This window comes from Zosterops lateralis (assembly GCF_965231275.1).
Source record: "Zosterops lateralis genome assembly, chromosome: 25".
NCBI lineage: Eukaryota > Metazoa > Chordata > Aves > Passeriformes > Zosteropidae > Zosterops > Zosterops lateralis.
In genome coordinates this window covers 7,009,080-7,080,395 of record NC_139785.1, presented here as the reverse complement: position 1 = coordinate 7,080,395, position 71,316 = coordinate 7,009,080, and the positions used below count along the sequence as shown (strand labels likewise).

General features: G+C 45.2%; 1 protein-coding gene across 1 annotated transcript; it reads right to left on the bottom strand.

The window, feature by feature from the left end:
- Positions 1–23,909: 23,909 nt before the first annotated feature.
- Positions 23,910–51,022, bottom strand: BARX2 (BARX homeobox 2; the record flags this gene model as incomplete). The annotated part of the gene is made up of 4 exons (XM_083878195.1): positions 23,910–24,304; positions 25,072–25,156; positions 27,524–27,815; positions 50,839–51,022. 4 exons carry the CDS (start codon positions 51,020–51,022, stop codon positions 24,050–24,052), a joined length of 816 nt encoding a protein of 271 aa, XP_083734321.1. The 3' UTR covers positions 23,910–24,049.
- Positions 51,023–71,316: the final 20,294 nt, after the last annotated feature.

Sequence of the window (71,316 nt, the reverse complement as noted above, 5' to 3'; positions counted from 1 at the left end):
AGTCAAAATAACTCAGAGGTACAAGATTGTTACAGATCATTCAGACTGTACAAGAAGAAGCAACATTTATGATTTGTATATTTTTAAGAAGAAAGGCTTTTCCTGGGTTACCTTGCCTTCAACCCTTGAGTAAAGCAAACCCACTCCCTTTCCAACTTGATGGCCTTTAGGAAGTTGAAAATGTACACATGGATGCACATGTATTGTCTTTCTACCTGGCATTTCTATGTGAATAAAGGGCTTTGAGCCAAAAGCAAGCAGATAAAATCTTTCAGGAACTTTTACAGTGTCACATACTTGTGCAAATCGCCGGCGTGTTTATAGCAACAGGCGCCACAACAGAGCTCTGTGCTCACTCACTCAGAGCAGGCAACCTCCTCCATCTGTTTTGTGCCTGTATTTACATGTGGCACAGGGCAAAACATCACCTGGCACAGCACAGGGGAGCTCAGAGGGGTGGGGAAATCATTGCTCTTCACTCACCCTCCCACCCTGAGACCCTGAGCAGCCCATGGACAGGAACAGTCCTGTCTGACCCTGAGCAGCCCATGGACGTGTCTGCAGGGACAGATGGGGTTGGCAGGGCTGTCACACAAACCAAACATGATGCTTTTAGGACAAGAGGAAATGGCCTCAAGCTGTGCCAGGAGAGGTTCAGGTAACGTGTTAGGAACCATTTCTTCCCCAGAAGGGCTGCCCAGCCCTGGCACAGCAGCTGATGGTGGACTCACCATCCCTGGAGTGAATTAAAGCCGTGTGGATGCAGCACTTGGGGGGCACCATTTAGTGCTGGGATGGGCAGTGCTGGGGAATTGGAAGTGTTAGTTGAGCTTGATGATCCCAGAGATTTTATCAACTAAATAATTCCATGACTCTATGCTTTTGGGTCCTCTAGTAGCAAACTGCTGGGCTGCTGCACGAATTCCTCCCTCTCTGTGAAGGAGAGTAAACAAGCCTTAATCATGTCACTGAAGGTGCTGTGAACTGACAAAGACCTGGAAATGTTGGAGCGTAAGATCCAGCCCCAGAAGGAAATGTTACTGTGTGTGATGGTGTGTAACCACCTTGGGGAGGAGTTGCCCAATGCTGGTGTGGAGAAATTGTCTTTCAGGTTGTGGAAAGATAAAGGAGTAAAAGACACTTCTTTTAGAATGCAAATGTTCCTGTCACCAAAGTAATTATTCCAGAATAGCTAACCTGATAAATAACCAAAGCCAGACAATTCTGTGTCCTGGAAGGATGGAATTTCATGACTTTTTGGGATTTCCAGGCATGTTGGTGGCTGGTTTGCCAGACAGCACCTAAAATGGTGGTTTTCTGCCAAGCTGGGCCAGACAGAAACATAAATAACATCTGTGAGGATGAGATGGAAGTGATTAATTTGAATTCCCTTTTGCAGAAAATGGGCTGGAAGGATAAAGCTAAAACATTTTCACCACAAACACCTTCCTAACCACAATGGAAATTTTACCCAATACATTGCTTTCTTCAAGGAATAAATGACCTGCTTTAATGTTTCTATTTTTCAATGGAAATTACTTTCCAAGAAGCTGAGTAAAGTCGATTTTTTTTTTTCTCAAAGGAGAAGTCCCTTCCCTTTTGCAACTTTCAGAAGGTGGAACCTTCACGTGCCAGAGGTGAGTGGTGCCAATGCAGATGTCTATCAGCAGGTAAAATGAGTCCCCAGATAGTGCAGGCTGACGGGAGCTCAGCTCCAGGCTTTGAAATGGGATGGAAAAGTGTCCGGGTTGCAGGGGGGAGCCTGGGAAAGACAAGCATGATTTATTGCACTAAATCACACAAATAAAGGTAAGTGAGTGGTTCAAGCATGTGCTTGCCTTCACTGGGGTCACCACAGCAGAGAGGCACATCCCTCTTCCCACCTGGTGGAAAACCGCCCCGGGGGATCCTCCCAGGATCCAGTGGCTGATCTGGGGAACATCATTGCAAGCCAATGTATTTCATTTCCAGTCCTCTGGGATTCCAGGTGAACAATCAAAGGGGTGAAAAGGGAAGCTCCACCCAAGTTTGTGTTTCACAGGATAAGGCACATTATGAACTGACAGTGGAACTGCCCAAGGTGCAGTGAGGGCAGAGCCCACACGAGCTTTGATTTTGATTAATTACCCCAACAGAATTTTCTTTCTCTTGCCATTGAATTAACTGTGTGCACTGAATGGGGGAGATGCTCCTGGCCAAGAGGGAAGGTGAGAAAGAATCCCCCTATGCCCCCAGCCTGCAAACTCCTCTCCTACTGGAGAACCTTTTGCAAAAAATCACTTTTGAAGGGATCTGCCAAATGGGTTTTAAGCAATAATTAGCTGGGGATGGGCTATGGAGACGCAGAAATGGCACTAAAGGGAGAAATGATTCACTCCACCACCTCTGGGAGCAATGCTGTCCAGGTGTGGGAGGAGAGGAGAGGGCACCAAGAGCCCACTCACCAAACCCTGCTGTAAGGAGTTACTCAGAGGAGATTTTTAAATTGCCACCCACACAAATTCAACCCCCTGTGACTCATTGGCACAGAGAATGAGATCAGCTTTAAAGTGACCAGAACTTGAACACAAAAAGGTTGTCTCTGTCACCACGCCAGAGCTGCCAAGCATCAGCTCCATTCTGTGTCCTTGATCTTCAGTGAGTCTTTTCAAATAGCTTTTTCCAAAACAAAAATGATTATCAGGGCTTTTCCTTCCTTTATTTTGCTTTGCTGGGTCACTTCTGTTTATTGCTCATTCCCATGTTTGTATCTGCTCCAAAAGCATCTGGGACAGGCTCTGGGGGGTTCTGGGCAGGCAGGATGTGGCACTGCCTGATGAGACTCCACCTGAGACCCCAGATGGTGGGAGCAATTCAGCCAAAACACCCAATGTGAAGCTCCTTTATTATCATTATTATTGTTACTACTGGTGTTAATATTCCTTTTATTAATACTGTTGTTACCTTGTACTGAAATACCCACTTTAGGATTTTTTCCCAACAGAAATACTGTGCCTATTTTTGAGGGGAACCAGTGGACTAAGCAAGCAGTGGGGCAAAAATCACTTAATTTCAGAGTGGAGTGAAGCAGTTGAATGGGAAGGAGCCTGGGAATGAACTGGGAGCAAAGTGCTACAAAGGTGCTCAAGCTGGAGGCTTTGAACTTGAGTGAGAGATGTCAGGGGAGAAATACAAATAGAGGGGGAGAGAAAATAAATGAGAAGTACTTTTCCTGCCCCCTTGTTAACCCATAAAACCAGAGAAGAAGAGTCATACACACCACGTGTGCCAAGGAAAAGGGGAGGGGAGAAAAACTGACAGCATCACCAGCTCGAGGAGATGTTCAGTAAAAAAACAAATGACCTTCTGTGCTGTCTGGGGAGAAACTCTTCCATCATCTTTATGAATTTCCACCTTTGGCAACAGCTAAATAGCCTTGCATATCTACCATCAAGACACTAACAGCCGTGTGTCAGGGTCCGCAAACGTATGCGGGGAACCTGATGGTTCGTTTTGGAGATCTCAAAGCGCAAAAGACACAACAGGGGACAAACCAGTTTGCTTAAACAAAAAATGCACTTTTATTTAGTGCCCACAATGCGATAGTAGGGAGAGAAAATAGAGAATAGTGAGAAAGATAGAGAAAGAGGGGAAGGGGGATTATAGCTACCACGTGGAGAGTCGGAGGTCCTCAAGACGTAGAGATGCCCATAGACGCGATCTTCTCCAGTGGGGTGTACACAAAGGGTGCACGGGATCTGCAGAGTCTTTATAGGCTGGTCAGGAAAAGGACCAAGGCGAGTGGAATGGAGCCAAAGAGGGCACTGGGCCAGTGCAGGCACCTGCGTCAAAGTTGGGTGCTCAGGAACAAGCGGCAAGCTGTACCCTTCTAGCACGGTCAGTATAGTCAGCTCAGTCCACTGTAACGAGCTGCTATTGTTCTTGCATTCCATTCTCGTGGAGATGCGTATCAGTCCTCGGCAGGCGCCCCACCTCAGCCAGGCCAGGGGCTCTCCCCAGTCTCTCCGGGGGTCTTGGTCTTCAACCATCGGAGACAGTTGTGAGGCATAACACATCCTCGGACAGACTCTGACACCACCCCGTGACTCACGACTGACGACGAAGGTGTTCTTCCATCAGCAGGTTCCGTAGTCTCGTGAAGTCTTCAGGACTCATCCACATTGGCAGCATATCCCAGAAAAACAGAGACAATACAGAGGGTGTAGAAGAGAGAGAGAGAGAAAGAAGGAAAAATACGGAAAGGGAATAGAAGCAAAAAATGAAACAAAAATTTAACAATTTTTAACAATTTTTTTCAAAATAATCAACATAAATCACCAAATAATTAATATAACAATTTTTCAAAATATTAACTCAAATTACTAAATAATTAATATAATACCATCAATTAAAATCAACAATTACAATTTTCAATCAAATACTTAATTGAAAACAATTTCTTTCACAAAATTCTTTAAATTTTTAAAATGATAATAATTTCTAAACAAACAAAACCAAAAACCAAACCAAAACAAAAAAAACCTTAATTTTTAATTACCATGACTAAGACAAAGCAACATTAATCAAAACAACAAACCATTTCAAATCAAACTGCTGTTACAGGCTTAACTTTCGCTGTCTGGGTAGTGCATTTTACGTCAATAACTTTAGGAGTGTCCTTTGCAAAAGGGATGTTAACTAAAACAAGGCCAATCAAAACCAAAATCAAAAGGAGGACGTAGCTGGGACTTTATAAGAAAAGTCACATCCTGTAATTGTGGTAAAATCACAAACACAAAAATTTGAGTGATTTTTAGTATCTACCATTACATTTTCTACAACTACAACATCACAGACAGTCCTAAAGCATGCACACCCATTGGCTATGTACACGAGTACTGTTCCAGGAGCTTCGTTAGGATGTACTTCAAAATGACAAATATTTTGCTCAGTGTCCAAACAAATGTCCTGAGCTATGATTGCATTACTTTCACAAATGAAACCTTGCTGCTCCCTAACAACACAAGATTCTAAACTGACAGTTTGCCATTTCTCACCAGTTTGACGGGCCCATTCTCTATGCTCGGAAGGATAGAGAATAGCTCCATCATGATTCATATCTAAGGCAATGATAGGGAATATCAAATGTACTGAAGCATTACCTATTGTTAACACAAAAGCTGTAACTGTGTTAGTATTTGGGTTATAGGTAAAGTTCACTAATTTCCACCAGGATTGGAATTCTCTTTGAAAACAATTTGAATTGTTCCAAATTATTTTCCAAATTTCAGTAGGAAGAATTCTTTCTTCTTCTTGCCTTATAATTAAGGCAACAACCATCTGCATCCAAAGCTGTGCCTGGATGCAACTAAGGGCCAAAGAGATGTTGTTTTGAGCAACATCTAGTGCTTCAATTATCATTTTGTGATCTTCCACATTTACCTTCTCCCAATTTGGTAATATGTTGGATAACAACCACTGTTGTGTCCCCAAGGCGGACAAAGAGGACTGTAGGGGTTGTTGTAATTGTGCCAAATCTGTCGTGGTGGCAGCTAATTTATTTAACAATACCTCAGAGTCAATGCTATTTAGGATTCCCAATCCTGTCCCCATAACACCGGTTATGTCTCTTGCCACTCTTGTCTTAGAAGGATTCCGTTTTCGCAGCCAGGTATCCCATCCCTGAAAGGAAGTTTGTAAAAAAGGTGAACAATTTGGTTGAATTTCTGAAACATTATTCTGCATCAGTAATTTGACCTTTTTGAGGGACCATTCAGGATTAAACAATATTTGTTGTTGTCCAGTTTTCCTAATTATGTATGGTCCAATTTCATAAATCTGTGGCGTTAGCATGACCGGTGGTGGGGTAGTGGGCTTTACCACATTTACATCAAGTTTCCCCCAATGCTTAGTATAGTTATCACCACATACCACTTTGTGGGAAAATTGTACATTAGTCAAATTCAACCAACAATTTAGGTTTCGAAATTTACAATATGAAACACGGGCATGAGAGCCTATGGCAGAGCTATGTATGGGTTCAGCAAGGGATTCAACAATTAATTCACATCGAATTGCAATATCACCACCTTGTATCATTGTAAAGGGAGGAAAAATATTGTCCTTGCTGTTTAACACTAGGGGAGTTTGCATACCAGGTTGTATGATCACTACTCTTAACACAGGTCTTTCCACAGCATTGATTTTAAACTTATAAACTAAACCTTTTAGACCTGACTGATCTGCCGGGTCATTTTGCCAGTTACATGTCACATAGGCTGATTTGGTTAAAGTGAAATTATACCCGCAGTCAGTGGGTTCATCCTTACAAAGTTTTGTGATCTCAACGTTGTTGGTGCTGGGGTCAAGTGTATGCTTTCCAACATCCTTCTGGCGACAACACAGTTTAAGAGGGGCATGTTTTTTGCAGTTCCACGCTGTAGTGGGGCAAAGTTCTGCTGTAATTCTGGGGTGCAAACTGCTTGTTATGTTTGGTTCTAAAAGGTTTCCAGTTATTACGATGGAAGTAGCTTTCTCATGGGAAGATCCTTCTATCTTTCTGCATCTTACCTCAATTTCTTCACCAATTGTCCCAGTCAACATTCTGGCCCAGTCCGTTTGGTCCCAGCCCCACTCATCCCAACGATATACCTCTAAGTCATGCTGTACCACAGTTGCTAGGTTTGGGTGACGGTCTCTGGGGTAGGATCCTTGGGCACTGGTGTACCTGATGATAGCTTCAGACCACGGCCACTCAGTCAAATTTTGGCCATGGGAGGATGACAGGATGCAGAAAAGTACTGATAATAATAACATGGCTTATGTCACTTGAAGTGTCCCTCGGAGTTCTCCTGTAATAGCAAACACAGTATAATCTGCCACCTATGGGCAGGATATTAAAATGATGGAATTATCCAGCGGGTATTTATCCGATGCTCCTTTCCCAAGGCATCAGATGCTATCCATGTAAATTTATTCAGAGAGGTTTTCAGCACAAGTGGTACCTCTCCCACCGTGGGGAGATCTACTAACACAGGTTGTCCCGGGTAATGAGCTGGGTTTTTGGGATCATTAGATCCTGTCCGTGAGGAAACTAGGCTCAGAGAATTTGGGCAAAAAGCGGTAATCTTTGGACACCCATTCACCCCCCATCTTTCATTTACACTTTGCACAGCTTTATGCAAACGGCCATCCCAGCCTCCCTCCTGTGGTTTCAGAAGTCGTTTTAAAAGACCATTGGTTCTCTCTACAATTCCGTTTGCCTGAGGGTAATAGGGAGTGTGAAAAGTCCATTTTATTCCTTCACTTTTCGCCCATTCCTGTACCACTTTAGCAGTGAAGTGTGACCCATTATCAGACTGGATTTCCTTCGGTTTTGGGAAGGTTCCAAACCAAATTTGCAATGCCTTGACGGTGTTTTCTCCTGTAGCTCTTTTAAAGGCCTCGGCTTGAACTAATCCCGATGTTATCTCGACTCCCACTAACACAAAGTGTTTGCCTCCTGACTGCTTAAAGGGGCCGATGTAATCGATCTGCCAGGCATCCCATAAGCCTTTACCTGTTCTCAAGTGTAGTGGGTCATCCTCTAAAGGATGTCTTTCTAGTCGTTTGCGGCACTGCTCGCAGGCTGAAATACAGGTTTTACACATTTCTTTGGTAACGGGCCAACCTCGGCTGTGAGCCTCTTTATATAGATCTTTTGTACCTGTGTGTTGTCTTTTTACATGCAACCACTCTAACAGGTGTTCCCAATCTTCAGTGATTTCATCCTTTTTTAGAGGACTTAATCTTGCTAGTTCATCAGCTCTGTTATTCCATTCTCCTGCTGGACTATCATCTGTTTGGTGAGAAGCTACCCACCCTACAGCAAAATTTCCTTGGCTTGCAATTTGTAAAATTTCTTGCCACTTCTCTTTTTGCCACACTGGAATTCTGTTCACTTCCCAATCATTCTGTTGCCAGAAGGGCAGCCACTCAGTGCAGCCTTTATATACAGCATAGGAATCAGTGTAAATACAAACAAGAGAAGTGTTTTGTGCTTCCCTCTGGAAAACACTCCAAACAGCTATGAGTTCCCCAATTTGAGCACTGCCCTCCCCCTCTGTAATAATCTGTTCACCAGAAGAAGTGTGCAAGGCTACAGCTCGGTATTTCCACACTTTCCCCTCACGCTTAGCTGAGGCATCAGTGAACCATGAATGTGGTGTTTGCTCAGGGGAAAAGGGAGGGGCTATATTAATCACTGAGGCAGGTTTGTCTTGGTTGTTATTCAGATTTTCTGTATCTTGTATTGGTAAATTTTTTACAGCACCTTCAGTGATTGAGAAGATGTTATTATAGTGCTCTATTTGTGCATACCATTTTCTTACTGAGGCTCGTTGTGCTACCCCTTCAGGAGGAGGAGTCCCTGTAATTACTATCTTAATTACTTTGAAAGGACCCCTTAACACAATTGGTTGTTTCCGGGTGATTTTTTCTACTTCTATGAGAGCTTGGGTAACAACAAATAAGCCTTTCTCCCAAGTTGTGTACCTCTTTTCAGCATCTTTAAAGCCACGGGAGTAAAAGCTGACTGGTCTGATCGGGCCTTCGGGCCCCCTTTGCCATATGTGTATTGACAATCCTGAGATGGCAAATCCCCATTCTACCTGAAAAGGATCTGTAGGATGAATAGGGCCAAGGGCTTGGTGGGCAGTTGCTTCAAAAATCAACAATTGTAATGCTTCTTCCTGAGAAGGGCTCCAATCCCATTTTACTCCCTTTCTCAATAAATCATAGAGAGGTCTAGCTATGATTGAAAAATCTGGAATGTGTTTTCTCCAAAATACCAGTAGTCCTAAAGCTTGTTGGAGTTCTTTTCTAGATTCAGGCATTTTGATTTGATCTAAAGAAGTTAGGGTGTCTGGTGGGATACATGTCATACCTCCTTTCCACCAGATTCCTAAAAATTTCACTTCCTGGGAGGGTTTTTGTATTTTCTCTGAGGGGATCTGCAGACCAAGATTTTCTAAGTGGGAAATTATTTTCTGTTGAACATCCCCCACTACTTCTTTTTCATCTCCTCCCACCAATATATCATCAATGTACTGATAGACATTTATGTTGTCAGGTTTAGGTATCTCTTCTAGCTCTTGAGCTAAAGCATGGTGGGCTAAAGTGGGAGAGTGTCGGTACCCTTGGGGTAAGCGTGTGAAGGTGTATTGCTGTCCCTCCCATGTAAAAGCAAAACGGTCCATGTCTTCTTGTTGTATGGGTATCATGAAAAACATGTCTTTAACATCTATGGTCGCCATGAAAGAGTGAGCTTTTTCCTGAATTGATATTATTAATTCAGCTATATTTGGGACCGCTGCTGTAAGAGGATCTGTGTTGGCATTAAGCCGTCTGTAATCAACTGTAAATCTCCATGTTCCATTAGGTTTTTTAACTGGCCAGATTGGTGAGTTAAAAGGGCTGTGAGTGTTAACAATCACTCCTTGATCTTTTAAATCTTGAATAACTGGTTTAATACCATCCTTAGCACCCGAAGGTAAGGGGTATTGTTTCACAGAAGTGATTTTGCTGAATGGTAGGGAAGGAGCTGTTTTAAGCAGCCTGACATTAAGACAGGGTGCTCCAAAAGACCACAGAGAGCCCTCTGAGTCTTCCCATTGTCTCCCGACAAGTACATCCATTCCTAACAAACTGTCGGGAATATCTCCAATGACCATTTGGACAGTTACTGAGTTGTCTTCCCCAGGCAGTATGAGTTTTACTAGAGCAATTTTCATAGGCTCTGTAGTTCCTAGGGCATTTAAAACACAGCATTGTTTTTTGCTGGGAACAACTCCACACTTCTGAGCATGTGCGATTGTCAGTGCACTGATCTGGGCCCCTGTGTCTACAACAAAGATTATTAACACTCGATTGGGACCAACTATTGCTGTGATCATTAAGTCTCCTGTTTTTGGGTCCCTTGTGAGCTTTCTCAAAAACATCCAGTCTCCGTTTCTTCGCTCACTATCAAGAAACGGAGTTTCTAGTTTAAAGGAAAATTATGTTTTTCATTTCCCTGAAGTGGGGAGAGAGCTTGCTGCATCTCATTGTTTGGAGCCAGTGTTGAGGAACGTTGTGGCTCCTTGCCCAGAGTTTGTGGTAAAGGAGGTGCACTGGGTTGTCGGTTGGGTGATTTCAATGTAACAGGTTTGGGATAGGGCCAATTTGAGATTATCTTGGCCAGTTTATCATAGGGCAAATTATTCATTACTTCTCGTGGGACCCCCTTTTTCAGTCCTAACAGCCACAACTGTTGTCGGGCAGTGATTTGTTTTCCCTTCTCTGGCTTCTCATTTGGGGAAACAATGTGTCTGACCCCTTTGGGTCTTTCAGATTTGTCCTCTGGGTATCTTACTGGTCCATATTTTCTATTGTAACTTATTAACTCCTCTGCCACCTCACTCCATGTCCAAACTTTATGACTATTGCTAATTGATGTGCTAGGAGTTGCAAAAGGTGAAGAGTCGGTGATGTCAGTGGATCCAGTTTGGTCACCTGTGTGTCCAAGAAGCCTTTCAAGCCTATCTACCGGAGAGATAGACGCTATTGTTTTTTGAAGAAGAATTGCTGTTGGTTTAAGAGATTCTGGCAAACCTCGAATTAGAGGGGTCATTATTTCAGGTTTGACAGGTAGTTGCATGGGTGACTCATAGCCATAAATCAATTTTCTTTCATGTATCATTTGCAAGCATGCAGCTTTGTGTATGTTTTCTAGGAGTTGGTCCTGGGTGCCGACTATTGCCAGAGGGTCGCCCCTTTCAAGGGGGCTTAGTCCCCCTGCCCAGTAAGCTGCACGCTGTGTCAGGGACCATGGAGCACGTGTATTCCCTGTTGTTAAGAAAACTCCATGTCCCCAATAGCCACTTGCTTCTTGTTCACTTAATTTAATTTGGTCACCACCAGTAAGTGAAACTCTAAAGACATACTCCGTCTCTGATTCACTAGGTAGTCTGGAGTATTCTTTCTTTAATTTAGCTAATTCAGTGGCTGTGTATGGTATTTCTTTGGTGGTTATGTGGGGGTCATTATCCTCTGCATTTATATAGTTAAATTCTGTTTTGACAAGAGGTCTCAAATTGGAGCAACAGAGTTCCCCACAATTTTGCATGTGTGCTAATTCTTTCTGAGGGTATATCTGCTTAATGCTGTATGTCTCCTTTCCTCCTGTTTCCTTTGGTGAATCTACAAGTTTTGAATTTTTGCTCCGCTCTTCTGCAAGGGAAATCTCAAGCAAATAAATCCGACTTCTTTCCTGTTCTAATTGTTTTTGCAAAGCTTCTACCAAATCTTGCAGGGATTCTATTACTTCTCCCTCTCGATTTCTTTCATGTTCCAATTGTTTTTGCAGGGATTCTATTTCTGCTCTCTCTTCACTTACCCGTTTAAAATGGGTTTCTATGGCTGCCGAAAGGCAGGCCCCCAAAACTGAGCAAAGAATGGTTTTATTTCTGCCCAGTTTATACTTAGCATCATGTTGCAAAGAATATATTCTATCTACAATGTTTTCACACTTAAACCAATTATCTTGTGCCCACTCTTCTCCGGCTGGAGAAGGTCTAGCACCATGCTTTGTTAGCAAAGCAAAAAGAATATCCTTATCTTTTGTACTAGAATTTTCACTCATTTTTTGTGAAGGGACAAAAACCACTCTCAGGGAGGTATTCTTAAAGTTACAAACAATGGCACAGCTAATACTGTGTTTCCCTTCGCTTCCCTGGAATGGGAGAGGAGACCCAGCTGCTTGGGAGGCACTTCTTCACAAAAAACGCCTGTTGTCTCCTCAACTACACCAAGCAGCTTAAAACACAGAGTCCCATCTTTTGCACAGTGAGATCGTTTCTGAAATATCCTGATGACAGGGAGTGCTTATTCGCCTGGGTGTATACAGTTTGCGGGAATTTTCCCTCGCCCCCCTTGCTTTCTAACAGCGCTCACCGAAGTGGCGTGCTAGGTGCGGCTGAGACGAGGGTCCTTCCCCTTCTACAAACTATATAAAACCCGCAACTCCACAGTCTATCAAGATCCTGTCCGTGACGCCAATTTAAATGTCAGGGTCCGCAAACGTATGCGGGGAACCTGATGGTTCGTTTTGGAGATCTCAAAGCGCAAAAGACACAACAGGGGACAAACCAGTTTGCTTAAACAAAAAATGCACTTTTATTTAGTGCCCACAATGCGATAGTAGGGAGAGAAAATAGAGAATAGTGAGAAAGATAGAGAAAGAGGGGAAGGGGGATTATAGCTACCACGTGGAGAGTCGGAGGTCCTCAAGACGTAGAGATGCCCATAGACGCGATCTTCTCCAGTGGGGTGTACACAAAGGGTGCACGGGATCTGCAGAGTCTTTATAGGCTGGTCAGGAAAAGGACCAAGGCGAGTGGAATGGAGCCAAAGAGGGCACTGGGCCAGTGCAGGCACCTGCGTCAAAGTTGGGTGCTCAGGAACAAGCGGCAAGCTGTACCCTTCTAGCACGGTCAGTATAGTCAGCTCAGTCCACTGTAACGAGCTGCTATTGTTCTTGCATTCCATTCTCGTGGAGATGCGTATCAGTCCTCGGCAGGCGCCCCACCTCAGCCAGGCCAGGGGCTCTCCCCAGTCTCTCCGGGGGTCTTGGTCTTCAACCATCGGAGACAGTTGTGAGGCATAACACATCCTCGGACAGACTCTGACACCGTGCCATAAATCTTAACCCCAAACTATCATTATTTGCTGGAGAAAATGAATGGTTTGCTCTGAACATGAAAAAAAAGAGCAAAACTTCTGAAAGAGGAGACCCTTTCGGGCTGAGGGTCCTCCCTGGGCTCTCTCCTACTTGTTGGTGGATGAACACTTCTTGCATAGAATCATCCAGGGAAATGTGCTGTTTGCTGTCTCTTAAAACTGTTATTATCTTGATATTATCTGTCACTTGCAACAGGGAGTCAGGTTGGGAAGCACTGGGGGCCAAGTCTCAGCCACTCATCAGCAAAACAGAGTGAAGGAATAAACACTGGAGATTGTTGGGGTCCCATAAATTGCAATAATTGGGGCTAAAAACATTGATACAGTCAGAAAAGTGCCCAGAGCTTTTTCCTTCCCCCTGTGCCCCGTGGAAGACACAGCCCAGGCAGAGGCAGGAGCCAGGCCCCAGTGCTGGCTCTGGGGCAGCTGGAATGTGATTTAATTTCTCCCCTCTCGTTACCACTTCCTGAGCCCTATGAGCCCCGAGGGACAGCAGGGGATGAAGGGAAACATTAGTTTCTTAATAAATTCTTGTGTCATCTTCTTGACAGCACCTTTAAACACTGGATGACACTCAGGAATGATGTGGCTTAACCTCAAGGGTTCAGGCGAGGGAGCATTTCCCTTTGCCAGGGAGCAGCAGTAATTGCTGGAGAAGAAATCCATCCCAGCTCTCCCTGCCAGCAGCACTGAGTGCCTTATCCACCTGGCCGGGACACACCTGGGACTCCTGGGCTGCCTACACACACAGCTGGGTACTCTGGAGCACCACTGATTCCAGAAGAGGGTCAGGATCATTGGTCTCATTGAGTTTCCAACCTCAATGGTTCCCTGATTCTCTATGTGTGGATGAAGGGATTATCATCCATTCCCCAAAATTAGTACTTTCCATGGAGGTGATGTGATGGACTGTGGACACTCTTAACCTGCTGCAAATGGGAAAGAAAGGGGATTAAAGCACAGGGAAGGTGAGTTTAAGTGGAGGGACTCTGGGGCAGTGGCATTCCAGAGGGATGGAGGCTGTTCACACTGGGGGAGTTGGATGCAAAGGATTTCCCCAGCACTCCCTGTACACACTCATTATCTGGAGATGGATAAAAAGCTACAGTGCTATATAAATCCCAGGGATTAAAGGTTTAACGTGACCAAGCAGAAGAAGCCTGGAAAACATTAATTAATGTTTATATGTGGTTTCTATCTTCTCTTCCCTTTTTCTTTCACCCTTTGTCTGCCTCAAAAGATAATAGATGGGAACAGCTTCTTCTGCCAAGGCCAGGCTTCAGTTAAGGCTTCTTTTTCCATTCCAAAATGTTTGTAACAATTCAATTAATGGGCTCATGATTCATGGGGCTTTCCCATGTGATCCAGCTCCAGACCTGAATTCTCCACCTTGTTCCCATCCTGCATCTGCTGAATTGCAGGTGGTAAAAATAAAGGCTCTTATAATATTTCCCAATGCACCAAAAGCATATAAATTTGGGAGAATTAAGAGAAACTCCAGTCAAAGCCTCTCAAAGGAATTAAAATACATTTGTTATGGGCAGCTGAACTCGTGTCCATACTCTCACTGCTCTCAGAGAGGACCCCTGGGGTTTGCTCTTCTGCCACTTTTGTCTTTGTTATTTTGAGAACTGCTTTTCATCTCTTTGTGTCTTTAGTTCCCATATCCATAAAATGGGCACTTCCCCTAACTTAGAAGTCCTGCATTAGCCAAAATTTTCAAAGCATTAAAATCACAGCCATGTAGTTCTTGTTTTCTTGATCTCACCCTGTAAAGAGAGTAAAATCAAAGCAGATTGCCACAAAAAAAGAAGCCTTTGTGTCTCATCTTCCTCCACAGATAGAGTTTCTGAGGTATGTTAAGAAACAAAACCCCATAGGGGTTAGTGGTGTCCATTTAAATCTCTCAAATACCTACATGCAAATATTCCAAGTGCAGGAGGATTAACTCCAAATCTGAGTGGATTACTCAAAAAGCTTCCACAGCAAAGTGGAACTGCTGGAGGAAAATATATAAAATTGTCCCTTTCGTCAACTCTACAGTGTGACTTGATCCCCTCAGGGATAATGATCTGTAAGCCTGGCAATATCCTGGGATCAGGTGGGGAGGAGAATTTCACTTGGGAACAGAACAGTGGAATTCAGAGGGTTGGAGCATCAGAGACACGAGAGCTGAGAAACCAGAGGCCACCTTGGTCCTCACCCAGCACCCACAGTCCTCACTGGAGCTCGTCCAGCCCTTCTGCAAACCTCTGATCACACACACACACACTCATATAAATGTATATTTACACACTCCCAAGGAATTAAAGACAACTCCAAGAGATAAGGATGTGAAGGGCATGATCAAACACATGAAATCACATAAGCAAACAGACAACCTTGCACCGTTGTTTGAAGGTTATATACATTACCAGGCTGAAAAAAAAAAAAAGACAATTCCCTTGCAAGAGGAATGAGGAAAATACAGCAAGTACAGTTTCCTGCAGGACTTTCCTGGGCTAGGAGACTGGAGGAGGGCAGAGGTAACCACTTGTAACAGCCATTCTGACCCACACAATTAATACCAGGTTCTGTGGGTAGAACGTGCAATCAAGGGAAAAGTCCAGCTCTGATACAGAATCACAGAACCCCAGAATGGTTTGTCTTGGAAGGGAATTACAGCTCATTTCACCCCCTAGACCAGGTGGCTTCCAGCCCCATCCAGGCTGGCCTTGGACACTTCCAGGGATGGGGCAGCCACAGCATCTCTGGGCACCCTGTGCCAGGACCTGCCCACCCTCACAGGGAGCAATTCCTGTGAATCCACTGGCCAAATAAAGAACACACCACTCTGCATTTGTGGCAGCTCAGGGGCAGAAATATTAAATATATAGTAAGACTTTTTTTTCCAAGATTATGAAGGGAGAGCTGCTTCCAGGCTCCCACACCCAGGATTACATTTGATCTGCAGAACTCTCCTCTCTTTTTATTGAAAAAACTTCCTTGCCTGGAATTGATTGTCAGTGCTTGCATGACTGGTCACAGCTTACCCATAGCCTGAATTAGCAGGTGTGTGACTGCCTGTTTAGCCTTATTTTTAGATCTCTGGGCTCTTGCGAGCTGTCAGGGAAAAGAAAAAAGGCTTTATTTTAGGAAAAGTAACATTGCAAAACAGAGTGACATTCCGTTTGACGTGTGAGGATAAATTAAGGATGAGAATACATTAAAGAAAACTCTGAGCACCTTCGTCATATTCCTGTATTCAAGGAGAAGCACAGCTGAGTTTCAGTTGATCTTGGCTTCTTCGTTGACTTGGATCAGTAAATTTTCCCCCCTTTTAGTGTTTAAATAGTTTGTGAGTGAATGATCCCATTCATAAAGTGCTGGCGATGACAGTTCTGCAAAGCTAAATGGCACTTAACTGTGAACCTCATAAATCTGCAACAAAAATAAACAGGGAGAATGAGAGGGGGAAAAAAAAGATTAACAATGGCAGAGAGCTAAAAAGAAAAAAAAAAAATTAAAACCCCACTGGCAGGTATGAAAGGCCATTGTCATTAAAACTGTTTGGAATGGTATTGAGCAGCGTTGCTCCCATTTCCCTGCCCTGTTTGCCTGACCTTTGGATGCTCAGAGGAAACGGGGCTGGGCTGATGTTTGGGGACTCTGTGTTTGGCAAGACAAACTCGCTGTGAACGGTGTTACTTCTGCTCTTAGAGGGGCAACACGTTGCGACGTGGGTGTGGACCCTCACAGAGGACAGCAGGTACAGCAGGGTCAAACATGGAAGGCTCTTTATTATCTGACTCCAACAGGCTTATATACATTTTGTACAGAGGGCCCAGATTGGCCCAAGGAGGTCACAAGCTCCTGACTCCATTGGTCATTATGACCATCAGTCAAGTTCTCTCTCAGAGAACAACTACGCAAAACATACAGATAAATTCTAAGAATATAATATTGTTTACATGAAGCAGTGTGAGAAGCTGCTGCAAAGACTCAAACACTTGAAACCAAGAAATGCAGGGACGACAGAACGGTGCAGATCCATCTCTCCCCAGCTGTCCCCAGCCACTGGCACCTCCTGGGTTAGACAAAGGACATCTCAATGCTCATGGAAAGGGAGATTTGCATTTGTGAAATGGTAACCCTGACTCCATATAGGAAAAATGAGTGCAAACCCTCAAATTGTTGAAAACAAGACTCAGGGAGGGAAATTCAGGCAGAAAATTTGGAGCTGTGACAATCCTGTAAGAAACAAATCTCGTGTCACAAGCAAGATGATTTATCATAGAAACCCCAGAGCAAAGGTTTTAATAAACCAACTTAGCATGAAAAATTGTCACCTGTATTTAAGAGTTGGGAAGAGAATTTGATCAGACAGATTTTAACACCTTAGGAAAATAAAGCAGAAGAGATACAGGAAAATGGGATAACGTGAAAAGATTTTGCTGTGGCTAATCTCTCCTCAATAAGATAATGGATTTTCTAGACAAAGGAAATGTCATCCACCAGCAATTTGTATGGATTCTCCACTTCTGCAAAGGGAAGAAGTATCTTCACTAACAAAAGCAGAGCTTGTACAAGATACAAGATACGGTTGGAGATAAAAGGAAAACATGTTCAGAGAGAGGCAAGTGGGCTCAAGGAAGATTATTAATATAGTTGTTCAGGATTCCAACTGAGATTAATTTTATAGAAGTCTTTAATTAAAACCTGGGCAGTAAAAGCAGAGTTGAGCCATGAAAGTTTGCTGATGACAAAAAGCTGAGTCAGATTGCCATTACCAAAGGAATTGTACAACCTGCACGAAAACAGGAGATTGAGAAATAAGATATGGCAGAAGCAAACCATGTGGTAATCACTGAATGACTAAATGAGGTCTCTGGCTACCAAAATCAGGTGGCCCACCTTAAAAAAACCCAATATTTTAACTCCAAAATGAGCCAGGGATATCTGGGGTGGAGGAGGTGCTGCTGTGAGATCTCCACTACAGCAGAGTCTGTGGTTTTCATCACCTGTGCTCAGGAAAGATAAATCCAGCCTGGAACAGAAACAGCAAAAGGATATGGGAGTGATCCTGGGAAGGAGATTATCTCATGGGACAAGCCCCCAGGAGCCTGACAGGATGAAGATTTCATGGAGATCTGATCCCCAGCTTTAAATACCCCTGGAGAAAAGCAGCAGAGAGGGAGAACTGCTTGTAGCAGTGGACACTGCCAGGGGAAAATAAAAGGCCATGAAATGGGACACACAGAGCCCTAGACAGAAAATTTAATGAAGAGCTGCCATGGGAACTGGTCTCTGCAACAGCTTTCCAAGAGGAGTGGAAACATAAAACTCCCTCCATTTGTTTTTAAACAGAGACAGAAATATTTATGAAAGAAAAAGTATCAACAAACATGGAATTGCAACAACTTGGTCTTGTAACCCAAACAACCCTGCTTATCCTGGGTTTTATCTCCTGGGATGATACCAGCTTGGGAAGGCGTCACCAACAGAACCTGCACAGGCCAAGGGGGAATATTTGTGTTCTGTTTCACAAACAGCCATTTCCCATTGTCAGTTACAATACTGTTGGTATTGTAACTGCACTGAGTTTAATCGGTGTAAGCTGTTTGGAGGAACAAGCAGGAAATGAAACTGATCAAAATCGGATCCTCTGAAGGGGACACCTGCTGTGGGAAGCACTTTCAGAGCATCAATGGTTGGGCAACACTCCCCTGCTCATCTCCTCCAGGTTTATTGTGCACAACTAGAACTCGGTTTCTTTGCTAAGAGCAGATCTTGGAAAAGAGCTAAAATGCAGAAAGCTTTGGGTTTCTCAAAGAAGGAGAAGCATTGTGCCTTTGCAGGCCAGGGCTGGATGTGCAGGAACTCCTGGTTTTGGAGGACCAGGGCTGCAGGGAGGAGTGTGTGAACCCTCCGAGGAGCTCCGTACCTTCAGAGGGAGCATCGTCTTCATTTCTCCCAAAATGTCTCAAATTCAGACTTTACAGCCTTACTTGGCCCCTGTTCCAGGCCCATGTCCCACACAGGGTGCCCAGGGTGCTGAGAGAATAAAGAAAATCTCACTCTGCTGCCTTGGGCTCCCAAATTGCTGTGGAGCAGTTGGGCTCCGTGCCCTGCCCAAAAGGTCAGAATGCTTGGCCTGATCCAGCCCGGGGCTGGGAGCCAGGGAGCTGAGCATTCCCTGGGAAAGAGTGCAGGGAGCTTCAATCAGTTCCTGTCAAGGGGAGGATAAAGTTCAGGGGGTTTTGCTCATCCCAGGGTGGTAACAGGGCACAGGGAGAGGGGCAGGACCTGGGGAAGGGGGACAGTGAATCTCAGGTTTAGCAGGTAAAGGACTGGCTGGTGCTGCAGAAATGAGCTGTTTCCTCTCTCCTGGCAAGAGCTTGGAGTAAACACCAAGCCATCCTCTGCTCTCTGACATCTTCATTTCACTGTGCAAGGTGGTGACTTTTCACTGCAGGAACAGACCTAATTATTACCTCAGGGGTAAATACGCACTGAGGCACATGGAGAATAAGGCAGGTAACTCCCAGTCTGAGCTTCTAATCCCATTATCACGGATTATTATCAGCATCATTATCCTACATAACACAAAATTAAACACGGGGGGGGGAGAAACACCATTGTCTTTCCAGTAATGAAAAGCATGGACAGGAGAGGAAATAGTTTCTCTGAGTCATGCTCCCCACCCAAATAATAGAAATATCTCTGTGTGGAGGAACAGGTGACGTTATGGATTAGCTGCTATTAATTTTCACCATGAAACAGCTTTCCCTCAGCACGAAGAGCTGCTCTCCCTCCTTAGGTGGGCCAGACTCTGCAGCTTTGTTCTCTCTGAGGTTTGCAGAGAACTGATGCTCTGCACCCCTTGTTTGGCAAGGATCAATCCTCTGATCAGGCACATTCCTCCCATCTTCCCACGCCAGTCCAGGGATGGGCACAGCACAGGAAAAAGAGAACAATTGTTCTGGATGTGGAGAACAGTCCTGGTGTGGCAGTTTGTGGTTTGAGAGCACAGTGGGGTGTTTGCTGCTCTAAACCAGCATCACTGGTGGGTCACAGCTCTGGGAACCCCAGGGGGTGCAATCCCCCAGCTGCCAAAGCCCAGATCACCTCCTGTGGAGCAACATTGATCAGGAAGGGTCCAAGGTGGGAGGGCTGGGAAGACAGATGGATTTATGGGCAATCCAAAGGTCCATGAGAAGATGGAAATGCCCATCCTCCTGGGAGGACCTTGGGCCCAAAGCCCCAAGGCTTGTACACACACTGACATGCCCAGGGTGGGGATGGATGATGGAGAAGTGTCTCCTCACTGATCTGGCACTGCCATCTCTCAGCAGAATCACCGTCAGCAAGAACTCCCAGCCTGTGACCTACTTTGCATTTATCACTTCTAATTCACCACTTTCAGCTTGTTTGCTCCTCATTGAGCAGACCTATAGGGTAACATGAATTTTCCAGAAGCACCAGGGAAGCACCACAGGGAGCTGTCTGACCCAGCTTTACCATTAACCCCCCTTTCTCAATGTTGGCTTGCTAAAAAGTTCTTGAAAGGCACAAAAACCTGCAGGGTTTGTGCCCAGCAGCCTCAAGGATGGAGCCCTGCTGTTTTCACGACAGTTTACTCCTCTTTTTTCCCATTACTTTTGTAAGAGTCAGTGTAAGTAAGAGTAGGACTGTAACTACGAGGTGACACTGCTGGAACAACCACCCAGGCCCAACATCTCAGATTCTACAGGACTTCACCAAACCTCTGCCTTTGTCAAGGTTTGGGCCCAAATCTTGTATCAGAGCTTAAACCTACTCCAAGAATGGCTCGTTATCTTTAGTTTATAGAGCATAAGAGGAAACATGGAAAACCTGTCATTCATCATCTTTGCACATACAGCTAAACCACAGAAAAATGTCTCTTTACACAACTAGTGCTTCATCTGTCCAAAAAATAAGATTTTTTTTTTTTACCATGATTATTTTTCTTCCTAGTTTTTATTTTTCGTGTAGGTTGATGCAATTAAGATCTTCCCCCTTTCTTTTTCTTCCAACTTCTTCTTCTCTCCTCTTTTTTCAGTCCATTCTTGTGCACTGTCCTTTTCCGTTTGGCTGCTGAGGGAGAAAACTGAAAACCCTCTCAAACACCAAATTTCTTTGCACTGGCCTGAAGTTACATGAATAAAGACTTTTTTTTTTCTTTCCTTGTTCATCCTTGCTGGGACCTGGGGGAACCATCCTGCAGGATGAGCTCAGTGCTTTGCAAAATTATCTCAGGAGTGGGTACAATGGGAGGTGGGTCCCAGCCAGAACTCCGGATACGAGCACTTCCCATCCCTCTGGGGAGTTGGGATTTTGACATCGAGGCTTGTTCCTTTCTGTCAGGCCTGGAAGGCAAATACCCCTGAACATCATCGGGGCTCAATCCCAGGGCTCCTGTCTCTGGTCAGATTTCTGGATGAGCCACCAGCAGCCCTGGGGCAGCAGATCCCAGAGGCACCACAGGCAGAGGCTTTTAAAGGTGAATCCATCCCCAGGGCTGGATGAGACTGTGCACATTCCCTCAGGGAACAGTCCCTTATTTCTCCTCAGGTGCCTAAACTCAGGCTTGTGCTGTTTTTCCTGGTCTTAGAGCACAAGGCAAACACAATTTTAACCCCACAGCTCCTGTTCAGGGCTGAATCCCAGCCCAGCCCTCAAACCCAGCTCAGCCCAGCCCAAAGCCAGTGGAGGAGTCACTCAATTCTTGGCATTTCAGTGACCAGACCAAAGATAATCCCTAAGCAGAAAAAACCTCAAAGCAAGAGGAAAATGAGCACTTTCCTCCCAGCAGCAGCTGGATCCCTGTGTTTAGTTCTACTAAAATATGTAATTTTACTCCAGTTGCAGATGCAAAAGGATTTCCCCATTTCTCCCATGCTGTTTTCCCTCCATCCAAACACATTCTGAATGTGCTTCCCATGATCCCTCAAGGGATTATCAGTGAAAGCCATTCAGTGTGAGCAAAGCAGAGAGCACTTTGAGTCTGCACTGAAATAACCACGTCGAAAAATGAGATGTTAAAATTGCTCCTCAGCCAAAAGAGGAACAAAAACATCTTCAGTGTCTTGTGGACTCATAAAAAACTAGCCCAGACAGCAAGAGAATTGCATTTTACCCAGTCTGACTCATAAATGATTAGAATGGGATAAACAAGGGAGGAAAAAAAAATTAGAAATCACTGGAACTGTTCCCACTGTAAAGTGGGGCTGAGTCAGAAACAATTATTTTCATCTGAGAAGTAGGAAATGCCATTTTGTAAGAGTTACTTTACCCTTTGTTGGAAAATGGCCAACTTTGCTTTCTTTGAGACTTAGAAACCTATCATTAAAGTTTTTGTAAATCCTGCACTCATATTTATCAGTTTCATTGGACAGCAAAGAAACACCACACACCGTTTCCTATCTCAGGGAAAGAAAGTGATATTTTTTCTTGTTTTTTTCCTGTTTCTACTGTAATCTCTGCCTCACACACTGCAAATACAGAGAGGATTACCTGGAAAGTATTTCTCTATTAAGCCATTTCAAAAATCAGTACCCAGGCAGGATTATACAGATTGATTTCTTCAAGGAATTTCCCACATTTTATGACATTATCACTGTTCTAGGACCTGATGTCCCACAGGCATCACTGTTGCATAGATGACATTTATTTTTACCTTTCTGAAAGCCATTTTCAAGTGTTAAAGCCCATCTTCAGCCACAGACTGGATGGAGAACAAACAACAGGGTTTGATGCGTGGGAAAGTCTTGCCAAGCTGGGACACTCAACCATGAAAATAAACTGCACAAATCCTTTACCAAATACCTATTTTACGTTACCCGATAAAACACAGAGCTCATGCAGAGCTGGAATCAGACCCTTCCAGCTCTAGAAAATGGGGCAAAGAGAATCCCCTTCTCCCCACTCAACACTCCTTGGATAAACCATCTGAGATCTGTGTGTGCACCCTCGCCACCCCAAAAAAGGGATATTCAGAAATCATCTTCATAGGGACACAAAGAGCCACTAAATACATGTCCAAAACTGGAAGAGGTGACAGCAAAAAGTGTCCTTGTTCTGACACATCCAGTGACAAGGTGGCATTTACAGCACCCTCACCTCCCTTAGCAAGTGCTACAAAGAGTTTACACAGAGATTGTTGTGCAGTGATATTAAGGAAAATCTGATGATTTCCATTTCCTCCAGATTTTGTTGGAATAGAAAAACCTATTCCAGAAAAGCCCCTGCCTGATACTCTGAAATGAGAATCTCTGGAATAGAAACAACAGCAACAACTGTTTGATTTATATATTTTATTTTTAATTAAAAAATAAAGGTTATCTTAATACATCTCTTGCAGCCTTTGGGCAAAATGCACCCTTAAGAAGACTCTATGAAACATGATGCACATCTTAAACAAATGCCAACTTCCTGCAGCAACTTTGGAAATCCGTCATTTTCCCCAAACCCTGAAAACATTTAACAGTTCATTTAAAAAATCCCTACAAAAATTAGAAATGGGCCCAAAGCAAAAGTCCCAGATCCAAGCACCCAAAAGCTTTTGGAGCAGACATACCCAAATGCTCATCTCAGTCCAAGTTTTATCCCACATCATTTCAAATTCACAAAGCACCCAAGGAGAGGCAATTGGAGCTGACCCAGGTATGGATCTCTCTGTGGAAGCTTTGATCTGAACTGGGCCAAAGCAAACCTGGGGGTCTGAACTGGTTCCTAAAACTGTTTCAGTTGGGCCCATCCCCAACAGAATGAAGTGCTGGTGACACAAGGCAATGGTGCTGTCAGAGCTCCCATTCCCCGGCTGTCCCTGATCCGAGCCCAGGCCAAGCTCTTTGTCCCCTGGCAGCACACAAGGCAAGGACAAAGCCAGGGGAACACACTGACCCTCCAACACAGCCACACACCTGCCCCCCACTGCCTGGGAGAGCCCGTGGCTCCTCACGGAGCTGTCCTGGGGTTTTAGGAGTGGTTTTCCCTGGAAACGTGTCCCGGCCTCTCTGCAGGAAGGCTCAGGCTCTTGCCAGGGGAACGGGCTGGCACCACTCCCACTCTTTGTTCCACCTGGCCTGTGATTCCCAAAGGCACGAAGTGACCAATGTTTAGACTTATACACAAGGTATACATACATACACATATATATATATATATATATGTATACACACACCATTACATACATATTTAAATATATATATACATATATATATATATATATTTGGTTTTAATTTTTCTCCTTTATCTTTTTTTTTTTTTTTTTTTTTTTTTTGCTTTTCTTTTCCCCTCCTTTCTCTCCCTTTTAACTTAATGGTGTAGTCTCCTCTGAAGAAGGCTCTGCTATATGTTGTGGAGACTTCTCTGTCTCCAGTGGGACTTCTTCTGGTTTCTCCTCTGTTAGTTTTGGCTCCTCAGAGGCTTGAGATCCCTCCTGCACCTGGCTCTGAGCCTGGCTGTTCATTTTCTCCTCGGCTTCGATCTCCTCCGAGGTGGGGATGGAGTTTTTCTTTGGGCGGCCTTTGGGCTTTGTTGGGGCTTCCTGTCCACCCTTCAACACCTGCAGCAAAGAGAGGAACTGTGAGGATTCTGAACTCTGCTGGTCTCAGATGTGCTGTTCCCATGTCTAATTCCCTCTCCCTTCACATCTTTCCTGCAGCAACAAGACACTCCAGCCAAGGATCTACACCCAAGCTAATGCCAGATTTGTTAGAAGTGACAGTAACTGCAGGTGCACAAACATCCAAATGAACAGCCTGGAACTGCATCTCCTGTCCCAAATCAGGAAACATGGACACCCCCACCAGAGAATGTCACAGCATCATCTTCCCACTAGCATTTATTGGGAAGCTGTCCATCACAAAAAAGCATTTTAACTGGAAAAGGACCGTGAAGATCAGAATAAGTGAAAGGTGAAAGGAAGATACGAGAAGCAAAAATTAATGATATCAGCTCCCAAAACTCCTCTGTTTCCATAGAGCAACACAATCATTTTTGTCATGCACAAAACCAATCCCAGAAGCGCTGAGATCACACGAATGCCAAAAAGGCAGAAGGAGATATTTTGGTTCTTCCCTCAGTTCTATTCTCATTTCTTTCACCCCTTTGCTTTGTTCTCCTCCTACTGCCTTTGGTCCCCTCTAGCCCACCACACATGCTGCAGCATGAACACTTTAAAAAAAGAGACCATCTCTGTGAGAAATGATCAGGAATAAAACAAAATTTGGTATAAATAGACCACAAGTCACTCCACTGTGTTCAGCTTCCAAATCTGTTCTTTGCAATCAGCTTTTATGAGCCATGGAGAAATGACAAGGATCCACTCACCATTTTCTTCCACTTCATCCTACGGTTCTGGTACCACGTCTTCACCTGGAGCTGAGTCAGCCCCAAGGACTGGGCTAAGTCGAGCCTGGGAGAAAAACCAGACACCAAAATGAGTTTACACAAGCCAAGAGGAGCTCAGGTGCCAGGGTCTAGGCAGTCCAACAGTTAGAGAATTCAGCAGTGTCTCTCTGCCACACAAAAGTCACACAAAAGTGGTAAACCCCATGAATTTAGGATGCAAAGGCAGAAGCTCCTATGGAAGATGCAACTCTCTCTTCTAGAAGTGCAGGTTTTGTCTGCCCTCTTTGGGACATGAGCCTGCTGCTCTCCAACTGATGATGCTCCGTGTTTGTCTATGAATTAGGAGTGACTGGTACATCACATCTGTGGAAAACAGGTCACTGGTGTCTGAAGCAAACGTGGGAACAGACACCCAGCATCAGCTGCTCTTTGTCATTTATCTCCTTCGCTACCTTCAGAAGGGGATCATGGTATTTGCCCATTTCCCATGGAGTAGTAGTACATCTAAATCTATTAATTTCATACACATTCTGCTCTTTAGGCAATTTAGGCTTCTAGGTGAATTTATTTTTTGTATTTTAGCTGCAGGGTATATGTGGCAGACAGCCCATGATCCAGATTTGTCCTCTACAAATCTCCAACCCATGCAAGTCCATGTGAACCCATTCATTATTTCTATATTGAAACCCAGGATATGAAGCAAACGCAGCTCAGGGTACCTCCTGATCCTTCCCCACAGGTGAGAGCACCATGCATCTGACAGTTTTGTAATGGGGTTGCACAAGAGGTGGAGCTGGAAATCCTCAGCCATGCCGGGAAAATGCTCCTTGGAGTCATGCAAGTCCTGCAGGTGGGACAGCTCCAGCTCAGAGCCAATTCCACAGAATTCTGCATTCTGTGACTTTTTGGCAAATATCTCCTTGCCTTTGGATAGGGGAACACGTTTGTCGAGGCCAAATTTTACATATAAAACCTTTGTCACACCTGGGCTCCTTGGGCAACCAGATTTACATTTGTAAACACCCACATTCCACACACACACCAGCTCCCTGTGCTCCACCCACACTCAAGGATTGATGCTCCCCCCTACTCGGGGTTCACTCTGGACCAGAGGTTTGTTCTGCCCCTACATCACATCTGAGGCATTGATCTGACACACCATTACACACGTTGAGTGGAACATGCCAGAGTCATCCCCCTGGTGTGCTGCCCTCCCTCACTGTGGATGAACCAGGGGTTTCAGGTGCCCTCCCAGGGCTACAATCTCCTGTCCAGGCCAAAAGCTGCACAAGTGGACACAGACCACAATCCACAGCTTTGCCACGTTTCCAGCCATGAGCTGACAGAGAGAGGCTGGGCTTGGCCAACCCTTCGTGCCTCAGTGCACAGGTCTGGTAATACCTGGATTACCTACAGTCAGCTGCCATCTCTTGCCACACACCTCAGTGCAACCAGCACTGCCTGGAAACACAAGGAAACAAACACAGGGGAAGTGGTACATGGGCAGGAATTGCTCATCAGCCTCAATGAAGGCAAATTCATTACCAGCTTTGAGTGCCTCAGCAAAGTGTCAACCATCTGGTGGTGTGAAACTGTCAGGAGTCACTGCAGGCACAGCAGGAGCTCCAAAACTCCACGAGGCAGGTTAGCTACGGCCAGAAATTTTGGTCTTGCAGCAATTTGGTGACAGGCAGTAGGAGCAGAAAATGCCACCTTCAGAATCAGTTTAAATACTGGGATAGCGCCCTCTGTGGAGTGCAGGGACTGACACCTTTCACACCTTCTCCAGGTTTACAAACTTCCTAGAAACTGGATGGGTCATTCTTCCATAATTTAAATTTGCAGAGTAGGATTGAAAGGCCTTAAAAAGGCAAAAATCTCTCTAAGTTTGGTTTGCCCATGTGGTACCAGGTAGTTCCTAAGAACTTGCCTGTGCCTTTGTAAGGCAGCTTTCCACCCCAGGCTCTGCTCTCCAAGCCTATGGACAGGCACCACCTTCCCACTGCATTGTTGCCCAAGGTGCTGGAGGAAAAGCCAGATCAGGAGCAGCTGAAGGTACCATGAACATGCAGATCCCAGGGGGAGACAGGCTCCATCTTTTTTTAAAGTGTGCAGCAGGAGTGGGAAAGGCACAGATCCTTCTTCTCTGAGGAGATCTCTGAGCCTGGAGACCTACTCCCAAGCATGTATATCATGATCTGACATTTCCACTGATCTGATCTATTTGTGCCACCTTTGATCCCAGGAAAAGAAGCCTTGAATTTGAATTTGAATGAGGTTACCTGGCCATGGCTGCAGCCAAAGGCAGAGGCAACTCAGTGGAGCCAGAGGCAGCACAGCCCAGCCAGGGAATGTTCAGTGTGGAACAGCTGAGCAGGGCTGGAACATCCCTTTCGCTCATCCCTGTTCCAGGTGTGACCATCTGACCTACCTGTCAGGGGTGGACAGGTACTTCTGCTTCTGGAATTTCTTCTCCAGGCCCATGAGCTGGATCTCGGTGAAGATGGTCCTGCTCCGGCGCGGCTTCTTGGAGCACGGCGGGGGCTGCTCTGCCTCGGACTCGCTGCTGCCCTGGGGCTCGCTGGGGGAAAGCTCCGTGGCCCCCAGGCCGGGCTGGGCTGGCAGAGCCCGGGAGCTGCCGGGGGCCGGGAGCAGCTGGGGCAGCGCGGGCGGCTGGCGGGTGATGACGGAGATGAGAGGGTACGCCCGGAGAGACGGGGAGCCTGGCAGGGAGGGAGCACAGGGGGATGAAAGTCACATAAGTGTTTATGTTTTTGAGTAATGGGAATGTTGGGGAGAGGAGGGAGACGAGAGCAGCTTTCCTGGCTCTGCTGTCTGCGAGGTAAAGGACCACAGGCAAGAATATTCCCCTCTTTGGACTTGTTCCTTCTCCCAAATTGCAGAGTTTTCTTCAGCTGGGGAATGCTAACCCTAACCCTGACCCTAACCCTAACCCTAACCATAACCCTGAACTTAACTCTAACCCTGACCCTAACCCTAACCCTAACCCTGACCCTAACCCTAACCCCAACCCTGACCCTGAACTTAACCCTAACCCTAACCCAACCCTAACCCTAACCCTAGGACAGGGAAAGGAAGAACTGCCTTTCCACTCCCTTTTTAGGAGCTGTTATAACCACTGAAATGATCTGTCTAATTACCTCAAGAGATTTAACTCCAAGCAAAAGATGAACTATATCCCCATTCTGTTCCAAACTTTGTTTCCCTGGGGAAACTAGGACAGGGTTCACTTGGGACAGTGACCTCCCCTCCCCTTGCAGGTAACCAACGACAGAGTCCAGTTCCCAACTCATCCCACCTCCTAACAGCCAACTGAGAACCACTCTCAATCTCCATTGCCCACACTGATGCTGCTGACCATGCAGGAAGATGAAGATGATCTTCACTGACAGAACTCTCCATCTTACACCAACCAGGTGATGCCAGCCCTAAAAACAAACCAGTTCCTTTCCAATCTTTTCAGGTCAGGGCTGCTCTGGGGTGACGAATCCAAACATTCCCAAACACGAGAGGAAGTTCTGATCCACATCAGGCCTTCTGGTTTACAGCTATAGCGATTTCCTGCTCAGCCTTAGCCCCAGGAAATCGAATGTTTCTTTAAAGTTTGGACAGGGAAACTGAGCTACATAGGGGAAATGTTAACTCACTGTAAGATACACAACCTGCAGAGTCTTGGGAAGTCACTTTATTGCTCCCTACCTCATTTTACCTCATTTGCAAGATGGAAACAATCCTCCTTGCCTACATCACTGGCGGTAAAACATGGATTAAAATTTAATTCGCACAAAGTATTTGGAGATCTTTAGATAAATGGGACCGTGGAAAGGAACATATTACAACAGCAGGCCCAGTTGTGAAACCCTTCACATGAATCACCACTAATGAAAATAATGATTTCTAGACCTCAATGAGTGTTGGGATGAGCAACTCCACACAGTGGAAGAAAGGAGTTGGCCTGGCCTGCTGATGACCTGTATTCCTCAGCCCTCTCCCCAGGTGTGAGGTTGTGACCACAGGAACCAGGTCCTAGGTTCAAAGAATATCAAGTTGTTGGTCGTTGCTTCTCTCCTCAACCACAGCTCTGCAAAATCCAGCCACTTACAAAGTGAGCTTGGGAAACTATTGTCAAAACCCTAAATCCCAACAGACTGAGATATAAGGATACCTGTGACTACAGACTGGGGTTTGGGCAGACTGGGCCTTCAGTCTTGCTTTCTCCTCCACACCTCTGCAACAATAAAAATTAAAATATTTCCATTTCATGTAAAGCTTTCCACTAAAACCATCAATGAAGCACTTGAGAGATGAAATCAGAATTGCCAAGCCAACCTCCAGCTTGTGTCAAGCTTCATCTACCTTTTCTTCCTGGGGATTTTTTTTCCCAGCTGAAAACTGTGCTGATCTACAGCACCACTGAATAACCTGGCAGAAATTCTGCTTTGATTCTCAATTTCAGTGGCTGTTCAAAGATCATAAATTAGGACAGAGTGTGCTGTCCTTTACAACACTGTCCTTTGCTTTACACACTAAATCTGTGCTGGTATTTGTGCACCCTCTGACACCACCCAGCTGCACAGGAGGTACAGCAGAAGCTTCTCCCACAGTCTGTGTCCTCCTTATCAACCCACCACTGTCCATTTCTGACACTATGGGATAACAAAGACTTGCTGACCCACCCGTAGAACAGATGATTTCTTCTCTTTCAGCCAAATTTGCCCCAAAAATCATCTCCTCTTGCCTCCTTGAAGGGTGTCTCATTTTCTAGAGTCCTGTGCAGGAACATTGAGGTCAGCTCCACCATGGGAGGTGTTCTGGGTGTGCCATGAGATTGATGAGGACATCATGTGTTGATGTCTTCATTCACAGCAGTCCTGGAACTCAGCCCCAGTTCACAATTGCTCTTGGTCATTTGGGCTCCAAGAGGCCTCTCAGATCCCAGTTCTACCCTGTTTTGGGTAAGGACACCTAAGCTTACTTCAGAGAAGAGTGGGTCCAATCCTATCACATCCCCTTATCCCACTACTGTGGGGTCCTGGTTCAGCCCTGCCCATCACAGAGCTCCTGCTCCTCAACAGGTTCACCCTCCAAACCTCATCCCACAGCCCATTCCTGTCCTCACTCATGGGCAGCTTTTGGCACCACATCACTGACTAATCAATACTTTTGTGCCTCCATACATTGTGAACAGGGCTCTCCATACAGCACAAAATTACTCATGAATAATAAATCACCAGAAATCCCTGCAAGACCCCAAATGACTGACACCTCTGAATGAAAGGATTTTTACAGGGAACTCTCTTCAAGGGAGGTCAGCAGAGTAATTTGATATCAGAGCAACCAGAGATACCTGCTGTCCTGTATGGGAGTGCTTGAAGGGAGGGGAGGATGGTCTCAATTGTCCCAGGGCTTAGGGTCTGCCTTTATCAAAGAGAGAAAAGTCTTTTCAGGTTATTTTTCTAATAGTCAGGTAAGGTTAGGATTAAAGGAACTGCTTTTCAGGATCAGCAGCAAGGCCTTGGCTGTTTTGCAGGGCACAACAGTGGTTACTAGAGAAGCAGATGACACCAGAGTCCTTTGGGTCTGGGTTTGAAGTGCTGAGCACCTGAATGAAAGGATACATTTTCCCAAATGCAGCCAGCAGCTGTGCCCTGGTCAGACAGTTAGAAAAGCTCAGCACATGCTTATTTTTGGTGCCCACGTCAGGACACAAATTTATTTACGGCCCTTCTGAAACCATGGTGCTGCTTTATGGGCCAGTCACGGCACACAACTGCCAAGCTGATCTGAGCTCCAGGTGCTGAACAGATTTGTGGGGCTGTGGACACTAAGTGTGATGTATTTGTTTATAATTTGTGCTTCTAAGAGTAACATTTGCTTGTGGTTTGACACCAACAGTTGTGACAGTGCTTTTAAAAACCATCATGATCATCCCAGCTTATACAAAACTGCTCAGCTTTGTGCCCCCAGCCTGGTGAGGACACGGGAGGTTGTGGCGTGGGGTAAGGAATAAGGATGGCATCTAGGAAAGACATGGGGGTCAAGGCTGCAGATATTTTTGGGGGAAAGCTGCAGGTCAGAAAGGGGGCAATGCTTTAGCAGCCTCTTGCACACAGAACAAACCAGAAATAACTGACTCCACATTGCACTAGGCAGCTCTCAGTTCCCAGAGAAAATGCCCAAGGTCAGTGTCCTGCTCTGGATCTGGTTATCCCAAAGTTCAGAGCAGCTGAAGCTGAGCCAGTCCAGAGTCTCTGGGTTCACTGTTAACATGACTCCCCTTAAACCATCCACACACTTCTCACCCTGATAAAGCCTTGCCTTCCAAACATCGTGAAATCTGAGGCGAGATCTAAACTTCACATCCCCCAGAGTTCAAAGGTGCCTCTAGACTGACACGGTATTGTAAGAATGGAATAATTTCCTAATCTTCAACAAATTAAACGCTGGCAAGCAGCTCTTGTCTGCTCAGCACTGTTGAGACATGCTCTGTCTCCCGAGCTGGGATGAATGGGAGTGAAGAGCTCTTTCTTTCCATTCCTGCCTTTCACAACGGCTCCCCTGAACACGTTCCCACCTGCACTCTTGTGTGTGTGAGCACTTTTTCTGACCCACTGCTCTCTTGTACATGAAAACCCAAAAGCTGCCCACCAGAAAACGAGGAATTTGCTGCCCTAGAAACACACCTAAAGCATTTTACTATTTCCAGCTAAAACTGTCCAGAGGCCCCACACTCCAGTGGTGAAACCACCAGGGGTTTAGGACTCAGGAGGTCTCACTGCTCTTCACAGGGACAATGGTCTCTCGCTATGTGGTTTTCAGCAGATAAGTCTCAGTTTTATCTACTAAAATAATCTTAATCACCCCAAAGCCGAGGGTATTCCCAGGCTCACTCTGCTGCTGAATACCTCTCCAATACTTGGGAAGAATAAATATAAATCTCATACTTCACACCATGCACAACTGAACGAGCACTGTCTAAACAACAGATTTTTTTTTTCTGTAATTCTTTTTTTAAGGATTTGAATAATCTCAAGCAGAAAGAAAGCTCTTATTTCTGTCCATCCCACAAACCAAACATCTGGCCACTCTTGCTAAAACTAACCAAGAGCTAAAAATAAAACAGACATTGAATCTGCAGAGCATTTTCTATGATCTGAAAACATTTTGCTTTGCTATTTAAATCTGTGTTGGCAGCCACTGTACAGTGAATAACAGAATAACAGATCTGCAGTAAGCACTGCCCACCTCACCTTGGCATGAGTTGGATTACTCAAGCCACTCAGGTCTAGGAGACCCCTGGACTCCTATTTACTAATTATATGTCAGATATTTCTGCAAAAAAATGTATTATGGTTTGATGCATCCAAAGATTTTTTTGTCATTTGTTCTTCTTTTCAGCAGCAACGACAAGAAGATGTTACATCAAGAAGACCAACCTGAAGCCATCTCCACTCATCCTCTGGGACATTTCTAATAAAATTCTTTTCAACTTCTTCTGACCACTACCCAAGACACAGTGGCTACACCACCACTGCACCAGATCACCTTGCAGAAGTTGTAATTAAAAATAAATACTTGAAATAAATCTTTTCCCCTCATTTACCCCCTCCTCCCCTCCTCCCTGGCCTAATTTCAACTGCAGTAGACACGGAATAGAAGGAAGAGAAAAGGGAAAGCACTAATTAGTTGCATGGTTTGACTGCCAGCAATGGAAGAACAGTTTTCCTCCCAGGCAAACTCAGTTTCCAAATGTTGTTTTGAGAAGCAGCAAAGAAAAAGGAAGGAAAGATTTATGGATCAGCTCCTCTTGGCAGGTCAGCCCTGCTCCGAGGCAGAATGAATCTCACTCAGAATGGGCTGCAGTGAAAGGTAAATAATAAAAGAAAATGAATTTATGATTCAGGGAGGTCTATAAATCTCTCATCTCCTGAGTGTCAAAACAAAAGGAACCAAGAAGGAGTTGAGTTCATTTAGGCAAGAACTGGATTTTGCTGAAGGAGCAGGCAGTTTCCTGACGGGAACAAGTAAACCTTGAGTGAAGCAAGGAAAACAGGAGCAGCGTGGAAACGTTGAGAATTAATTGAACCACACACCGTTTCTTTATTGGGGAGGGCATTACATTGAATTTTTCCACCATAGATTTTTCCAACCATACCAATTCACAGAGCTCAGCTAGAGTTTATCACCACCTCCAGAGCTGAGCAGGGGCCTGGTACAATCCAGGAACTCAGTGTGGCCCAGGAGCCAAGTGCTTAAAGACAACAGCCAGACACCCAGGGTGTGCTGCAGGACACACAGTGTCCCCTATGGCTGTCAGACCTGCCAAATGCTGACCAGAGACAAAACCTGACCCTTGTACAAGGGCTCAGCTCCTCTGCTGAGCTTCCTCAGGCAGTACAGGGACCTGCAGCACCTCTCTTGTCCTTTAGGAGCCCCACTGAGGGCAGGAAAGCAATTCTTGCACTCAGGTTAGACCTTATCTCATCTATTTTTGATAACATCAGATTTAAACCTCTGCTCCATCCATACCAGGCTTAGGCACTGAGAAGTCCCTCAGACATGGGAGACTCTTTCTTATTAGCTATTAGAAGGTGTCAGGCTCTTCCCAAGACAAACACTGTGCTCTGCCAACCTTGGGTATGGACACAAAGGCAAGAGGAAAGGGAAGAACAGCAACAGGCTGGGCCTGTACCAGAGAAATTCACTTGCTCTCAGGAACAAGTGCTCAGGAGAGGACTGGGGGGAATTGCCAGGCCCCTCAGACTTGATCCAGCCCTTTCCAAGGTGCCTGGCCCTCTGAGCACTGGGGTGGTCACTGGGATATCCTGGATAACAATGCCCAGCCACCGAGTTTATCCCCAACTGCTGGAAGGACACAAGGCAGCCCCACCTGGTGCTAAAGGCTCTGTCTCTGCACAGAGCAGCCTTTCTTCCAGGCTGTCAGTCAAGCAGAGGAGTGTGCCAGGACCTTGTCAGATCCTCAGTGAAGAGGAAAATTTATATATAAAGGAGATTTATTTTGTTTTAAGGAAGCATTTAAAGAATCTATTTGGCCAGCACTCAAGAAATCCGTTGTGGCAAATGTAATGGCACTGTGGCTTCATCAGCAGAGAATGAATCAGAACAGACACCACTTCTGTACTTTGAATTATTCTGCTTCACGTACTCGAATGACAACCTGCCTTTTTGATGGGGGCCCCCTTTGACTCAAACCTGCCCCCTCCAGCCACACTGAGCACGGCTCAGAGAGGTCCTGCTCATTGTCCAAGGCTACACAAAAGGGACTCTGCCTGGGATTCCTCATATTTAGCTGATGATTCCTTTGAACCCTACTCAGTGGGAAAGAAGGTGCTCTGAACACAGGCGTATCTGCCTCAATATTTATTGGATACCTGGGCCCAAGGCCATCGTGACTTCAAACATCTCCCAAGGGAAGGCAGGGTTGGATGAGAACCTCCATTCCAGACCCTTCTTGCTTGGGGAGGGAGTTCTAAGCACAGGCCATGTCAATCCCAGAGAAATAAACACCAGCACATCTCCATAAACAACACTAGCAGTGCAGGGAAGTTTGGGGATACAATCTGCCAGCTCCCTGCCCAGATCTGCACCAAGGGACACTTGGGGTCCACTAAGCCAACTTCAGCTTGAAAATCTTGCTTTTGAGTCAATACTAAACACTTCAGCCAGGAAGTCCCTTCATCACTGAGGAGAAGGCTCAGCACTGGAGCTCAGCACTCACTGGACCAGACTCCACATGTGGAGCAGCCAAAGGATGAGAGAATGGAACAGCTCTAAGGTTTTTACAGGGAATTTCTGGTCTTGGCTGTTGGGGATGGAGGGGGAACGCAGCACTGAGACACCAGAACTCTCAGGGTGTCTCAGCTTAAGCTGCAGCAATTTACCAATGACAGACGTGAGGAGACATCATGGGACACTGGGAGAGGCCAGATCTGTCCAGATGGTGTCACTGGTCAAGATTTGGACTTTGATGGAGAAACAGCTTGTCCTGGCTGAGAGAGTGGAGTTTGATAGAAGTCCTATCCTCTTCTCTGTTCTGCTCCCGGAGCATCTTTCCCTGGATACTGCCCAAGCTTTGGATCTATATGGACCTTGGACCAGCACATTATGGCCATTCTTATATCCTCACACGTCTGAAAAATGATTCAGCCTTCTCCCAGGATTTCACAGTTTCTGGCCAAGTTCAAACACACAATGCCATGGATGCATAAAACAATCAGCCCCTCACTTCCTGCTCTGTTAATTATTATCACAGCATCCATAAGCAAACACCAGCTCTGGCCAGCTGACTGGCTGTGCACACAAAAGCACTCTTCAGGTTTCTCAAGCCCACCCTTGTGTGAGCTTCAGCAGAAAAGCTGCTCATAAATATCATTACCTCTTCCTGCCCAAGGCTCTAAAACACGCTGCTGAGTGACACGTGGGAAGAAAGAGAGTGCAATTGTTTCTCAACACCAGACTGTGCAAATTTTGCCTGATGGATCTTTTGGAAAAAAAAAACCTTTTTCCTTCTCAGGAGAATAGTGGATCAGTGTTTAAGATACACAGACATCCCACTCTTTTCCTCCCCACTGAAATGAAAGGGGGACTTCAGCAAGTGCCAGCGTTAACCTGAAATGGACCTGTCACCTCTTGGCAAAGCCTCTTATAGCTGTGGCTTATAAGGCTGTGGCTCAAGGTTTGCTTTATTAATAATTTTGCCCCCATCAGGACACATTTAGCAGAGAGCTTGGTCTCCCTGAGCTGCACATATGATTCATTGATTTTGCATCTGCCCTAACACAGAGAAAACCCTTCTCCATTTCCTCTATGGACAAAAATAAACTCTGTGCACAATTTGGACGAACAGCTGCACAAACAATGCAATTTAGAAGGATGCAAATGATACACAGGCAGGTTTTGTTCACAGCCTGCCTGTCCTTTTTGGTTGCCAGTTAGATCAGCTCTGGTGTTAAGGAGGAAAGATATGCACAGGGAACAAAGCTGAGCATAATGGACATCCCAGAGTAATTCTGGGAAGCTGAAACCCTATTAACAGAATCTCGAGCACTCTGGAAGAGGATTTCCTCCAAACCTGATATTTCTGTTTCAATAAGCTGACTATGTCACAGCTTCCATAAGCACAGGGCATGGCTATTTTTATCCTCTTCACACCAAATATCAGCACACCCCTGTCACCTCACAGATCCAAAAGAGAATGAATGGAGGACAACTAAACTTCCACTATTTGGCTGGGGGAAAATACCCGTGTGGGCTTCCAGGTTACAAAAACTTTTCACTGCCAACCATTCTACAACATAAAAACCAGTCCTGGCAACTTCATTCCTGGAGCAGCTTCCTTGACTTCAGGACTCTCTGTACTGCATGGAGTCACTCATGAGCTGAAGGTGTTGCAAGAACCACCAGTGATGGCTCCATCTCCACCTCCACCTTGCAGCCATGAGTGTCTCACGGGGATATGGGGAGGGGGATGCTCTCACCGGTTTTACCCCAGTCTTCAAGCAAACTGGTTGAGGGGAGCTAAAAGACCCAGTACGTTCATACAGAACAGGCAAAAAACAACACAGCCCTTTCTTCCCTTCACACACAGGTGGGCAGATGATTCCCAGCACAAGAAAAGGCTCCAGCCTGATGGGAATATTGTCACATTCCTGTATTCTGTCCCATAAAAGCACCAAAAGAACAAAGTTCTCTTCACCTGGGTGTAGATTTTGGGGAAAGAGGACCTCAGGCACAGCATTTCCATCCCTGGCACTGCCTTAATGTTCAATCTCAGCCAATTCCCTGAGTCCCACTGGAGTTCTGTTTTCCCCACATGCAAAAGGAGGGTGATCACACCGACCACAGCAGTGGTGTGGTCTGGAAAGGACTCAGGAGCAGAGGGGAGGCAGAGGTGTTGCTGTGTCCCAGCTCCCTGCAGACATTACTCATTAATGCATTGCATGAGTTCAGAACTCTCTTCTGTGTCACACGATTATGAAATTCCTTCATGTGCCATTAATATATATGTTAATTTTGAAGCAATGCCCGTGTCCTGCTCTTGTGCAAGCAGCAATGTTTCCACGGAAACTCCACAGAGGCAGCCTGTGGCTTTTCCATCAAAAATAGATTTGTTTTAAGCTCAATTCTTAAAAAGTTCTCCTCACCCAAGAAAGACATTCTGCCCAGGATCAGCCATCCTTGCCAATTTTAAATGATAATAATCTAAATAATTCTGCAGGGAATATTTTATATGTGTCTCAAATCTCACCACTACCAGACTCTGATTTGGCTCTGCTGGGATGGAACACACCTTAGATGTGACATTTCCACCTGCAGCCAGACAAAATCTTTACACTGACAGTGTTTTCATGAAGCTCTGAAACAGGGGCTGTGTCCCACCTGGAACATTATTAATCTGTCCAGAGAATTTGGGAATTATTGGCGTTTACTGCTCTCTGATGAAAACACCCAACACTGGCCACCCATCACAGGAATTGGTTTGCTCTTCCCAGCAATGGTGAGATAATTCTGAGGGAGCTTTTCAATTCTGAGACCCAGAAGAGCCTTTAGTTCATGTTTGGTGGACCACATGTGAAAAAACTGTTTCAATTTTAATTTTTTTTAAAAAAATTAAACACACCCTACTCATCTTTTCTTTAAGCATTGATGCCATGGCCACAGCTGGCCCTGTTTCCATCCTGGGAGATCTGCTGGGAAGGAGATCCAAGGACTTTCAGTTTCTGTAGAGCTTTTGAAAGATTTGCTTGGACTCTGAATCCCATTTCACTGCCTTGAAATAATTTTTTTCCAATTAATCAAAAAGTGCTTTTAAAAGTCTTTTTCCTCCTTACTTTAAGCCGTTCTACAGAAGTTACAACCTTGACACTAGATGGATGCAATGTTGAATCCATGTGGCTATAAATGTACAGTTGGTTAATAAAAAGGTGAGTTCGGTGTCTACTCTGTGTTCCAACCACCACAAACACTCTGCCACCACATCCTTTAAACATAAAAAATTACAAAGTGGAGGGAAAAGTGCAATTGAAACTGCAGCAAAATCAGAAACTTATAATGTGATACAAAAATTGGCTCAAATTCCTAAAGATTTCAAATTATTTTAGTCCTTTATTAAAAATAAAATTAAGAAAATGAAGCTTAAGGCATTTGAATAGCTTGCTCCTTCCAAATGCATAAAGTTTCAGAATGACAACACATTCCTACTTGTTTCCAATTAGAGGGAACAAAGTCAGAATCTTGAAAGGAAAAGAAAAATCCCGTATGAAAAAATAATTTTTGAAGTTGTCTTCTCACATTAACAGGAGGCAAGGAAAAGGCAAATTTAAATTATTTTCTCTTCTCTGTGCGTCACCTTTCATTAAATCGCTGAGAACGAAACACACTCCCACCAGGATGTTAACATCTCATTTTCAGTGCTGCTGGGGTGAGGAGCCCGAATAAAAATAAATGGTTTCTCCAATGAGACACATCATCCGTCGTCAGCATGTAAAACACAGTCATTAATCACAGCACAACCCGCTTATTACGGGCATTCAAGCACTGGCAACACAAATGTTATAAAACAGGGGCTCCTTTCACAATTCCCTGCCCTTGTCTCTCAATAGTTTAGAGGATTAACCCTTTTGCAGTGAGGGATGGGCAAACTGGTTTTGCCTAATTCCAAACCAATCTGACATCACGGGTTCAAAAGTTCGACTTGAACTCGAACATTCTCAGGTGCAGTTTGTGCCGAGGGAATGAACAGCTCAAGGGGAGATAAGGGGAGGAAGACACTGAAAGAGCAAATTGAAGAACCCTACAGGGCATGGGCCGAGCGTAAAAATCCACTGAGAGACAAAGGATGGGCAAAAAATGGTGATGAAAGAGTTGAAACTCTTGCAAAGTAATAAATACAGTTTTGTCTTAACATCCATCTTCAAGTGATTTGTGGGGAAGTCTCTTCCTTCCTACAGAATTCCCTCTGCTGGGAAAAAAAAACCAACAGGATTTTACTTGTACTTAATTAATGCTCATGAAGAGCAGTTACACATCCACAGTCAAACACACACTGTCCCCACTGGCCGAATGACTTTGGGTTTTAAAATACTTGACAGTAACGTGTAATGGACCGCCATTTTTCTTTAAAAAATGGGAAGGATGAGAAATTCAGCTGGGTCCATGTCATACATGAATTCAAGGACAAAGCCAATGAGGGATGGCCAAGCACCAAGTGCTGCCTGCAGAGCTCTCAGCTCTTCCCTGGGCTCTGCAAAGTCCAGCTCCACTCAGTTATCCCTGATCCCAGCATGGCACATCCCAAGCTGCCAGATAAATAAATACTCAGCAGAAAATGGTCATTTATTTGCAGTCTGATGCAAATCCTTTTCTTTTTCTACACACCCAAAACATCTGTTGATGTCAAGGAGAAAAGAGGTGGGGACAGGAGGAAAATCAAGAGGTCTGAGAAAAGCAGTGTTTGGACATCTCTGCAGCAGGCACAAATACCTGAGCCCCACGACTCACTGAGAGGTGTAACAAGTGAAACACCTGAATGAGGAAAATTCTCGTGGAGAAAAGCTCGATGAGGTGTGTATTTGAATTTTCTCCTGAGGTGCAAACTGGCCCCAGGTTAACCAGAGTTGGTAATTTGTCAAACACTTCAGTTTGCCATCAACTGGACAAGTATTTCCAATGTTGGTATCAATTACTGAAGGCAAATGACCCATGATTTGCTTTGGGGAAGACAAGTACTTTGAGAAGACAAATTAATACTCCACCACCAATTTTAAATTACATTAAAGCTGCACACCAGGTACTGGAAACGAACACTTAACTTTCTTCTGGGTGGATTTTTTAGTTAATTAACATTGCAACAATGGGTGGTGGCAGCAATTCCATTATAATTTACTCCATATGTAAGAAATACTCAGTGAATGCTTCACAGGCATGGCTGGTTCAGAGTAGAGTGGGATACAGTCCCAGGAAATCATCAGCAAGGAGTTAAAATAAAAAAATATCTTGAGTTAAAAGAGACTCACAAGGATCATCAAGTTCAACTCCCAGCCCTGCACAGGGCAGAATCACACCCGAGGTACTCAGAAATTCAGCATTGTCTCTACTTCCAGAAGTAGAAGAACTATCAGGAGTTTTCCCCAGTTATTTTTTCTAAAGGAAAGGTTTTCTCCAACCCAAGTCGCTGTCAAGACACTCTGATGATGGGAGGCTTCTCAGTATCCTTCACTGCCAAAAGAATTTTCTACCCTGTAATTTACTACAGGAAAGCACCAGTTTTGTTTTGTGGGTGGAACCTCAGAGATAAAAAACCACCAGGAGGTGGTTTATTGATGGGTTTGCTTTTTCAGAGGAGCCCCCAGAGCTGAGCTCAGTGTTGATCCAGGGCTGAGCAGTGTCTGTGAGGGGGGAGCAGCAATTTTAAAAAGCTGCCAGCTGGTTTTAGTGCATTTTTACAAGTTGTAACACGACTGATTGTACTAATATTGAAAAGGGAGAAATAAGGCCTGGATCACAGAAATCAGCTTTTTCACACATGTTAAAGCCACAGAGTCACCAGGTGCCATTGAAGTGTCTCTGCTCTCGTGGCACTGGTTTTGCTCAGTGACAGGGAGGAAAAGGGACAATATTTCTCCATGGTTGAGTTTGTGCCACAGAAATCCTGAACTAACGTTTATCACAGTTCTGTTCCTTCTTCCTGATTAAAGCTGCTGGATGGGCACAATTTTTCCCCTTCTTCGAAGGCCAAATTTTTATTTCATAGTTGCCAACTCTGTAGAATGTGACAGTGGGAGCTATTAATTGATCCTGCTATTAATAGAAAACAGGGAAAACAGGCCAAAACAATTACAAAAACTGTGACAGCACAGAAGAAAAAGAACTGATTTGCCAAACTGAGTTTTCCAGAGCAAAGCCCAGTGCACGAGCCAGGTACACAGCAATAAGATACTCCAGCAGTCCCATTTTTAATACATCCCAGAATGTATTAAAGATACATAAATTGTCCTAAAGGAAGCCTGTGAATCACAATTTAAAAGATTAGCTGCCCAATTTTGTGAAAACACCACCATACTTGAATTTATTTATAAATCCACCGTTTTATCATGTAGATTATTTCTTTGTAAGTAATATTTTGGATGCTGTACTTTGTTCAGCTGAGAAACAGACTAATACCCATAATCATTCCGGCTTTGGGATTAGCTCATGTAGAAGTTTTATTAATTTAGGAGCTGATACTTACACAAGTAAGCTCTCTAAATCTTGACAATTAGATGAAACAGCAGTGGGATTTCTACAACCTCCTTTCAGTCATCTTTGCTGCCTCTTCTGATGCAAAAACTTCAGCAGCAAGTCAGTGATGGACAAATTCATCTACAGTATCAATGGCTGTGACATCCCTTCACAACACTCAGGTGCTCTGGGGATTTGGCCAAAGTGGTCTCTGTCACAGCCACAAGAAAAAGACTTTTAATAGGGCTTTACCAATAAAATAAAATAAAATAAAATAAAATAAAATAAAATAAAATAAAATAAAATCAGATGGGATTTCATAAATGCTTTTTTAAAAAATGTAATTTAAGTGCTGAAGTACCTTACAGTAATGTGCTTTAAAATGTTTACAGTTAAGGCATAACTGAATTTGACTCATTCTGGCCCTGGTCCAGCTACCATTTAATTGACTTCTGTGGGAGTTGGACTGGGCTCTAAGTAATTTTAGCTAAAGTAATCCATCAATTGTTCCTCACCCACTTCATCAAACTCCCTCCTATCATTTATAATTGCTCTGTAATTTATCTCAACAAGGTGAAACCAACCCTTTTAACTCCTGGCCGTGGCTGTCTGACCCTCGGTGGAGAATTTCCCCGTTTGCAGCCACCTAGAGCAGACCTGCTCGTGGACAGCTGAGCCCCAAAGCTGCCGGTGCTGCCCCCAGAAACCTCCAAATATCAGCTCCTCCACGGCTTAGTCACCACAGGAACAAAATGGAGTGTTAGCAGAACTGTCAATAGAGGCTTGGAACAAAACAGGCAGAGGGGTGAAGTGAAATGTCTTCACAAACACAATTTTTTTTTTTTTTTTTTTTGCCAAAAAAATCCCATTTGCTTCAGATTTCTCAGATTTTCTTGTATCACTGATTACGTTTCTGTTTCAGGGGGCCTTTTCCCTGTTTTCCCTCTTTGAGCCACAGGATTAAACATCATTCAGAGCACTAGGCCCTCCTTCCATAAGGCAGATCACGTTCTGTGCAACATGCAGGGAAACATTTTCCACAATAAAGTGCCACCACTGCTCATTTTAATTCAAAGATGACAGGTTAATCTGTCACAGAACACCCTGTTTAAGTAACCACAAACATATCACACACACATTTCTGTCTTCTGAAAGAAAAGGGCATGTTTTTATTAAAGCTTCAACCCTTTTGTGCTTACACAAGAGAGTTCTGGTTTTTAATGGATCAACGTGGGCAGCTCTACACGGGATGTGGCAACAGGCACCTGCACACTCAAAGGTAAAGGAACTTGCTGCTTCAACATTAGTTCTCAAGATATCTATTAAAATTTAATTCAGATGAAATTCAACCCTTGTAAGGCGAAATAAATCCCAGTTTGAAAAACAAACAAACAAACAAACAAACAAACAAACAAAACCACACAAAAAACCCACCCAAAAACCAAAAACAAACAAAAAAAAACAAAAAAAAAAAACAAAAAAACAAACCAAAACAAAAAAAAACCACTGGCAAGAAAAGTAGCCATTAACTGCTCTGTGACTTGCAAAATAATCATTAAAAGAATCAAAGGCAAACGGTGGTGCAGTCACTTCTAACACCAGACAAGTTATCAAGGGCTGAGCAAAACAAACAGATGAGCAGAATCAAGCAATTAAATCATCTGAGCAACCAGAGCAGAGCCTTTCTCCAACCCAGCAGTGGGTTTAAAAAATAAACTCAAGCCTCTGTATTCAGCCAGTGCCTCCAGAGCTCAGTCCTGACATGAGGGATCAGTCCTGGCTCTGCCATCCATCCTGGGCATTCCAAAGAAACCTGCCTTCCCCACGGGCTGCACCCAGGGCATGGAGGTGACTTTGAGCTGGAAAAGCACAGATCTTGTTCCATTTTGTTCCAACCCTGCTCACAGCACTCCTGTTAGCAGAAAATCCATCCTGAAGGTGGATCTGTACATTGCCAGACCTGAGATCCAGGGAGGTGTCTGTTATCACACAGATGGGAAAGGAATGTACTGCTCAACACAACAGCAGAAAAAACACAAACTCTCCTTAGTTACTGCCCTGCTCTTCCTCCCTGAGCTGGTGGGGTGATAGGAGCTCCACTCAACACATCAGCTCTAAACACTCTCGATTCCTTCTCCTCACCTTCCCCTGTGAGGATTTTTGCCTTTGCTCATGCCCAGCTTGTCCTGAAGGCAGCAGTGCTGGGGGTCACTGATTCCACGGGATAAGACAGTCCTTTCCTGCATTCTACAGGAGCAAGTTTAATAAAATCCTCAGAATAATAATGGCACTCAGTCTGCACTGTGCAGCCTCCATGAGCAGTGGCCAAACTGAGAACACTTTTAACCAAAGTCCCGCATTTGAACCCAACTCACGGTGCAGATGGATTTAGACTGTGCTCCAGTGCCAGCTGTGAGGCTTTAGAAAATGAGGCGTAGGTGTCAATTTCCCCAGTGGAATCCCAGACTCATTAATGCCTCCTATTATAGCATTCCTCCACAATGCTTGTTCATGCCCAACCACAACCAAAATGCTGATTACTCGCCACAGTGGGTTTTATTGCAACCACTGGGGTGTGATCTTCTGGTTTGTTCACTGTAATTTTGCCATTCATTAATTGCTTTTATTCACTATTAACAGCGCCGAGATAAGACAGCAAAAGTCAGATTTATTGCAGATATTTTAATATCCAGCACTGAAATTGGAGCACTGTCTGTGGAGACAGATTTCTCTGCTCAGTCCTGGGATCTGCTTTCACATCCAGATTTGAATTGGGGTTTCCTTCTGCAGTGCCACATCCAGTACTGCAAATAATCCAACAGAGAAAATTAACAGGCGCTTCTCCAAGTATCCATTTATCGTCACCCAGCCCATTATTATCCCCCATCTGCCACTTTTGGCCATTTCTGAACTAGATTTTCTGCTAAAAACATCAAAACACTTAAACCCCGGATGGTCACCCTGAAAAAGAGCCACCAGGCCCTTTAAAATAAACTGCTGTGCCCAATCTGCAGCAATTACAGAGAAATCTGCTTTCAGCCCTTACGTTTCTTTCTTTTACCTCAGTTGATAAAGTGGATCTCATCCACAGACAGGCTTTCCCTGAAGGGCTAAAATAGACAGGGAGCCATGGAGAGCTTGAGAAAGCTCAGATTTTACCAGAGTTGCACCTGAATAAATCCCACTAGAGGAGCAGGGACAGACCCTCAGCGGGAACTCCTGACTTTTCTGGTTTTCAGAGAAATGCTCAGAGACAGCAGCAAAACTGTGACTGCACCTTCTGCCATTTCTGGGCAAAATTGTCATCTCTGAACTATCTTATTAAAAACACTCAATAGCTTCACTAATACTGGATCAAAGGCATCTACAGATGAAGCACTTTGTATTTCTCGGGATTAATAAAATTCCTCTCTAATTCTGCCTTTACTTTTTACTATAGAATTGTACTGATCTTTTAAAGCTAAACCAAATAAATACAGACAGTTTTCAAAGTATCTTTTTTTTTTTTCTTCATATGTTTGCACAAATAATTCAGCAAAAATCGCAAACAGCGTGGCAGCAACGCAGATTTCCACACGGAGAGACATTTTCAGCTTTGCATAAACACACGGGTTCATTTTGCCCTGCTTCCCTTCCCTCAGCATTTTGGGACACAGGTTTTTCCTGCACTCAGGAGCCGTTTAGGACACGCAGATCTCCTGGGCACCAACTTCACACAGCACAGGAGCAAAACCCTTTTCCAAGACACTCCAGCTGGGATCCCATCCCATCCCCAGCAGTGTCCTGGGGATGATGATCCAGCCCCAGCTGCAGGTGCCAGCCCTGGGAATGAGGGACACACTCCAATCCAGGTGAGCCTGGCAGGAGGTGCCCCCACCACTCCACACCAGCTTTACTCAGTGGGTTTATCCAGCTGTGATGTTCCAGGCTGGATGGAATCTCATTTTTCCCTGTCCCGGAACACAGGCTCTACATGGATTCCCCTTTCCGTCCCCGAGTGTTCTGCCTTCCTCAGGAATTCCATAACAAAATCTGTTCAACTTAAAGGAAAAGATTCAGCAAGTATTTGAGCAAAAGAAATGGCTTCCACCCCAATTTTAAGTAATGCCTCACAGCAAAATCAAGCCTTGTCCATATCAAGGCCTTTTGGAAGATAATCAGAAAGAATCTTGTTGTGAAGTCACACATAAAAACTGAGCTGGTTTAAGTCACAATAAATCTATTTTCTCACCATGGTTTCCTAAAAAGGCTGAGGAGACTGGGTGAGGATCAGAAGGACCAAAGCTCATATTTTATCTCCCAATACTGATTCTCCAAAGGCTGCAGTGGCTGCAGGTACTGCTGAATTTAATCCAGAAAATACCATTTATATAAGGAAAATGGCAAAGTTCAAATTTGGAATAACCAGCTCCCAATTTTATTCTAAGATAAAACAACAGAAGATGCACATGGAACTGGAAGAGAAGAATTCAAGATTTTGAACAATTCCATACTACACACCTGCCTACATTAAAATCCCAACCACACAAATCCTGAACGCCTTGAACTCAAAAAAAAAAAACCCACAAACAAATCCAAATAAACAAAAAGATCCAATCACCAAACTAAAAATCCCAATAATATTTTGAAGAGAGCAAATAAAAAAAATAATAATATTAATTAATGTTCTTTAAAGGAAACTTTTTGCACAGACCAGCGAGCAGAATAGTAAATTTTCAAAAAAGCAAAAAAACCACAACTCCCCCAAAACATGGGTAAATATTTTATATTTTAGCAGACAATTCTCTCAGAAAATAAGCAAGGCCACACTGATCCAAGGGGTATTTTTTGCCCTGCAAGGTATTGTTCTGCTTTAGCAATTAGAGAAAAATCAGCACAGCCCTACCTGAAATATAGACTAGTAAAAAACCTTGCCATAGACATAAATTACTCTGCCGCTCATTAGGATTTAAATTATAAACCACTAAGAGACATTCAAATTTGAGGGATTTTTTATGAGCTCTGGAATAGGGCCTGGTACAAACGAGCACATGGCGCAGACAATTAACAATTTGTATCCCCAACTTTGCTGAAATAACTGAACTCTGCAATTGAAGGCAAAGCGATTATTTTTAATCTGGACATCTCAATTCATTTGGAGAGTTTAAAAGACCATCCAAGACCAATATTAGTGATTATTAACACACAATGTCACAAATTCCACTACGGCCAGGGATCGCACACAGCTCCCCTCCACACCCCAGCCTAATTTTCGTTTTCAAACTATTTTAGTTCCTTTGATAAATAAAGAACTTTACTAATTTGACCTTGTAATGCTGCACGCTGACAGGGTCCTTTGATTTTTTTATCGTGCCCAAAACTACCAATAAGGTAACTGGATTTTAAATCTATCACTAAGCTAAGATAATAAAAAATAGAGGAAACAAACTAGAATTGGAATAGGCTTGCCTGCAAATATTTTTAATTGAGAAATTATATAAAAGTGATTCCTACAGGACTCTGCAGTCAAAAAGCAACCGTCAGCAATCACTGTAACAAACCAAGCATAGGAACAGTGTATTGTTACTTATACAAATTAATTAATTGTGACATAATATGAAAAGCCAATAAAACTGTAAGTATCATAGTATTTTCACTCAGCGATCACAGCCCAAAAAGTCATAAATCACAGTGGCATTAATCACCATCTGAAAATATTTCTATTCTTTAAAATTTTAACCATAATGGCTCTGGATCCAGACCAGCATTTTTGTTACAGATTTTGGATTGGTTCGGCCTTGTTTTTTTTGCTCAATAAACATCACAATACATGTTCATATACCAAACTATAAACAAATGATGGAACATTTTCAAAGGGAATTGCAGTTTCCTTAAAAAAAAAAAAAAAAAAAAAAAATGGGTTGAGACTTATTCCAAGCTCTCTTCCATGGGAATCTCCCCAGCAACATTGAGCTTTGCATTAGACCTTACAATTAAAATGTCAATCCTGGACCTCAAGATGCACCAGAAAATGCTTTTTCCACCTCCTTCTGCCTCTACTTGACAAATCTGTTTTCTCCCAATTCAGATGCACTCAGTTGAATATTCAGCAATTCATCGCAGCCAAAAGAAAATCTCTTTTCCATTGGGTCAGCAGAGTTTTCCCATCTCTCTTCACTTAACCAGGGATATTGTTGAACACACATGTTATGTCTTTCAGCTCCAAACAGATTATAAAGGCATATCAGCCTTCTCTGGCTTCGCCCAAGATGAGAGAAATATTAACTCTTTAGCCCATGAAAATGTCTACAATCCCCGACTCCTGCCTCGAGAAACAGTCACAGAGATGTTCAGTTGGAGTAACTCGTTACTCATCCCTGTTTCAAACGCTCCCAGGTCCCAGCTATGATGGTACAGTCACAAATCTCTGTGGTTTAGGTTATGATTCATTTTCTTAGATCATGAAGGGACTAAGTGCTCACTCCCTGATTGACTCTGGAGGCAAAGGAAACTCAGGCAATAAGTTAAATGCCATACAGTATTTCTGTAGTGCTGTATTTCTGCAACCTTTAGCCCCCAAGTAGTTTGGAGTTTTTTAGTTTATTTTCACTCTGTGTGTGCCTCTTTGTGGGCTTGATTTATATTTTATTTTGGTTTAGTTACAGATTTATATTGGGTAATTTTAAAATTCTTTCACATTTAGATATCTTCTGTGGTATTGTACATTTCTTAGCCAATAGTTTCCTTCCATTAAAAAAAATCCCATGGTCTAATAGGGCCTGAAAGACTTGAATTGTTTCTATACACATTAGAATCTGACAGTTTGGAAGTTTGGACTTTAGTAGCAGTTTCCCCTATGATTTTAACTCCACAAGCAGATCTGTCTCTGTATTTCATTTCACAAGTGCTGCAGTTCCATCCAGCTCAGTCTATTAGAAGCAAATATTCACAACCCAGCCTGACACAGGGACAGGCCAGAGCTTGGGCTAGAAACACAACCTTGAGGGGAAATTCATTAAAGATCCCAGGCACAAAGAGAAATAAGACTTTAATTGAAGAGCAACCTCAAGAGATTCACTAGCATCACTCTCAATCCACCTCTGAATCATCCCAGGATTATTAGTAATTATTTACTGAATACACATCACTCTTGCAAAGACACTGCTTGCTATACTCGACCCAGAACTTTGTATTTCAAAAGTTTCTCACTTTTCCATGATGCGTGGTGAGAGTTAACACAGTTGCTGGGAAGCACCTGACCCATCCAAACCCCCGATGATCCATTAGGTGAAATTTAGATCATATTTCTTTATGCCGAGGTAGTTGTAAATGCTTCTGGACACTGCTAATATCCAGGCTAATATTCCTTTTGAGTGCTAAGGGGACTTTCTTTTCTAATTCTTCCTCTTCTTGTACAAAAAGAGAGAAAAGGACTTTCTTTTCTAATTTCTCCTCTTTCCTTGTCCTGGCAGACTGAGCCCTGCAGACAGAACACGGCGCTCCGTGCGTCGCTGCCCTGCCCCAAACCCCTCCAGGACCTGCAGGACATTTTGGCCAAGCACTGAATTTCCCTACACAGCAGCAAGGGATCAGCTCTCAGAAATTCCCTTGTCAGCAATATCTTGATTAACAACTAGCTCTGATATAAAATATGTCAGCAGTTCCTTCAGGGAAGGCAAGGGTCGTCACACACAAATCGGTCGGAAGAAATAAATGTTGGTGGAGGATCACAATGTTCATGCAGCTCCTTCCCAAAAGCTGGTCATGATGGATCTTAATTCTGATCCAGCCTCCTGATCCCTCCTGGATCTTTAATAACGAGTATTTACAAAATAAATATTGAGGTTGAAGGAAGATTTATGGTTGGAGCAAGGGTTTGCTCTACTTGTCAAACCCTAACAGCAAGTTTTCCATCAGCACAGCTCTGCGAAGAGCTGAAAAGATCCTTCTTGTGTATATTCAGCAATTAAACCCCACAAACTAAATCAGTGAACCTAAGCCAAAGTACAGGCCTTGAGGTTTTAAACACAACCCAATACAGGGGCAAAATCAACTTTTTCCAGCGAAGAGAAAAAGGAAAAATAGAATTCTGTAACCTTGAAATAGGTATTATTTTTATTGGTAATTAGTCCTTTATAAATATTTTTAAATAGATAAGATTTTTTTTGAAGAATGCATTTTTAAGTGGCAATTTTATAATCTCATTTCTCTTGACACATTTTGTCTCACCATTGGAAGTCTGGCCTTATGGGAATCTGGAAAACTGCCCGCTTCGCCAGAAAAAAGGGATTTTTAAAAATATTTTTAAAAATCTGGAACGTATTCTAAGAATACTATTTTTACTTTTAATGTGGATTTTTAAACATCCACATTAGACCAGTCTGCTTGTGACATTTTATGATGCCCACGGTCAGGACCTGATTGCTCATGGTGTTCCCTGTTCAGGGCAGAGCCGCTCGTGTGAATTTATTTATGTGTCTGCAAAACCTTTGCGAGTATTTCCCCATCTTTGCTGCTAGAAACAACCTACGTTCTTTTAGAGAAAAAGATAAAATAGGGTAGAAAAACTGTGCCTCTATTAATTTTTTTTCTCCTTTTCCCACTATTTATTTTAATTGCTTTGTACTCGCACAGACATTGTGAAATAAACAGCGGCGGTTTTAATGAGGGACGATTTCTAGAGGAGTCCAGCTCCTGAACTCATCATCATTAGCCCTGGTTCTATATTTATATTTATATTTATATTTATATTTATATTTATATTTATATTTATATTTATATTTACATTTACATTTATATTTACATTTACATTTATATTTATTTACATTTACATTTATATTTATATTTATATTTATATTTATATTTATATTTATATTTACAATACACACCGCAACGACGATTAGGCTGAACCCCACCACAACACACTGACAGTAACTAAAAACTGATACCAACTAACCGATAGCTGCTGATATCTGATAACAGCCAGCAGGGATCCCTGCGCTGGCAAACCCCGGGAGCCGGGATGGAGTGCGAGAAGCCGGGCTTGGTTCGGGCAGGGTCTGGGGGGATGCAGGGGGGATGGAGGGGAGATGAAGAGGGGGATGAAGGAGGGTCTGGGGGGGATGCAGGGGGGATGCAGGGGGGTTTGGGGGGGATGCAGGGGGGATGGAGGGGGGATGCAGGGGGGATGCAGGAGGGTCTGGGGGGATACAAGGGGGATGCAGGGGGGATGAAGGGGGGATGAAGGAAGGATACAGGGGGGATGCAGGAGGGTCTGGGGGGGATGCAGGGGGGATGCAGGGGGGATGCAGGAGGGTCTGGGGGGGATGCAGGGGGGATGCAGGAGGGTCTGGGGGGGATGCAGGGGGGATGAAGGGGGGATGCAGGAGGGGATGCAGGAGGGGATACAGGAGGGATGCAGGAGGGGATGAAGGAAGGATGCAGTGTAGGACACCAGGAGCCGCTGGCCCGAGCCCCCCGACTCTGCGCCCCCCCGGGGTGACTCACCGGCGCAGGAGTGCAGCGGCTTGGGCCGGACCAGCAGCGACGGGCACACCGAGTACAGGGAAAGTTTCTCGAAGTAGTCGCAGGTCTCCTTGGAGAGGATCTCGTCGATCATGAAGGTCTTGTAGCGCCTCCTGCCTGCCCGGGGCCGGCCGGGCTGCGGGCCGGGCTGGGGGTGGCCGTGCATGGCGGGACCCCTGCGGGGCGGCCGGAGCCGCGCCCGGCTCGCATGGGAGCCCGGCCCGCCGGCTGTGCCCGCTGTGCCCGCGGTGTGCTCTGTGTGTGCCCTGTGTGCCCTGTGTGCCCGCGGTGTGCTCTGTGTGTGCCCTGTGTGCCCTGTGTGCCCGCGGTGTGCCCTGTGTGTGCCCTGTGTGCCCTGTGTGCGCCCTGTGTGTGTGCTCTGTGTGTCCCCTCTGTGTGCCCGCGGTGTGCTCTGTGTGTGCCCTGTGTGCGCCCTGTGTGTGTGCTCTGTGTGTCCCCTCTGTGTGCCCTGTGTGCCCGCGGTGTGCCCTGTGTGTGCCCTGTGTGCTCTGTGAGTGCCCCCTGTGTCCCCTGTGTCCCCTCTGTGTCCCCTCTGTGTCCCCTCTGTGTCCCCTCTGTGTCCCCTCTGTGTCCCCGCTCTGTCCCCGCTCTCTCCCCGCTGTCCCTCCGCCGGCCGCTCTGGCGGTGCGGGTCCCCGCTATATAAAGGCTCCGATAAGCATCTCTGCCATCGCTCGGCGGCGTTTTCAGGCGGCCGGGGCTGTCAATCAGGGCTCCCGCTGCTCCCCGCAGCGCCAGCGTTACCCCGAGCCGGGGCTGGGAGGATCCCGCTCCTCTCCCCTCCCTACGAGCTATTTTGGGATATTGGGGTGTGTGGCTTCTTCTTCTTTTTTTTTTTTTTTTTTTTTTTTTTTTTTTTTTTTTTAAACTAACTAACTCTTTCTTTCTTTCTTTCTTTCTTTCTTTCTTTCTTTCTTTCTTTCTTTCTTTCTTTCTTTCTTTCTTTCTTTCTTTCTTTCTTCCTTTCTTCCTTTCTTCCTTTCTTCCTTTCTTCCTTTCTTCCTTTCTTCCTTTCTTCCTTTCTTCCTTTCTTCCTTTCTTCCTTTCTTCCTTTCTTCCTTTCTTCCTTCCATTTCTTTCTTCCTTTCTTCCTTTCTTCCTTTCTTCCTTTCTTTCTTCCTTTCTTCCTTTCTTTCTTCCTTTCTTCCTTTCTTCCTTCTTTTTCCTTTTTTTCTTTTTATTTTTTCCCCTTTCTTTCCCCCTCCTCCTCTAGGCTGTAATTATCTAGAGAAGTTAAATTCTGCCCGCCGGAGCAGCGCCGCATCCCCGAGCGGCACCAAACCCACTCCCGAGCCGCGCAGGGCTGGAGAGCGGCACAGGAGAGAAAATAAATCCTGTTTCTGGGTGCCTCGCAGGAGCCCCGTGCAGGAGTTATTTCTCCCTGGGGCGGCATCACTCGGACCCCAAGCCTGGGATTGTTCTCTGGCGGATCCCCGCTCGGTTCAGCCGGGGTTTTGTAAACCTGAGCTCCCGTTCAGCCCGTTCTGCTGAGGGAGCTCCTCACCGGGAGTTTTCTGACCGGGCTGAGTTTTATTTATTTCTCGTCCCCGCAGCCTCCGACAGGGATAGTCAGGACAGGGAAAGGGGCATCGGGGGATCCTCTGCAGGAACTGCTTCCCGCAGGTTTTCCAGAACCCACAACCAGCTCACCAACTTTAAATGGGTAAAGAGAGGTGCATTATGGAGATTTACCGCCTCCCAAAAAATATTATTTGCCGGTTTCACACAAGGATTTAAATATAACCTGCAAAAAGTTACCAGCCACCCTTCGATCCTGGTGCTTTGGGAATCCAAATGGCAGCAAACTCTTGTTTCAGTAACAGAAAACTCAATCTGTGTCTGCAAAAGGCAACAACCATTTCGAACTCTCCTCAACGATTTGAACAACTTTTATTTCTTCAACTGCATTTTTAAAAAAGCCTTCAAAACACAGTAAACTATCTTTAACCTCTTTTGTAAAGCACTGCTTCTTTTTTCAATGCAAATTTCATTTAACTTCAGTGATTTATTTGCTCATTTATAGAGACTCAAAATCAAAATAAGACACTCACATTGTCCACACACTGCCAGAACTGGAAGGCAGATACAAGAATATATCAGACTTTTGATATATCCATTGAACTTTTTTTTTCCCTTAAAACCTCATTACATTTTTTTTAAAAACATAGCACAGCAAATTATATTAAAACAAATGTAAAGCGAAGTGTTTTGCTCATTTTAAACCATTGGGATGACATTATAATTTAAAATAAATTGGTTGGAAGTGGTTTTATATCTTTTTATTTTGAGAAACTGAAACGATGTTACGATGAGGAATTTAACTGGAATGATAACAACCAAGGAGTTCAAGAACTTCTCTCCTCCGTGATCTTATAACTCTTTTTAAATTACTCAAACTGCTGCTTTAATTCCTAAACAAACTGTGGATAATTAAGCAGACGAACTGACTTTGCTATGAATGTAGTTTTATGAGCACTCACCTCTTCATTTAGACATAATCCATTTCAGGAATGCATTTTCTTCATCTTTTTCGGACACTTTTTTCCTTTTTTTTTTTTTTTTTTTTTTTTTTTTAGGAAACAAAGCAATTACCAGCAACATTACCTTCAGCAATTAGCACTTGCTGATAATTATTGCAAAGAATATTTTGGAACCAACAGTGAGCGAGTGACTGATTTGAGCCCCAAATCAGCAGGAAAGGCATTTCACTGCTCTGCGTTTCCCCAGGGCTCAGGAGCTGCAGCCCCCCATCCCCACCTCAGATTTATCCTGCTTTTCCTGCCTTTGCAAAGCCTGACACGACAGAGCAGAGGAATGTTTCCTGAGGAGTATTTCGGGAGCTCCAGTAGATCAGCCCAGGGTTCAGAGGGGACACAAACCCCGGGCTCGCCGAGCTTACACACGAGCGCCGGCGGGACAGGAGGCTCTGCCTGGCTTTAAATGTTTATTCCTCACATCCCAAGGGCTGAATATCCTGAGTATCCAGAGCTGTGTGGCTGGCACCTCTGCCCATACTCTAGAAATGGGTTGCTCTCACCTGAGCCCAAGCAGATGAACTGCCAGGTGACACATCCCCGGAAATTTTATTTCTTTTTATTAGTGTTTTTTTAAAAGAAAGCGACCAGAGCCATAGGGTGGGTTATGCTGTATGAAACACACACTGGCTGTCAATCAAAACAGGAGTGCTTTGGTCAGGAATAATCAGGGGTTTTGTTTCCAAAATTAATGAAGTGGCTGGAATAGCGAACATCTGCCAGGGGGACTCAAAGCCCCAGCAGCTGCTGGAGCCCCGAGACCCTTCCCCTGCAGCACAGCCCTGCTGGTCTGGGCTTCTCCCCGAGGATTTCCTCATGGTCAGGGCTGGGGCTGGATGGGAGGCTGGGAATGAGAGGCACATTGGGGAAGGTTTGGGGCAGGAGATCTGGCACAGGCTGTGCCTGCCAGGTGGGCACCTGCACACCACAAACGGCAACCAGGCAGAGAGAGACCAGGATTCCTGCCCTGTCCCAGGAGGGTGTTAATTCAGGGGACACGATCCTCCATTGGACTGACTAAAGCATTTTTTCAATCAGAATTTTTGGGGAGAATAGCCCTGCTGTGAGCCTGTCAGTCAGTAATGAGTCATTTCCAAGGAAAAGCAGGGAGGTCAGCCCAGAGCAGAGCTGGAAATAGATTTTCCAGGAGGGCAGTTGTGTTCAGTCAGGAGAGATACGGCAACAGAGTCTCTAAACTGGGGTTTCTGGAGACAACAACTTTTAATTTGGAGTCAATTTGTGTCACCAGGCCTTTTGTGTGCAGTGACAGGGCCCCACAGGTGAGGTGCACCTTGAGAAAATGATTAAGCACCTTTGGGTTGGCCTGTTTAGTCCCAGCACAAACATTACCTCGAGATACAGTGATTAAGGCAAGAGGAATTAAGTTGCTGCTGCTGTATGACTAAATTTGTGATTTAGACAGTACCCAAGTGGCTCCACTCAGGGCAGAGTCAGCTGGTTGTGATCACTTGCTGCTGCTGCCTTTGTGCATTGCCCAGACACTGGGAATGTTTGCTGGAAGAGAAGAATTCTGCCTGTTGGGTCTTCAGCTCACCAGTTCCCACAAGAATTTAAAATGCAACCCTGTTTTGGCAGAATGGGCAGGACGAACTGAGGTGCCAAAGTCTGAAAGTGCATTAGCTCCCAGTCTGAATTCCTGTATCCCTATTGACAGGGCAAGGATACCTCCACAAGCCCCTGACATTACCATTTTTAATCACTAGAAAAGTCCCTTTTCCAGTGAAATGCAACCACCTTTGAAAACAGCTCTGTACAGACATAATCAATCCTGCTAAACACTGACACACTGATCTCAAATGTATGCCTTATGCCTTTTTCAGCTTGATATTGGGCTTGACACTTGATCCAGTATAGAAAAATCAATTGTGTGGCTAGAAAGAGGAAGGCACAGTTTAGGCCAGTGCTTTGCTCCGGGGAATCCAGAGGCTTTGTTCTCTCAGTGTGAAAGGTCTCAGTGCATAAAAATCCCTTTGAGTAAAAGATCTCAGCATCTGCCTCACATAAATAAAGTCAGTTTCTAGGATATACCCCAAGCCAGAGAAAAGGGCATTACCCAGGAAGATGTTTTTTAATCCAGGGAGAGTGTAAACCATCCCACACCTGCACACAGAAGGAAAACCCACCTTATGGGTGTCTAAGTGAGCTCCTCAGCCCTGTGCAATCCCCTGACAGAAATGCTTGTTGAGAGGAAGACACCCCTGAGCAAGGGCTCCTCCCCATCCCCTGGAAAGCCTCGTAAAGGCAGAGGAGGGAAAAGAGACTGAAGTGTTTGTTGACCCTGAACTTTACCTTGGCCCCTTTGCAGATGATAAGATGATACCTCTGAGCAGCTGAGGAAACAGGAATTGTGGAGCAGCAACTGCATCAGCTCACACCCCCCATCACCTTCAGGGGGCTCTTTGCTCCCAGCTTATCTTTACAACCAAATTTCCCTCCTGGCCTAAGTGACTGTGGGATATGACTGCTCCAAGTCCAGCAGTTTAATTGGAACTTTTTTTTTCAGCCCCCAAGCCACAGAGCCTGTTTCAAATCCTCAATTACGTTATTTCCCCGTCACCTTAAATCTGTCTGTGACCTCTTTGAGTGACACCAGACCTCACTGTGAGTCCAACTGATTCCCCTCCTGCTCCCTCTCCCCCCACTGTGATGCTGCAGCATTTGAGTGGTTCCAAACTATTCCTGGCCCTGGTTTTGTCCCTCGATGGACAGCCCTGGGCTCAGGGATGCCACACTACAAAGGTGTTCTTGACCTGCTCAGAATAAACCAAGGCTTGAGTTACTTTCTTCAATAAAATTATACTGAAAGCTGAACTATCAATAGGGACACCTTTGTTTTATTTTCTGCTCTGCCTGAAGCCCTAAACCTAATCTCTCCTGCCTAGAGCCAACTTTGAATCATCTAGAAATAGAGTGTAAGGGTATTCACCATGTGACTGGAGCCACTGGCCAGCCCCCAAATTAGTTAAGATGCTCTGATTTAAAGTAATAGTACAGCTAATGACCGTTTTTATCAGAGCTGATGGCAGGCTCAGAACACACAAGCCATAAAGTTCACGACACACTCACAAAATCCCTTAAAAAGGAAACCTAGATATGGCCTCAGATCTACAGGCAGAGAAACTGAGGAAAAATATCCCTCTGTGAATGCTTGGGACAGGAGCCAGACCTAACTCATCATCGTGTCCTCTCCAGGAAGAGCAGAATCTAAATCCCAGAATTTTCCTCTGTGATCTCATTTTTATCCCCCACAGCACACTGGGGGCTGTGAGACAGTGTGTTAATCTTTTCCCTGTTCCCTCTTTGCAGGACACAACACCTGAGCAGCTCCTTCTGTAGGTTCTGCTGCTCCCAAACCCCAAACAGACTGGAGCTGGAGTATTTCCCTGAGCTCTGTTACCAAAACCCAGGACTGGAGCTGGAGTATTTCCCTGAGCTCTGAGTTGTTACCAAACCCCAAACAGACTGGAGCTGGAGTATTTCCCTGAGCTCCCTGGGCATTGCTGTGCCACCACAGGGCACCAAGGAACTGAACCAGAAGGAATAAGTCACTATGAATCCTCAGACAGACCCCCTGGCAGAACTGAAGGCATCTAGAGAGATATTTATGGGGTGGCTCTGATTTTCTGGGAGTTGCACACACACACCAGAGGCGATGCCAGGGAACAGAGCCCATCTCTCAGCAAGTGGGGTTTGTTTTTCCAGGCTAAGAGGCTACAGGCTGGGCTTACAAACCAGGGCTAAGGAGTTTGGGAGTGGCAACCAGGAATGCAAAGGAACATTCTGTGCCACCTGAGGGTCCAGTTGGGGCAAGACAGAAGCACCTGGTCCCCTACTAGTCATCCCAAATATTCATGAGACAATAAACAGTGTTTTTCCTCTTTCTCCAGTGAATTCCACAATGTGACAACCCACCCTTAAAGGGAAGGAAGCACCAACCATCCTCCTCCTCCTATCCACCTCTCCAGAATGCCAGTGAAAACAGAGACAACTATTTTAATATGGGCAAGGTAACAACAATCTCATTTAACTCACTTTCCTAGAGGGACTGGAGCCAATTGTGAGGGGAAGTATCTAATCTCATGAGAATGAGAGTGTTTGGAATTGGAACATCTTTCAAAAAACACCCCCAATTTTTGGCAGAGAAGGCTTCCCAAATCTAACACTGCTTCACTATTTAATCCATGCTCCAGCCTCATTTGGATGAGGATCCACATGTGAATGCTTCACCCAGTTTTGCCTAAGGCCAATTATTTTTCCACAAGTCTTAGAAAATCCCTGCCAAGCTGGTAGTGTGTTAAAAAGGAAGAATCAAAATATTTGCAACTCCTTCTTATAAAACAGCCAGGATGTTTTGGTCTTCTGTGACTGATGCTTTATTCATTTTTCAGAGGATTATCTCTGCTTTTTTTTTTTTTTTTTTTTTTTTTTTTTTTTTTTTTTTCTACAAGAGAATTTACCTGAAAGCAGCAAAAAAAAGATCCCCAACCAATAGACCAGAAGAATGTCTCCAGTCTCCATAGAGACACCAGGAAAACACCAGAATCATGTGAGTTGAGCACAAGAAACCTATTCATGCTGGGATGGGTGGTGTTCCAGGACGTTAAGTAGTTTTGACAGTCTGCCACTATCTCAGCCTGCAAGGAGCCCAAAGGGAGTTATTGACGCCACCAAGTTCTGATCTTTATTAATGGTTTCTAGACAGCCCCATCATTCTGGGCTCTGCAGGACCCCAGCCCAAACCTGCAGATGGATCCTGGTACAGCCATCCAAGGGAAACCAGGAGCCCATTCCCAGGGCTGAGTGTCCTGCAGGAACTGCTCCAGCTGACCCTCCTGACAGGCTGGAGAGGCAGGAGCTGCCAGCCAGAACCCCAGTTATCCCAGTAATCCCAGTGGGCTGGAACAGCTCAGGACTTGCTCTTCACTTACTGGGTGCTGTGCTGCTGCAGTTCACTGCTGTGGACAAACTTGTGCTTAGTTAATACAAGGACAAACAAGGAGACACAGGGGCTCTGGGACTCAAAAAATAACAGAGCACACCAAAATTAACTGGAGCATTCCTGCATCCACAGGTAAGGCCAGGACTTTCATTGCCTAATGCTAAGGGAAGGACAGAGATAAAGAGCCTGATTATGCCTATAAATAGATTAATTCATTCTAAACAAGGAAAGGGAAAAGCCTCAGCTAAAGTGAGAGTCCTTTCCAGAGGTTCTGGCCAAACTTACCCTCCTGAGGAGCAGGCAGAGGACTGGCTGTGTGTGTGGACACCAGCCAAGGCAGGGTTTGGGGGCTTGGAACACAGAGGAGAGTCTCTTGCCTATTAAAAGTGCCTGGTTTGAATGCTCTGTGTCATCCCTTGACCTTCCACAAAGGCACAGAACCCTTACCTGTGTAACAGCTCATGAATCAATTTCATCACCAGAGCTGGAGAACTGCGCCATTCCCAGAAGGATTTGCTACATGGGTTGCAGCAGTTGGGTATTTCAACACCAGCTGGGAGCCAGCACCCAGCTCCAGGGGCTGGGAATGCTGCAGAGGATATTCTGTGCTGACAGTGGGGCTTCCTCAGTCCCAGCTCAGTCAGAACTGCTCAGAGCACTGAAACCCTCAGAGCAACCCTGGACTAAAAGGTTTGACCCTGAAGAACGGCCTGGCTGCACCAGTGGCACTCTGGAAGCAAATCTGTCACAGTCCAGGTTGCCTAACAGCACTGAGGCACCCCCAGGAACCTGCAATCCATCAGGTTGTGCCACTGCTCAGCTCCAGGCTCTGCCTCACTTCCCTTCCCTGCAACACGGAGATTTTTGGGTAATCCCAGCTCCATGCAGAGACAGGCCCTGACCCCAGCCTGGGGATCAGACAAACCAGCCGGTGAGGAGCAGGGAGGAATCAGCTCTAATTCCACTGCCATTCCCTGTAATTAGGATGTTCAAATGCACATAGCTGTTAAGACCCTGGTGCCAACAGTTAAGCCCCAGAGCTTTCACTGTGCTCTCAGTGCAAGAGCAGGGGGGGTAGGACATCAAACAACTGGTACATGTGTCCAGTGTGTCCAATCCCTTTATTTCAGGAGTACTCCCGAGTCCCTTAACTCAGTTGTCCCATTTTTCTGCCCACAGCCTCAGCTTTATGCTTGATCCTGAGCTGTTTTTCTTCTCACCATTACCAATTTCCTTGCCTGCTCTCCCCAGTCCTTTTCCTTCTGAAAGGCTTGCATCCCTATCCATGGATCTTACGGCTGCTGGGAGCCTCAGGGCTGTCTCAGCCGGAAAATGAGCAGCCCTGGTCTTTCACCCAGGGCTTAACCCAGACTGCACAGATCCTCCTCATGTCTGGTTCCAAGGCAGAATTGTTCCCATTTGCCTTCCACCCATTTCAAAGGCTTCCCAAGGTAGATAAAGTTCCATGGTTTACTATGAAGGATTGTGTATTTTGATTTATTTTCTAGACGCAGCTGAATAATTTATTTCTGCTCTCTTAATAGGAGACTTTCCATAAGCCTTGACCCTTCTTCCATGTGTTAATGCACATACCCACTTTAATGCTTCTATATTAATATTCTTCTAGACTCAGAGCTACAGCTGTGGGAAACCATGGTTTTCTTTAATGCACAAATCACAGAATGGGACACAGAGAAGAATTAAGACTAAGGAGTCCCCAAGTGCTCCACGACCCCTTGTAGCTTATAAGACTATAAAATACACAATCTTTCATAGTGAACCGTGTTTCTTTTCAACTTATTACTACTCCTTCATAACCTGACAGTAATTAATAGTAATAAAGTAATTGGGGTGAGATGTTTCTGCAGACCTGAGTGTGAAAACACTTCTTGTTCCAGAATATTGGGATTTTGTGAACAGGATCCAGTTGATTCCTGTTCCATTGCCTGCAGTGGGGTTTTACTGATATGGAACAAAGATCTGTCTTGTGATCCAGATAAAGCAAAGCTTGAGAATAATTATCAGCTAATGAGGTCTCCATGGTCCAACTGTTCCCTTGGTTGAATAAATAACTGGTTAACAATAAAGACCTGCATCCTTGAGAAAAGTTGCTCCTCTCAACTTAGTGTGATTTTTAATTTATTTTTTTTAATATCTATACTAAAGGCAGGACAATGACATCTTCATTCAGGCAGAGAATGGGGTGGTACTGGTAAGCCACAACTGATTGCTGGGAAGGCAGAGAATAGGTTAAAGGGTTTTCTGTCCCTAATTGTTCTCAGGAGAACTGGTATGGCCACATTTCTCCAAGATGCTCTTGGTGCAGGAGAACAAACAACTCTGCTGTGTCCCGAAGGGCTCCCTGGGTCTGAGGCAGCACTTCAGGCAGAGCTTTGTTCCCCTCTTGCCCCGCTGTCACTCTGCACACGTGAGTGACAGGAGGATTCCTGGCCCATGGGCAAAGGGGGCTGGTTCTGTTCGGGTCCACAGGGCTGGGCCAGCTGACACTGGACCAGCAGGTCCAGCTCTCCTGGGCAAAGTCCACCTGGGCAGCTGCTGCTCTCTGACCCCTCTGCAGGGACTGCTGGGGGTGATGTGCATCCCTGCAGGGGCACAGTGGGGAAAGGTCAGTGTTCCTCTGCTGGTGGCTGTGGATGTCACAAACAAAAACGTTCAGCTCTAAAACGAGCATGCAAATAGAAGAGGATTGCAATCACAGATCCACTGAATGGGTTGGGCTGGAAGGGACCTTGTTCCATCCCCTGCCATTGGCATGGAACTGCCAGTGTTACCAAAACCCAGAGTGATCAGGAGTCCTGGACTGCCTGTGGCCTTTCCACATCACACTGCAAACATGGAGAGCAGCTTGTGGGTCAGGGTGACAGCCATCCCTCTTCCCTAACAGAGTACAGTGGGGTCTGCAGAGCCACCCTGCACTGGGTACAGAGTCCCTGTATTAGAGGAAGGTCAACAGAGCTCCATTAGTTTATCAATACAGTTATCAAGTGCCATTTCAGGAGATGCTCTCTGGGGCAGTGGGTGCTGACAGCCTGTCTGGGGCACTGATGACACCTCACTAACTGCCGGGTTTGAGGAGCTCGTTTGCCCCACTCAGGGCCGTGTGTGCAGAACAGACAGCCCAGAGGAGCCCAGGTGCTGTCTGGAGAGACCAGGAAACAAATGTGCCTTTGGTGTGTTTCATTTGCCACCCAAGCCGTGTTCAAACAGCCAGATGGGGCTGCCGTGCTCTCAGAACCAACTGACCCCCTCCCTTTCCTCCCTCTGCAAGTGCTGGGTCACAGACACGCGGGTTATTCGTGTTAAAAGACAGGCAACACAACTCTTCCATAAAAGTCCACCAGACAGACACTTTAACCCCTATAATCCCTTCCTGTGGTGTGTGTGACGCCACATAGATTTATTAATTAAACCCTCTTATCTGGTGGCCACTGTCAATTAAGCGTTTCCTTGTAACGTGCATAACGAGGGCTCATTCATTAGCAAATATTTCCATTACATTTAAGGCCGTGAGTCTCTCTGAGCAGTTCTCTTCCCCAAAAAGAGGTACAGAACTGGCTGTGCTTTGAGATTCTGGGTGAAGGGAGGGGAGAGAGAAGGAAAAAACAGGAGGGACAGATAATGAATGGATCTGTTGCTAAACTGAACAATTAATAAATGCAATTGGGGAGGCACGGTGCCACCTGCAAACAGCTCTGTTTCAGGAGGTGGATGCAATTCTTGCTGTGCCCCTTGCCAGCACTGTGACCCCAGGGAAGATGCAGCACACCTTTTTTTGTTGCTGTCCCCTGCTTTGGCAGCTCTCTGGAGAACCCCATAGAGCTGGAAAGGAACCACCTCACAGGCAGGGCCTGATCAGAACCTCTGGATTGGGCTCTCACTGACTGATATGACCCAATAATTCATTGCAAAAGGTGCTGACACTGCTGAAAGCACCAGCTCCCTGAGCTCTGTTACTAGAAATAGTCACATCTCTGCCTGATGAACTCTGGCTGCTGAGAAACTAAAATACCAAAAGACTAAACAAAAATTAAAAAAAGCTTCTTTCAGGCAGTATCTAATAAAAAAATCTTCACGATTTTAAATGAGTAATAAAAGTCCCTTCAGAGCTGATATGATTGGATCATTGGATTTGGGTAAAACGGATCCAAGAGCATAATTAATCCACTCAGAATGCAGACAGAGTTCTTTCCAGCAGCTGCCTCGAGAGAAAGAGGGAAATGATAACTGAATCCAAGGCCTTTAAGTGCATTCCTGTCTGTTCTGCTGGAGCAGCTGCTGGGGGATGGAGCTTCAGCTCCACCTCCTGGCAAAATTTGCAGTTGCAAGTCTCTTTTAAATACAGGATTTAAATTAAAATATATATTTTTTCAATTAATCCAAGGCTGGGTTAGGGCTCGTTCTGAATAAAACTCAAAGGTAAGTATGTAAGACAAATCCCAAAGTCTGCATGTGGAGGAAAAAGGTAATTAAAACATATAGGGAGATAACAACAAATAGTCAAAGAAATTAAACTCAGCCAGTAACTTTTTGGCCAACATTATTAGTGCTGCAGTGTTGTTAGGTGTCTGTACAGTGATCTCGAGGCTTTAAATTTATTCCACTGGCAAAAGGAGGGAAAGCCTCTTGTAATGATTCTCAGCTGCCAGGGAGGCTGGAAGAAGGTGGGAGTGGAAATCTGGATGTCAGGCTGAGAGTCCAGGGCAGTGTCCCTGTGCTGTTGGGCTGCTGCAGGATGTGGGTGCCAGCCCTGGGGAGTGGGTTTGGCAGTAAATTCTGACAGAATCCCAGAATTCTGGCAGAATCCCACAGCAAAGGGTCAGTCAGACGTTCCCCCTCTCCCAGGTCCTTTGCAGACGGGCTGAGGGGGCTGTTAGTGCAGAGCACATGGAAAAGGCAAAACCTTGTCAAATCAGGACCACTGGGAAAAAGAGCCAATCCCATCTGGCTCCTGGCAGAGGGCTGGGGGCCGGGCTGGCACCACCTCAGGCAGGCTGTGCTCTCACCCTGCCCCACACATTCCTGGGACATTTCTAATCATAACTGTGAATGGCATCCCGCGGGGCCTTTCTGGGATCAGGTTCCCCCCTACAGGGGTTCAATCCTGTGTGTGGAGGCAGCAGAGCTCCCAATAACATCCACTGAAACACAGCAATACAGCTGCCTCACTGCCATCAGAGATACTGCTTCATGGAAGGCCCATGAATAAAGTCTTTAATAGAACATAATTTAGACTTTCAGAGCATCATCATAGCTATTCAAAGGTGCAATTTGTTAGGAAGTCAGCAAAAGGCAGGCAAGAATAAAATTACATATTCCTTGTCCTGTCTTCTGGATTGTTCTAGAGTAACGTGTGTATATAATCAATTATGGAGAGCAAAAAATAGCATTATTTTTAGAGAAGCCCACTTTACTTTTCTGCCTTTTTAGTGTTGGTGTGTTCACACAATTCAGCCTGGATTGAAGTGATAACCAGTAACACAGCACATGGCCCTGTTTGCTCAGTTTATTATCGTGCATTCCTATCTGACTGTCTAATCTAAGATGCTTTTAAAGGACTAAAATATTTAAGTGCTGCCACAGGATCTAATTACTAATCTTCAGGAAGAAACACTGGCTTTGCTGCAGATTTGGAATAAACCCCTTAAGTCTTTCTGAAGGTTGAAAAGCCAACGTGTATAAAACATAAAACTGCCTTTCCTGGTGCACGTCTGGGAACACTGGATGAGGATGCAACACAAAACTATTGTTCTGTCAGAAACCAAGGTGTTGTTCCACACTGCACGAGACCATGAGTCACTAAAACTGAGCTGTACCACGGCCAAGGAATGGTTTACATTGGCCTGTGTTCTTCACCGCTCTCTTTATTGGTTGGTTTTACTTTGAGCTTGTTTCCACAGCATCTGAGTGCCCTGCAAGTAGTTGTGGATTCATTCTCCTCCCAGCACCCGCAGATCAGGAAATATGGAAATATTAACTATTTTTTTTTTTTTTTTTTTTTTTTTTTCCCACATGTGGGGAATTGGAGGCAAAGATGAAGGATGAGATTTGTCTAGGGAAATCAGAGTGATTTTCATGGCAGCGTTCCCAATGTAACCAGATGTCTTGTGTCATAGTTCCTCCCTGCAGGAGCTCTGCTCGTCTAAATGGAGCGTTTTCCCGTGTCTCCTGACACGCCAAGGACAGGTTCACCAGCTGAACCAAATGAAATCACAGCCCAAGTCTGCCTGCTTCTGCCCAAAGGAGTTATGGAAACATTTGAAGTGCAATAGGCTCCAGTAACAGTCTTGGACAGAGACCTGCCATGGAAAATTGGGGAACAGCTAGGGAATGAGCCTGGGATGAGTATTTTGTGCTTGTTCTAGAAACCATCTTGCCTAAATCTAGGTCATTCCTTCCTTCTGTTCCTAAGCCTTATCCTCAGTCCCTGCCCATCAGGAATACCAGGACTATCCTGCATATCCCTGTTCTGGATGGTTCTTCATCACAGGCAGGAGCAGCCCCACAAATCACATTCCTGTGTCCCAGAAAGAGGGGAAGACACTAAAGTGCATAAACTATCATAAAGAAAAAAAGAAAAAAAGAAAAAAAAGAAAAAAAAAAAAAATCAACCATGCAAAGCTTTAAAACAATCACTTAAACCCAGCAGTAAGAGTGAGATGGGGGACAGAGTTTTCCTAAAGGTGGAGAACAGAGAATTGCCTGCAGCCAGCACCGGAGGGGCCTTCAGCTCCTGGGTTTGGGTTCCCAGAGCTGAACCCCTCTGACTCCTGAGTCCTTTCCCGCTCAGAGCTGGTTCAGAATCCCTTTAAAGCCGCTCTCCTGCTCCGTGAGCCTCGTCCCACCTCAGCTCTGAAGTCACCAGAGTCACCAGCAGGAGTTGGGGAGAGCTGGATGGGGCTGGAGGCGAGTGCCAAACACACAGGGAACAGCAGGGGGAGGTATCAGCCCAGGAAAAACCAGGATATGCGGATAACCAGGAGAAATTCCCGCCTTGTGCTGCCGGACAGGAGAAACACTGAGGTGGTGCATGTCTCCTCTGTGGGACACAGTGGAACCCAAAGGTAACTGTGCATTAGGAAAAGGGTTTGCAGGTAACACAGGCAGAGACAACCCTTTGTGCCCTGCTCAGCTGCACATCTGTGAGCTCTGGGAACCACAGGGGCACTGGAGGCACAGGTTTGCCCTGGGGGTGTATTTCTGAGTGTGCTGACCCCTCGTGTCTAAGGGAGAAAGGCAGGGATGGATTTTGGGAAGAGGATGTGCTCACCCTCCCGAGACATGGGTCAGCTCAACCACCGGAGCTTCCAAAGAACACATCTGGAATCACTTCCAGCAGCATCTGGAGGATGTTGTGAGCTGCAGTGAGACACAGTTGTTCAATTATTCCATATCCTTTGCCACTGTGAGGTTGTCAGGGGCCATTTCCAGCCCTCCAGCCCTGGGTGCTCCTTGTCCCACGGGACACCTGTGATGGCACAGCAGCAGCAGCTTCACCTTCAGCCCTGCCCTCATGTGTCCAGCACAGGGAAACAGCCATGGCAGGTTCACTGTCACAGCAAGAGGAGTGAAATGAGAAGAAAAAGCTTTTACACACTGAAAGAGCTTGGAACAACACTGACAGAATCACAGCAAGTGAGCTGGAAAGGACCCACAAGGATAATCAAACCCAACTCTTAGCCCTGCACAGGACATCCCCAAGAGTCAGAGAACTAATCAGTGAGAGAAGAGAAGAGAAAGGGTCAGTCGTAATTTATCTCACCACCAGACACATTCCAGCATCAATCCATTCCTTCATGAGAAACCCACCAAGAAATCAGTTTCCAGGAGCTGCATGGCCGAGATTCTCTTGTGAGAAATGCTGGAAGAGGAAAGGAGTGTGAAAGTACCCAGGATGGATTTCTATTTCATCATTGTACCCAGTATCTAGTGCTCTCTTACCAATACACAACAGATGGATTTCTCATGGAAAAAATGAAAACCTCCACACCTTTGCTGCTGGCAGTGGAGGAGTTAAACACACTGTACTGTGCATTTCACTCACAGCACAAAGGGAGAGGGCTAAGGAGTCTTGCTGATTATCCCAGGGCTGAAATTTAAAAGCTTTTAAAGCTGAACTTCCTCTGTAATGGTTTGCACCTTCCCTTTTCCTTTCCAGCCATCCCTCTGAGCTCAGTGCCCTGGCCTGGGGCAGAGGGGATTGGGGCAGGGGGAGGATGATGCCCACCCTCAGCTGACAGTTTCAGAGTGGGATGGGGCTCCCTGTGCTAACAGGAAGCAGAGGAACGTGAGAAAAAAATGGAATAAAAATAATAGAAACCAAATGAGAATGTTGAGCAGTTCTGGGGCAAAGAGGGAACATGGAAGTGTGTGGGATGCAAAAGGACAAAGTGCACTCAAACAGCAGCTCCAGGGGCACGAACGAGACGTATGGAAAATGCACAGGAATGACAGAGAAATCACTAAAGCAGAACCAAATTCCACAGGATACATCTAAGAGTTCAGCTCACGCTGTAATAAACAGCCAGATGGCCGAGAGATGCTGCTGGGAAAGGAAGTGGGGAGGGAAAGAGGGGGCGAGCAGGGTCAGCTACACACAACTCTTCCATTCCCAGCGAAAGAGGAAAAGGAAATGCAGATTAAGAGGTGTCTCCATGGCCCCAGCACTGGCTGAGCCGGCACAGGAGGCAGAAGAAGGCAAAGAATGTCTTTGAACCTCTTGTGCTCATGTATTTTTCTTGCCCTCTCTCTTTCTTCTCATTCCCCACCAGTGCAGCCCCTCTCCCCTGCACACTGCTCATCCCTCCATTCCCCACAGTCCCTCTGCAGTTTTTCAGGGGCCCAGAGCAAGGGCTCGTTCCTGGCCCCCCAAGCTGTGTGTCAGAGCTCAGGTCCTGCCTTCCTTTGGAGCCCTCGGGCAGAGGATGTCTCAGGTCACCCACGGAAAGCATCAAGACAAGGCTTTATTCTCACAAAAAGTGCCCTCTGCCATCCCCAAAGATCCACAGCATCTCCCAGACTCATCTTTGCCATAAAAACAGGAAAAAACAGCTTTTCTATTAATGCAGCAATGCAGGCTGGAGTTCCCACAGCAGAGCAGTTATGGAAAAGAATGTGGATTTCAGACTGCATCAATTAGCTCAAGAGCAGGACATCTCCTCGTTGTCTGTGTGATCTCTGTGTGATCTTGCAGGTCACCCACAGCCTGTCTCACTTTCCTCAGCTCTGCGACAGGGAAGAACGATGACCTGGCTTTGCACAGCACCCCCAGATTTTGTACTGAAAACAGGAAAACAGTTTAAAGAAGCATCACTGGATGAATCAGGTGCAATTAATGCCTTCTCTAAACAAGATTTTAAAAGCTTTGATCCCTCAGGCAGTGGTGAAGGTAGGAAACATCAGTGACTTCCAAAGAAGGGGTTTATTGTTGTTTGGGTTTTTACAGGGCTCCTTTTCTGGCTTGGCTGTAGTGTTCCACAGTGAATACGGATTATTTTATCCTATTCAGCCAGGACACATCAAAGACAAGCTCCCACTGAAGGCAGGGAGATAAGAGAGTGCTCTTGATGCATCATTTAGTGGTTCACAGACAGCCCCGGCCCCAGGGTGAAGGGCAGCAGCAGGAAAGGCAAAACCTGGTGCCTCAGACAACTGGCAAAACAAAAGCAAATAAAACAAAAAAGCCCCACAATATTGTTCTGTTCTGCTTCGATAAAGCTCCTTTTCACTGAAAATTACTATATTACCTGTACTCAATTGCACCTGTACAACTGTACAATTGAGTCTTCAATTAAAATTAAATTACTCTGGGAAACAAGGGAGCTGAGTTACATGGAAAAAGCCTTTCTAAAAAGAAAAAAAGGTTGGACATTAATCAATGATAACCAGGTCCTTTTACTTCTCTCTGCAGCTGGAAAGAGTCTCGTGTGGAATAAATCCAGAAGGCTGAGTATCCCACATGCAGATTCCAAGCACTCCTGGGCAGCCAGTTCAGGATGTGCAGCCTCAGATCCCTCTCTGCTCCACCAAGAGCTGCCAGACTGTCCCGAGCCCAGGCCAGGGGCTGGAGCAGCTCATGGGATGGAAAACAGCAGGAGCAGTGTGGGATTATCGCTGGGAATGCCAGTGGGGTTCCTGGAGAAAGCAGTACCAGGATCCACTCCTCGAGACCTGCTCCCATTCCAGCTGTAAAGGGCTGGCAGTTTGTCCTGCCCAGGAACACAGAACTGTGAGAGGTGTGACCTGTGAGCAAAGGATCTTGAGCGGAGTGAGACACAAAAAACAGGTTACAGGTTGCACCCTTTCCACCACTCTGGAGGGTTAATACACCAGGCTGATTTATCCAAGCTTTAAAAAACATAATGTATTCAGAAAAGGGAAAACTAGACTGTTTTTTTCCTCTTTCTTCTGCATGCCAACTACTTCAGGTTGAATAAGGAATTATTTCTTCTGAGCTTCTAATTTTAGCCTCACTGTTTGTAAATTATTTTCCCTTTTGCATGTTTGCCTTTAGAAGGAGATTAAAGTTGCTGTGAGGAAGATGTTGGTAGCACTTCTGCTCTTGGGTGCCTGACTGACAGGCTGCAGCACTCAGAAATCAGCATTTTTAGGGCTGTGTGTTTCATCTGCTGTAGAACCTGCTGACTGAGCAAGGGAATAAAAGATTGGGGTGGAGGGGCTGGCTCGAGCAAGAGGGAGAAAACAGATTTCCACAACACCTTCCTAAAGGATCCCTTCCACACCAAGACTGCTCATAATGCTGCAGATGCTTTTCCCATCCCTTCCACCCCATGAGAAAGAGCTGAATATTAAAAGAATAGTTTTGTGAATAGAATAGTAAACCAGACCCTGCAAGTTTTACAGATCAACTGTAGTAAGTCACTGTGTGGTAACTCATCCATAGAAAACCAATTTGCTTTTCCGCCTTGTCTGTTGAGGCTGTGTTTGTTTGGTGACTCCCATGGCCCACCCAGCATCTCCCCAGGGGGTTTCTGTCTCTGAACCAGCCCAGAGTGGGAAAACCAGTGGCTGAATCTTGGGCCACAAGCCTTGGCCACCACTCTCACTCCCCTCAGATCACTCCTGGCACCTTGAGGAGCAGAAGGCCTTTTTCCCTGAGTGGCTCAGAGTCCAGAGCCCTGGAGCAATAGAAATTGAAACACACTGTCCAGAGAGATTTAATAAAATCGTCTTTCAGCCACAAAGATGGGCACGGAGCCATTTGCCTTTGCCTTGCAGCATTCCTTGGCTGACAGGCAATCAGGGTCCAGAAGAGCCAGAGCACAGGAAAAACAACAATTCTCCAGTGTCAAAACAATTGCACCAGAGAAAGCATTTGCATTTCTGGGCTGTTGCAGTAACTGAGACAAATGCACATCTCTGCTTGCCACAGCACTTGCAATATTCCCACTACACGGCAGCCCCAGGTGAGCAGGAATTCAATGGAATCTGCACTTTCTTCCCCACTCCTGATTTTGAAGCCAGAAATCCCTACTTGCACCATCAGAATAAATAAAGATTTAACTGTATCTTTGGTGGAGTTTCACTTAATGATGTGTGGGGTATTTTTGTTATCATCATCATCATCAGCATTGCAGGAGTATCTCAGATCCCAATCATAGTGCAGCAGAACCAGCTGCTGTACAGAGAAACAGCAACAGAACTGAAGAGCACACACACTTTTCTGGGTTTCTGCAGCAGCTCTGATCAGGCAGTTCTGCCTCCAGGACTCCTGAACAGATCCACTGGGTGTGTAAAACTCATTCCTACAGCACCTGCAGAGCAGGACTGAGGCTTGCAGGAGCTCAGGAGGCATTAAACATGCAGCTCACAGCCCGTCCATGCAGAGTGACTCAGAATGTGCTCAGAATGTGCTGCAAGAAATACCTGAGCGAGAAAAGCTGCAGTTCTGCATCTCCTGGCAGGACAAACACTGTCCTTGTGACAGGACTTGGGGAAAGACTGTAAATCACAAACCAAGCATCCCAGATGTGCAGGAGTGGGAGACGTTCTATGGGAGACATTCTGTTGTATCTAGAGGTTGGTTTTGATATTTCAAGAATTTAGAAATATGCTGCAGGGGCCTGTTCCACCCTCTGACAACTCCTCTGGTTCTCTCCTAGGTAGATCCATGTTTGAGCAGCCCCTGCAGTGTAACTCAGCAGGAGCTGTGGGCACTGACCCCCCATAGATCCCACCCTCACCAGCCCCCACTGCTGCATTCCCCAGCCCAGGGGATGTTTTAAGGCCCCTTTATTCACACCTTGCCCAATCCTCCCCTCTGTGATGGGTCAGCACCTGCAGAGCTGCTACTTATCCATGTCTGTGAAAATTTCCCAGAGACAGAACTTTAATTCCAATGATGTCAGTAGTTTTTGCTCAGCACATGATCCACAGAACTCATTTTGTGTTTTTCTCCTTCCCCTCTGAGGCCCTGCAGAGTCTCCACACCAATGCCCCTGGTCAGAGGGCTCATCTCTGGATGGAGACAAGCACTGAACTTCCAGGGGTGGAAACAAGCCTTTAGAGGCACTTTGTGCTCCTTCATGGGAAACAACACGAGCACAAAAGTCTGTCTCTTCCTCCTCTCTCTCATCAGTTAATAAGTTTATTCCTCAATACAAGAAAGAATAAGTGTGGCAAGAAGGAGAGATCTCTCTGAAATGAGTAAAGGGATTCCAGTAATTGAACAGCTCATATTCTGACACGCTGAGTTATTAAATTTTGAGAACCGATAAAATATCTCTCTCGACACAGCACTGCAGCCCAAGTGCCAGGATAAATCCCAGAGCTCAGGCACTGATTTTCCACACAGACACACTGGCCACGGGCTCAGGTAAGCCTACAGTTGCTGCTGGTGGAGAAAATTTTTAGGGAAAAGCCTCAAAAGGAGAAGGTGGCTCTGATGGCAATGGGTGCTGTTCAATAA